The 72089-nt window shown below is 45.9% G+C and overlaps 1 protein-coding gene across 1 annotated transcript; it reads left to right on the plus strand.

Moving 5' to 3' along the window:
- The first annotated feature begins 9322 nt into the window (after nt 1-9322).
- Nucleotides 9323-44985, plus strand: LOC119966860. Its single transcript, XM_038798824.1, has 7 exons — nt 9323-9498; nt 11620-11812; nt 12812-12931; nt 16041-16097; nt 29588-29734; nt 43004-43129; nt 44553-44985. The coding sequence occupies exons 2-7, from the start codon at nt 11648-11650 to the stop codon at nt 44619-44621; spliced, it is 684 nt and encodes a 227-aa protein (XP_038654752.1). The 5' UTR covers nt 9323-9498; nt 11620-11647; the 3' UTR covers nt 44622-44985.
- The last annotated feature ends 27104 nt before the right edge of the window (nt 44986-72089 follow it).

Below are 72089 nucleotides of genomic sequence, written 5' to 3' on the forward strand. Positions count from 1 at the left end.
CGAGCTGTGGTCTATGAACCACAGTTTGACGTTGGTGTCCTTGTTGTCGAGGTGTTCGAGTGTTGATTACAGAGCCAGTGAGATAGCATCTGCTGTAGACTGGTTGTGGTGGTAGACAAACTACAGTGGATCGAGACCGTCTGGGAGGCTGGCAGTGATCCGTCTCATGAAGGGGCGCTCGAAGCATTTCATGATAACAGATGTTAGGGCCACCCGTCAGTAGTCGTTGAGACTGGCTACCTTGTCTTCTTGGGTACTGGTATTATGGTAGTCTTCTTGAAGGAGGTGCGGAGCTCAGAGCGGAGAAGTGAGGAGGTGAAGATATCTGTGAATACTCTCTCCAGCTGGTCTGCGCAGGCTATGAGTGCTCGCCCAAGGACTCCGTCGGGCCCATCGCTTTCCGTGGATTCACATTCAAGAAGGTAGCTCTTATGTCTGAGACTGTAATAGTGGGTATGGGTGCGTCCAGGGCTATTGGGGCAGCTGGCATTGATGCATTGGCTGACTGCTCAAAGCAGATGTAGAACTTGTTCAGAACATCGGGTAGGGATACTCCAGCCCCAGATATTCCGCCTGGCCTTGCTTTGTAGCCTGCGATATTCTGAAGGCTTTGCCATAGTCGCCATGGGTTAGTGTCGTTGGCTTGGGCCTCTAGTTTGACGGAATATTGGCTTTTTGCATCCCTGATAGATTTCCGTACGTCGTACCTGGATTTCTTATCACAGAATTTGCAGTGCAGAAGGAGGCCATTCTGCCCATCGAGACTGCACCGGTTCTTGGAAAGAGCACGCTACCCAAGGTCGACACCTCCACCCTATCCCCATAACCCATAATCCCACCCAACACAAGGGCAATTTTGGATACTAAGGACAATTTATCATGGCCAATCCACCTAAGCTGCACATATTTGGACTGTGGGAGGAAACCGGAGCACCCGGAGGAAACCCACACACACGTGGGGAGGATGTGCAGACTACGCACAGACAGTGACCCAAGCCGGGAATCGAACCTGGGACCCTGGCGCTGTGAAACAATTATGCTATCCACAATGCTACCATGCTGCCCTTATATAGGTCAGGGTCGTCAGACTTGGACGTCTTCGTCCGGAACTTCAGCAGTGAGTGAACCTTTTGGTTGAGCTAGCTTTTCCGATTGGGGAATGCCCGTATTGCCTTCTTTGGTGCACCATCCTCGACACACTTACTGATGAAGTCTGTAACGGTAGTTGCGTATTCGTCTAGGTTTGAATGTGGACCAGTCCACAGTCTCCAAGCAGTCGCGGAAGATGTCCTCAGACTCCTCGGACCAGTACTGCATGGTTTTCTTGACCAGCTCAGCACGCATGAGTTGTTGTTTGTATGCCGGAATTAGGAATACCGACTTGTGATCAGCTTTGCCAATGTGAGGTCGGAGAATGGAGCGGTAGACTCCTTTGATACTCGTGTAGCAGTGGTCTGGTGGAACAGGAGATATGTTGATGAAGTTTAGGTAGGGCCTTAGAACTTAGAACTTAGAACAGTACAGCACAGAACAGGCCCTTCAGCCCTCGATGTTGTGCCGAGCAATGATCACCCTACTCAAACCCACGTAACCCGTAACCCAACAATCCCCCCATTAACCTTACACTACGGGCAATTTAGCATGGCCAATCCACCTAACCCGCACATCTTTGGGCTGTGGGAGGAAACCGGAGCACCCGGAGGAAACCCACGCACACACGGGGAGGACGTGCAGACTCCACACAGACAGTGACCCAGCCGGGAATCGAACCTGGGACCCTGGAGCTGTGAAGCATTGATGCTAACCGCCTGCCTGAGGTTGGCCAGATTGAAGTCTCCAGCCACGATTGTCAGGGCTTCGGGGTGATTTGTTTCTTGGTTGTTGATGGTAGAATGTAGTTCCTCAAGTGCTTTCTTCACTTCCGTCTGGGGTGGGATGTGGACTGCTGTGATGAGTACAGAGGTGAATTCACGTGGGAGATCGAAGGGGCGACACTTCACGGTTAGGTATTCTAGGACTGGGAGCAAGGGCCAACTCGTGCCACCACATCCGAGCACCAGGACCTGTTGATCAGGAGGCAAACACCCCCACCTTTCGGATTGCCTGAGGCCTTCGTGCGATACATTCGGTGGATTAAAACACCTTCGGGTTGGAAGGAACAATCTGGTGTGGCTGGAGTGTGCAATGTCTCGGACAAGCCGAGCACAAAGCAGTTTCTCACTTCACTCTGGGAGGTGAGTCGAGCGTTCAGGTCGTCCAGCTTGTTGACAATCGCTTGGACGTTCGCCAGGAGTACATTGGGGAGAGGAGTCTTGAGGCCGAGAAATTTAAGTTTCAGCTTCAGGCCAACACGATTACCCTCCTTCCTGGTTCGACAGCTGCTCTCAGCTGGCAAGGCTAGCTTTGCGGAAGGTAGGTGATTGCGTTCGGAGGGTTCATGGATGCTGACGGTGTCAGGGAAACTGGAAGGTGTTGTGCGTCTGCCAGTCAGGTCGCGTGGGGAGGTGAGTTTGGGTACAGCATATGGTGGGGACGGGCGGTACCTGTCGCTCCAGGGTTTGCTCGGGCTTTCCCGATTCGCCTGCGAGGCCCTGCGCCCCCTCGTTCTAGTCAGGCTGAGGTTGGCCTTGGTGGGGTCTGGAAAGGACGCGTCTTTTACGTTTTATTCCTCCAGGTGCTTCAGTGTGATGGACAGGCTGAACACCGCGTGGTGGGTCAGGTCACGTGGTCGCAGTCTGCAGGGAGCGGTAACGTAGTCGGACTTCGGTGTGGGCCTAGTCAGGCCTACCCATGGGGAAGGATGTAGCAGGGCCAGGCAAGTTAAAGAGTTTCTGCTGGGGCCTTGGGTGTTCCCTGGGCTGGGGGGTGAGGGGAGCAGTCAGGGATCGGTCAACGGCCGTGGGGTTTGGTCTGTGGGCGGTCGCTGGGCGAGAGGACTCTGGTCCGGGGCCGGTCGCTGGGCGGGCGCTCGTTGCTCGGGGGTTGGGGGGGGTTCGGGTCCGGGGCCTGTCGCTGGGCGGACGCTCGCTGCTCAGCGGTACTCGTGTCCGGGACCGGTCGCTGGGCAGGCGGTCACTGCTCAAGGCGGCTCGGGTCTAGGAACGGTCGCTGGACGGGCGGTCGCTGCTTGGTGGTGATCCGGTCTGCGGGCGGTCGCTGGGTGGGCGGTTGCTGCTCGGGGGGGGGGGGGGAGGGGGGCGTGGGGTGGGGGGGGGGGGGGGCTGCAGTCTGCGGGCGGTCGCTGGGCGGCAGGGCGCCGGTCCGGGGTCGGTCGCTCTGCGGGCGGTCGCTGCTCGGTGCGGCTCAAGTCTGCGGTCTATCGCTGGGCGGGAGTGGCGGTCTGGCGGTGGCGGCTCGTTCCTTGGATATCCGGTCCTCGAGGTTCGTAGGATCCTCAGATGTGAAAGAATATATAGCAGAACATAGTTAGTAATTAAATAAGAATATAGTTTTTGTAGGTCAGAACGCTGATAGGAGACGAAAGAAAAGCGACAATGGCAGAGAGCTTGCAGACAGTCGCCATGCTCCGTCGCCATCTTCTGATCCGTCTTAAATATACAGGTGGACTGGGATAATCAGGTTGGTAGTGGACCTTAAGAAAATACAATTGTGGAATGTCTGAGATATGCTTTTTGGAGCAGCTTGTGACAGAGCCCACTAGGAAACAGGTAATTCAGGATTTGGTGAAGTGTAATGAGGCAGGCATTGATTAGGGAACTTTAGGTGAAGGGCATCTTGTGGAGCAGAGGCCGCAATAGGATAGAATCTGCCCTGCAATTTGAAAGGGCGAATCAGATGTAACGGTATTACAATTAAATAAGGGTAACTACAAAAGCATGAGCGGGGAGCGAGCTAGAGTTGGTAAGAAAATCAGCCTAGCATGGAAGACAGTGGACCAGCAATGGTATGAGTTACGGGGGGTTATTTGGGAGATACAACAGAAATTCATGCGAAGGTGAAGAAACATGCAAGAGGGATGACAAGGCATCCATAGCTGACAAGAGGAGTCAAGGTCAGCATAAAATCAAAAGGAAAATTACAGAAAGTGGCGAGCACTACTGGGAAGCCAGATGATTTGGAAGCCTTTAAAAGCGAGCAGAGGACAAAAAAAAATAATGTGGGGTGAGAAGATGGAATTTGAATGCAACATAGCTAGTAATATAAAATGAGATAGGAAGACTATTTTTCAATATACAAAAGGTAAGAGAGAGGCAAAACTAGACTTTGGAACACTGGAAAATGAGGTTAGAGAAGTAAAATACGAAACAAAGAAACGGCAGAGGAACTGAATAGTCACTTTTCATCAGACTTCACGGCGGAAGACACCAGTGGGATACCAGAGCTCCAGGAGAATCAGGGGTCACAGGTGAGTGTAGTGGCTATCGCTGAGGAGAAGGTTCAGGGAAACTGAAACTTTTGAAGATGGATAAATCAACTAGACCGGATGGAGTATACCACAGGGATCTAAAAGAGATAGCTCAGGAGGTTGTGGCGGCATTGGCGGTGATCGTTTATGAATATCTGGAGGCAAGTATGGTCCGAGAGGACTGAACATCGGTTAATGTAACACCGCTGTTCAGAATGGAGACAGGGAGAAGACGGAACATTATAGTCTGCTTAGCCTGACTTCAGACATTGGTAAGATTTTAGAGTCCATTATTAAAGATAAGATCGCTGCGTACTTGGAAGTGCATGATAAAATAGTACTGAGTCAGCACGGATTTGTCAAATGGAGGTCATTTCTGACAAATGTTAGAGTTCTTTGAGGAGGTAACAAGGAAGTTAGACAAAGGAGAATCGGTGGATGTGATTTATTTCGTTTTCCAGAAGGCCTTTTACAAGGTACCGCAGAGGAGACTGTTAAATAAGTTAACAGCCCGTGATGTTTAGGGTAAGATCCTGGCATGGCAAAAGATTAGCTGACTGGCAGAAGACAGAGAGTCTTTTTCAGAATGGCAGCCGGTGAATAGTGGTGTGCCTCAGGGATCTGTGCTGCTAACACAATTTTTCACAATATACATTAATGATCTGGGAGAAGGAACAGAAGGCACTTTTGCTACGTTTGCAGATGATACAAAATCAGTAGAAGGACAGGTAGTATTGAGGAAAAATGAGGCTGAAGATGGATTTGGACAGGTTTGAGAGTGGACAGTGTGAGAACGTATTTTTCATTTAATGGTCTAACTTATTTTTTAACACATTTTTCAGTTGTAGGCGCATAAAAATATTATCATTTCAGAATTGTAAAGAGTGTGGTGAGCAGCCGACTTGAACTGCTGCTGTCTCTGATGTTCGGTGCACCCAAAAGGCTCAAGAGGGACTTGACCCTCGCACTCTCAGACATCAAATTGCGCATTGCAGAGTCTGAGCCACCCGGGCTACTGCTCACGCAACATGCTGAATGATATCGCTGAACAGAAAAGCCAAACCTTCAAGTAATCAACTCGTTAGAAGTGTGCCGGTGGTCGGTACCATCAAGAGGAAAATCACCGGAAATATGTAGGGTTCAGTTAAATAGGTTAGAAAATGAATATAACTTCCTACCGCTGGAATTTGAATTAAAATAATCCTAATAGGATTTGTGGAAACATTATTACTGCGAGGCTTCGGTCTCAGTTTAAGGTTATGCGCCTCACAGCCACATCTCATCTCCTATGCGAGATTGAGTACTCTCATGTCATGCACTGTATCAAAATGTTCTACTATTTTTAAAAGATCTATATAACCAGATCTTTAAATTATTATCGGGCAAAGTAGTTCGATATGCAGAAATTCAAAAGGACGAAGCTTGGCAATGACTCGCAAATTCTGAAGGGACAAGCGGGAAGTTGCAACTGCTGGCATATCGGGATACTTAACATTGGAATCAAGCGAGAAGAGCATCATTGTGCCAGAATCCATTCATGCATTAACGAGTTAAGTTGCTGAAACCACTGGTTGTCGTTCAAGGTTTGTTGACAATGAGCCCAACCTGCTACGTAACACAACTCTGAAACATATAACTCCGTGCAGGAGTGCCAGCCCCCGGAGAAATAGACTCAGTCTTGAAAACGAAGATGAACGTTTAAATGCAAGAAGCTTGTGTGAGAACAGGAGAAAATGTTTTGGTCGCCAATGTAGTCACGAAATAATTGGGGAAACATGTGTTCGCAAAAAAATCTTACATCATTGTTAATCAATGTTTTTTCGGATAAATGTATTAGACTTCTTTTCCTGCTAACTGTACAAGACACTACCACGAGGCGCTGATGCCAATATCACAACTTTTCAATTTAACGCTAACGAGAGAACACTCAACCGAGTCAAAGGCCTGTTGTCTGCATATATTTACTATGGTAATGAAAGAGACCATACACACTGAAGCTTACCTGGCAAATCGAACCAACTGTAGCGTTTCTCTGCTGACAATTCACACTCACGGGAACAAATAACAGTGAATAAAGGCATCTAAACTAGAGAGAACGCAAGCGGAAACATTCTCGTAGCACTAGACTCCATCGGGCATCAACATGTGCAGCTGCAAAAACCACAGTCGTTATTCTGAATGAGCACAACCCGCAGCATAATTCAACGCTGGTCTATATAATTTTGTTCAGGCGTGCATGTCTGGAAGTCAAGTACTCGCTTTTTCGATCACCGCAGAAACCAAGATGAACAAAGACATGCATTGCCAGCATGTGAGAACAGGAAACAGAAAAGTATGAATATTCAGTCCGTCTCGCAGTCACGAAATTATGTGGGAACAATGTCCTCTTGAAACACTGCCACTCATTTGTAATCATTTTGTTTCCAAATAAACATATTCAGTTTTCAATGTTAACCGAACAGGAAACTAAAACGGCGTCACATTACGATACATTGTCACAGCACTGAACCATTGAACAAACGTGCAGGGAGTTCAAATCAGTCAGCAGTTGGAGTCCTGCTAACTTAAAATTTGTTAAGTCAAAGGCCATACACTCTGACAGTTTTGTAACTAAACAAAGCAAAACAAGAATTCTCTGCTGGTATTTTATGTGAAAGTGAGAAAATAATAGAAAGTAAACACATCTTGTTAAGAATGATTTTACGTCTTGTCAGTATCTAGGTGGACTATCCTTCCATCGATTGGTAGTTCGGCTGTCAGTAACCTTACCGCTACACCCCTGAATGTACTCATCCTTCAAAACATTTAATCTTGGATGTGCGAGGCCGAGGTGTGCATGTCGGTTGCTTGAACGGCAGCTTTCATTGAATATCACGCCCCCCCCCCCCCCAACTATCGCTTTCAACATCCCTATCCCAGAAGAAGTTCAGGGATCCTCCTTCCTCCCAGACCTCTGCAACAACTCCATTCTCTAACGTCTCCACATCCTCCCCGCGAACTCACTTCCCCTCCGAGCCCTCGAATCCCAAACATTACCTGTGCCTGGGCTTGAAAGTTATTGGTTCAGAGGAATGCATGCACTTCCAATGCTCTCCACTAAGGCTTCGAGCGCTTCAGGATCTAGAGAGCTGACCGATAATCAGATTGGGCGCCAGGGATAGCAGGGTGGCGCAGCGTGTTAGCCCTGCTGCCTCACGGCGCCCAGGTCTCAAGTTCGTTCCAGGCTCTGGATCATTGTTCATGTGGAGTTTGCACCTTCTCCCCGTGTTTGTGTGGGTTTCGCCCCAACAGCCCAAAGATGTGCCAGGTAGGTAGATTGAACATCCTAAATTGCCCATTAATTGGAAACAAATGAATTGGGTGCACTGAATTTATAAAAACGTTAGATTGGGCACTAGATGTGAGAGTAAATGGCGGAAGTCCCATTCCAGCCAAGTAACGCCCAAAGGAGCGTGAAATGACCGCAAGGAAGCGATTTTGCGTGTCGATGTATTTGAGGCTGGGATGGCGGGAAGAGACGTTCCGCCAATTTAATGATAAATTCCTGGACGTCGTGAGTTTCTGAAGCACAACTGACTTAATTTAAATATAGTACTTGAAAGCTCTATCCAAACACCTGGGGTAGTTTTTGCAATTGCTGGATTCAATTTTGGAGTACGTTTCACTGGAGTTTTCATCCATTAGATATAATGACAATATTGCAAAGTTTATCCCTCTAATCCAGTTTGGTCGAACGATTTCGGTCTTGAGGGCCCATTGCAGTGTGTTACTCAGGAGACCGACGTATTTATTTTTTTTGAAAGATAAGATTTGCCACAACTATGAACTGCATTTAGAAAAAAATGTTGGTGTATTAAAGGAAGAAATCATTGTTGTGCAAATGTACAGTAATGGCATTGTTAAGTTAAAAAGCGATAAATCATAGAAAATGACCACGGTGTGAGGGCGTTAGTGTATGTGAGTCGGTGAGAGTGGAGACGTGAGTGTGGATGAGTTGTTGTGAGGAGGTAAGAGTAAGTGGGAAGCCTGAGACTGGGAGTAAGGAAGACATGCATACCAGCCCCGCAAGATCATTTAGTGCCTCTCACTCGTGCCCACATAATCAGTTATTCTCTTACGCTCGAGCCCACGTACTCACTGCATCACTAATACTGCCTTCTATTCACAGCCACATTCAGTCACTCACCGCCACAGGCACGCACTCACTGCTCACTCACATATTCACTCATTCCACTCCCATACAAATCTTCCGCGTTTCTCCATCGCATTGCAATACAGACACTCGTCACTCAGAATCAGTCTCACACACACATTCACTCCCATGCACTCTTAAAGCGTCTTCTTGTCACCGACAGCCATTGAGCCCCACGCAAAAACAAAGCGACGCCTCCCAGCGGGCACATACACGTAGCAACATATTTGTATTGAAATTGCCATTGGCGAGACAATATCAAATGGACGATTTCGTATTGGTTGTAGCATGGCCCCATCCCTCAACCCATGAAAGCAGATCACGGGATTAAACTTTGACTTCGAAAAGAACGGAATAAGTGAACACGACCTATTCAGACTAAAATACGCGGTCCAATTATATCTTTGAGGTGTCATAGATTCCGGTAAAGTAACAATGAGCATTATATTTTAGAGGCTGTGTGTGGCTTTGTGTGGGAATAGAAAACACGTTGCATCCCATCAGTACCATCATTGACGTTTCAACCGCGATATTTGCCTACTTTTACTTCAAGTTGGAAAAAACTTGCATTTTATAAAACAATCCGGAAACGGGTTCACACCTCTTTTTTGCGTCAACTCGCACGAGCCACTTCAGATCGAAGCATGTCTCCTACGATAGTGTAAACCGTTAGTTATAGAGACACTTTGAAGAGCGGTCTACACTGTGCTATTTCTGCCAACATTCAATTTGCCGTGAGACTTTAATGTGCCAATATGCACAAAATAAACAGTAGTAAAACAATTCCTTGATCCCACGATATTCGTCTCTTGATCATGCTGAATAGGACCCCTAAATTCCAATCAATCATCTATTTCGCATCATCTGTGTGCCGCATCACAATAATTCTCCAAGGACATAAATAGAACGTTCAGTATCCACAAGTGATCGACGACCAAGGGTGAGCTATCCTGAAAAATTACATATTGTTTGTGTTTCTTTTAACATGGAGACATGCCATTGTTTGTGAAAAATGTAAGTACTTGAATTTACGAGCGATGTTGTCCAATGCCTGATATGGAATCTAATCTCCTGTTAGTTTTATTTGATTGAAGTCCATTAACGTACAGAAATTTGCGGCACAGCAGGGAACCAAACACAATTGGAAATCATCCGTTTGGTGTCGCCCAGATCAATAGATTTTAAATCGAGTTTACATTGATAAATGTTACACAATTTCCTTGAAAGTGTAAGTCTGAAGCTCTCAGTGAAGCCCATCCTGAGCTTTGATCCAAGGCTCACATTACATACTACAAGTGCGATCATCGGATAGATTTTGCCGACGTGCATACAGAAGTTCCGAATGTGCTGCTAAATTCAAAACCAGAAACAGACTGAATGCGCATTTGGGGGTTTAGACTGGATAACTCTTCTCAAAATGCTTCCATGTGTTGTTTTCTGATTTTTAAGTCAAAACACGACCAACAAGTGTTTCGGCCAACTCACATTTCTCGTGTCGAAACTTGCAAAATATTTCATTACTACATCGGATTACAGAATTATTGGGTGCATGTTTCCCATTCGATCATGGCTTGACCGCGTCGCTACCCCCTCCCTCTCCCGCTTTCACCCGCCCGCATCCCTACTTGCATTTGTATTGAATGGCTCGAAGTTCATTTCAAAGTACAGTTAACGATCAATCATATTGCTGTTTATCTGGAGTCACATGTGCAGCAGTTTACCTTCTGTCCAGGATATTTTTGAAGGGGATAGGATTTGACGACAATTGACAATGTTGTCGCTGTCATCATTGTACGCTCAGTCCCAGATTTCATTTAACTAATATCACATTTTACCCTCTGCTTTGTTGGTATTCGACCTCGGGTTCCTGGAGCAATGCGTTGACTCTCAGGAGAAGTTGGACAATAACGATACCATTACGCCGCCGCAGCTGAGTAAGAAGACATAAAATTTTGCAATTTGAAAATTGAAGATGTGCAGATCCTTGAAATATAACCTATGCAGGAGGTTTTAAGACGTTAACTCCATTTCTCACACCACATACGTTGTCAAATCTACTCCGTTTTTCCTGTTTCCTCGTGCTTTTATTTTGATCATCCACAGAATTTTGCTTTTGGATTAACTTGCATACATTGAATCATATGATTTAAAAAGGCCAGTTGTACGTTGATTAAGCCGTGATGTGGAGGTGCTGGCGATGAATTGGGGTGGGCACAGTAAGAAGTCTTGCAACACCAGGTTGCAGTGCAACAGGTTTGTTTGTAATCGCAAGCTTTCAGAGTTTAGCTCCTTCACCAGGTTATGAGTGAGTTACACTCCGAAAGCTCATGATTCCACATACAGCTGTTGGAATTTAACCTGGTGTTGTAAGCTTTCTTACTGTACAACTATTACATTAATCTTCTTGGCCGAACGAATAACCCAATTTCAAACATTTATAACTTTTACAGTGAACAAGGCTATTATAACCCCAGTCAGCGAGACGTAAATAAGTGGAATGATATGTATTCAGATCTGGTGAAAAGTTTTCGGATTTAGGAACACCAAGCAGTATTCTGTTTGTGAAATCTGGAGAACCCCTGGTTTTGGAAAACGCAACTACCAACGCGGGTGGGGGGGGGGGGGGGATAACCACACAGCAAAATTGCACAAACATCTGCAAACGGTTGGAAACCCAAATCAATTCCTCGACTAAATTTCAAGACGTGACATAGAACATAGAACATAGAACATAGAACAGTACAGCACAGAACCAATGGACCCATCAATGGTTTCACTTACTCCAGTCTTTAGATACGAAATATATTAAAATATTTGACCTGTGTGGTTGATAAAAGATAAATATTACTAAATTGTCCCAAAACAATTATGAACCACTAGCAAAAACATGTTTTAAGTTCAATAAAAAATTTTTGAATTTTCATCTTATTATTGTGTGAATAGTGGGTTATAGCCCACAAATTGCCGTTGTCAGCAGTAATATCGTAATGAATATTGTTCATTAATATCAAGCGACATGTTAAATTTTAAAGTGTTTTTCACTTCCTTCCCATTCACGAAGGTTTTGTTGTCCAGTGTGTATCTGGGAAATGGACACTTCATTCATCACTGAAGGAAGCGTTGTTACACCTCAAACTAACCCTGAATCTGGAACGAGCGAAATCATAGAGTTTTACGCAGGATGCGAGACTCACCCAGCAACAAAGAGAGTAACCACCACAGGATTTCAGCTGCGGAAAGAGAAAACACTGGGTGTAAGATTAAATCACTCCTTTTATTGCTTTAAACCTGATTATGGACCATATTTGGCAATTATACATTTTCAAGGCGCCGTGAATAAAATTGTTGCCAGAGGCTATGCGTAGGCAGATAATTAGTTCGGTGAACCGATTAATGCTGGTCGTCACTTGGTCGGAATCGGTGTGTTGATTTGGAAGGCAAATAAGCGAATGACAGAGACAGGCATGGTGGGAAATGTTTAATGTAGAAATTAAGAAGCATTGTTGGCAATTGTTCACATACAGACCAATTGGGCAGAATGTTGTATTACAGTATTATAGACGCTCTATAAGTCTTTGTAATGTAAATAGGATGTTTTGCAACTCTATGAAATGTAAATGTAAACATATTCAGGGAACTCGCATGCAAGATTTCACAATGAATTCTCAAGGGCAGCAAATATTCATGCGTGTTTATCAACTTGAATGTCAGCATCCGCATACGCACATCTATGTATGCAATTAATGTCTTTCCCTAGTTGACAGTTGTAATATGGTTGGGTCCACCATCTTGAACGGGGAATCCTGTGTTGAGCAGATACCAGCAAGCGGAACATAAGTACGGAGTTCTCATACTCTATTTCAGGATATATCTCCCAATCAGGTTTGTAAGTGAATTGGAGCGCATTTACTGTCATTGTGTTTCTGAATGATGAAGAACCGGATTGCGACGGCGGGTTGAGAGGGGTGGGGAGAGGGTGGTGGTGGTGGGGGGGTATTCACCAGAACTGTAAACGGATTTCCGCAGAATGTCCTCGAAATTATGCCCTTTGCAGCTACAGTGCTCCAATAGCTGAATCATTCGATGCAATGATGGTTCCAGCATGGTAATTTCAAACACTTTTTAAGCTATGTTTTTGGACTTTATTCAAGTCCTCGCGCACGTCTACACCAGCTATGACTCGCTCGCGCACTCAGAGATCACACTTCTGTGGTACATCGTGTTTGCACAATGCTATAATCCTTCTTTTTCAGGTGGCTCAGATTGTGTTGGGAATATGTTTTATAATCTGTTGGACACCATTAATTCTGATTCCGTGGAATTCTCAATCACTACATGGCGAATACAGAACACACTGGTGGATTGGACTTTCGGTGAGTTTCCAACAAAATTTCTCAGCATAGTATTCTTAAAGATGTTACGATCTTCTTGCAAAATAATGAAAAAGGATACCAAATGGAATAGATAAGTCAGGTTATTCCTCATTTTCCTTTTGCACGCAAGGCAATATTTTGCTCTGATCGACCTTATTTCATCGCAAAGCTGGGCAGTTATTATTTCCAATTAACAAGTTGGAAGTGTTCGTACGAATACCCGTCGGTGGAAATTTTACAAGTTGCTTGCCTGTTGCTGTTCTGCCATTCATTAGTTCCTGCGTCAATCGCGCGACTGCCGACTGGTGTTTCCTTATTTTCTTTATTTGCTCATGGGATGAGGGTGTCGCTGGCTGAATCTGCAATAATTACCTGTCCATGAGGGCATTTAAGTCAACCGTAATGCTGGAGTTATATGTATTGCAGACCAGACCAGGTAAAGACGACAGATTGTCATCTCTAAAGGATATTAGTGAACCAGATTTGTTTTTCACACCAATCTGCAATGTTTCAAGATTACCGTTGGACTTTTACTTCCAGATTTGTACTTGAGATTTCACCATCTGAGGACTCAGGATCCCTGGATTATTAGTACAGCCACAATACCATTACGCCACTGCCTCCCCAATATTGAGTAAAGCCTATTGCGAATCTCTAAGCTTTGGACCCGACAGAAGTGAAACCATCTTCCCGACGTCCGCTCCATTTAACATTTTCAAGTCTCACCAAGGGCACCCAATTAGCAATTAATAACGTTCTTGTAGGAAAAATGTATCGAGTCTGTTCCGATGATGTTGACAGTTATTTATTTATTAAGAAATTTGGAGTACCCAATTCAGTTTTTCCAATTAAGGGGCAATTTAGCGTGGCCAATCCACCCAGCCTGCACATCTTTGGGTTCCTGGGGCGAAACCCAGGCAAGCCTGGATCGAACTTGGGATATGGGCGCCGTGAGGCAACAGGGCTCACCCACTACGCCACCGTTCTGCTCTTATGCTGACAGTTATAAACATTTATGTTCTTGGGACACCCTGAGTCTTGTTTTTCACCTGACTTGGACCCTTGAATTTTGTTTTTTTTTTTTGCAATATCGCGAATGAAAACTGAATTGTATTCCAAACACGGATTCCCGAGTGTTCAAAAGTCTCTCCAATACTGGTAATTAAGAAATGAACCCGACAACCCTATTTATTTACCTTGCTGAACTATGTATCTGCGTATATCCCAATGAGTGTGTGGCACCATATACATCATAACAAGATGGACTTTGAATGGAGTATGTTACTCGCTCGCCCATTCAGCTAATTTATTTAAGATTTGTCGCATTTCGGCACAGCTTTCTCCAACACTAGCAAAATCAAAAAATTGAATTTCATCCTCAAATGTTGAAAGTTTTCTGCATACCGATACCAAACACCTTCTGTGAAAGTATGCCTAAATTCTGGCATAATGAATTCAGCATCGAGGACTAATTCTCGCTCTACATTCCAATTCTTTCGATAATGTCTGTCCAATTACATCAGGCCCACATTGATCTCGATGTATCAACGATTTGACATCACATGAACAGCAGCAATGTTCTTTTGCGATGTTCTAATTGAACGTACACACTATGCTGTCCCGCCTAACCCGCTGTTCAAAGAACAAAGAAAAATTACAGCACAGGAACAAGCCCTTCGGCCCTCCAAACCTGGCCGATCCAGATCCTCTATCTGAAAGTGTCGCCTATTTTCTAAGGATCTGTATCCCTCTGCTCCCTGCCCATTCATTGGGATATACGCAGATATCTGTCCAGATAAATCTTAAATGACGCTATCGTGCCCGCCTCTGCCACCACAGTCGGCAATACGTTCCAGGCACCCACCAACTCTCTGCATAAAGAACTTTCCAAGCATATCTCCCTTATACCTTTCCCCTCTCAACTTGAAATAGTGACCACAAGTAATTGAGTCCCCCATTCTTGGAAAAAGCTTCTTGTGTTCCACCCTGTCCATACCTCTAATGATTTTGTAGATCTCAATGAGGTCCCCCCTCAACCTCCGTCTTTCTAATGAAATTAATCTTATTCTACACAACCTCTATTGACAGATAGCGCCCTCCATACCAGGCATCATCCTGGTGAACCTCCTCTGCATCTTCTCCAAAGCATCCACATTCTTGTGGTAACGTGGCGACCAGAACTCTACGCAGTATTCCAAATGTAGCCGAAACAAAGTATTATACAACTGTAACATGACCTGCCAACTCTTGTACTCAATTCCCTTTCCGATGATGGAAAACATGCCGTATGCCTCCTTGACCACTCTATCGGCTGCGCAGCCACCTTCAGGGTACAATGGACCTGAACACCCAGATTACTCTGTACATCAGTTTTCCCCAGGGCTTCTTCATTTACCGCATAGTTTGCTCTTAATTGGTTCTTCCAAAATACATCACCTCGCATTTGCACGGTTTGAACTCCATCTGCCATTTCTCCGCCCAACTCTCCAATCTATCGATATTCTGTTGTATACTCTGACAGTCCCCTTCACTGTCTGCTACTCCACCAATCTTGGTGACATCTGCAAACTTCCTAATCAGACGACCTATACATGCCTCCAGATCATTTAAGTATATCACAAACAACAGTGGTACCTGCAAGGATCCCTGTGGAACACCACTGGTCACAGGTCTCCATTTTGAGAAACACCCTTCCAACACAACTCTCTGTCTCCTGTTGCCCAGCCGGTTCTTTATCCATACAGCGAGTAGATCCTGGACGCCATGAGACTTCACTTTCTCCATCAGCATACCACAGGGAACCTTATCAAATGCCTTACTGAAGTCACTTCCTCAAATAATTATATTAAGTTGGTACGACATGACCTTCCCTGCACAAACCCATGTTGCCTATCACTGATCAGCCCATGTTCATCCAAATGGATAACCTCTTAATTAACCTGATGCATTAAGTGAAAACCTAAACCCTTGGCACACGTTTGAAGGATACGACTAATCACCGCTCGTTAGCATTCATTTATAACGATAAATACTAGAATTTAATAGAATATGTATTATAATACACAAACTTCATAATGAGAAAATGAAATTCCGTTTTATGTATTTCCAGTTCATGCTTTGTGGGTACATTTGGCGTACTGTGGATAGAATGACATCGACACTCCGTGTAAGTATCTCCACATTTGTCTTCTATTTAAATGAAACTCTCAATAGCACAGAGCAGAACTTCTGGTTGAAACTTTGGTCGTTGAGTTGACCATGTGGTGATTCATTCAGTCGCCTTCTACTGACATGTTCAAGCTTAAGGCCATAAGACCATAAGACATAGGAGTGGAAGTAAGGCCATTCGGCCCATCGAGTCCACTCCGCCATTCAATCATGGCTGATGGGCATTTCAACTCCACCTACCAGCATTCTCCCCATAGCCCTTAATTCCTCGCGACATCAAGAATTTATCTATCTCTGCCTTGAAGCCATTTAGCGTCCCGGCCTCCACTGCACTCCGCGGCAATGAATTCCACAGGCCCACCACTCTCTGGCTGAAGAAATGTCTCCGCATTTCTGTTCTGAATTTACCCCCTCTAATTCTAAGGCTGTGCCCACGGGTCCTCGTCTCCTCGCCTAACGGAAACAGTTTCTTTGCATCCACCCTTTCTAAGCCATGTATTATCTTGTAAGTCTCTATTAGACCTCCCCTTAACATTCTAAACTCCAATGAATACAATCCCAAGATCCTCAGCCGTTCATCATATGTTAGATCCGCCATTCCAGGGATCATCCGTGTGAATCTCTGCTGGACACGCTCCAGTGCCAGTATGTCCTTCCTGAGATGTGGGGCCCAAAACTGGACACAGTACTCCAAATGGGGCCTAACCAGAGCCTGATAAAGTCTCAGTAGCACATCGCTGCTTTTATATTCCAACCCTCTTGAGATAAATGACAACATTGCATTCGCTTTCTTAATCACAGATTCAACCTGAATTCAAGCTTGTTCAATGATTTTTTTACATAAATATTTTTTTATTGAGTTTTCATGTTTTATATATGACCAGTTACAAATTGTAAAAGAGAAAAAAGAAAACACAAAAAATTAACATGTATATTTACAGGTAAGCATCTTTATAACAACAATTGTGGCTGCCCCCTTTAGCCGGCATACATATTTTACATTACCCAATATGGCCGAGGCACATGTTTATAGGCATTTATTTATCGTTTGGTTTTGTGCCTTAGCTTGCCATCAAACCCCCATAACGAACCCGTAACCCCCCCCCCCCCCGGCTACCTTCCCCCGATTCCCGTCCATTTTCCCCCGATTCTTGGCCACCCGGCTATTCTTCCTTTTGTACGTTGGCCACAAACAGGTCCCGGAACAGTTGCATGAATGGCTCTCACGATCTATGGAAGCCGTCGTCTGACCCTCGGATGGCGAATTTGATTTTCTCCATTTGGAGAGATTCCGAGAGGTCGGACAGTCAGTCTGCAGCTCTGGGCGGTGCTGCTGACCGCCAGCCAAACAGGATTCTACGGCGGGCGATCAGGGAGGCAAAGGCAAGGGCGTCCGCGCTCCTCCCCAGGAATAGATCTGCCTGGTCTGAAACCCCGAAGACCGCCACTATCGGGCATGGCTCCACCCTCACCCCCACCACTTTGGACATAGCCTCGAAGAAGACTGTCCAGTGATCCACAAGTCTGGGGCAAGACCAGAACATGTGGGCGTGGTTGGCCGGGCCTCTTTGGCACCGTTCACATCTGTCCTCCACCTCCGGGATGAACCTGCTCATACGGTTTCACGTTAAGTGGGCTCTATGTACCACTTTTAGTTGCATCAGGCTGAGCCTTGCGCACGTGGAGGTAGAGTTGACCCTATGCAGTGCTTCGCTCCAGAGTCCCCACCCTATCTCCATCCCCAGGTCGTCCTCCCATTTCCTTCTTGTTGCGTCCAGTACGGTGTCGTCCCTTTCTACCAGTCGGTCATACATGTTGCTACAGTTCCCTTTCTCTAGGGTACTTGCGTCCAGTAGGTCTTCCAGTAGTGAATGTCGTGGTGGTTGTTGGTACGCCCTTGTCTCCTTTCTTAGGAGGTTTTTGAGCTGCAGGTACCGTAGCTCGTTCCCCCCAACTAGCTGAAATTTCTCTGTCAGTTCGTCCAGTGTTGCGATCCTGTCGTCCGTGTATAGGTCCCTGACTGTCAGTGTCCCCCCGTCCTGCCTCCACCTTTTGAAGGTGGCGTCAGTCAGTGCTGGTGTGAACCTATGGTTGTTGCAGATGGGAGCCTTGTCCGACATTTTGGTCAGGACAAATTGCTGCCGCAGTTGGTTCCAGGATTGGAGGGTGGCTGTCACCACTGGGCTGCTGGAGTGTTTTTTGGGTGGGGATGGGAGTGCTGCCGTGGCGAGGGCCCGGAGGGATGCCCCCATGCAGGAGGCCTCCTCCGCACGCACCTACTCAGCTTCTGGCTCCTCGATCCATCCCCTTACTCGCTCGGCTGTTGCCGCCCAGTGGTAGAATTGTTGATTCGGGTGGGCTAGCCCCCCCCTGGATTTTGCTTTTTGTAGGACCTTCTTTGGGATCCTAGCATTTTTACCCCCCCCCCCCCATACGAACGCCAAGATAAGTTTGTCCAGCGCTTTGAAAAAGGCCTTGGGGATGTAGATCGGAGTGGATCTAAACAGGAAGAAGAACCTGGGCAGTACGTTCATTTTGATCATCTGGACTCTCCCAGCGAGGGAGAGCGGGAGTGTGTTCCATCTTTGCAGGTCCTTTTTAACTTCCTCCGTCAGGCTGGTGAGGTTCCATTTGTGGATCCCTTTCCAGTCATGGGCTATTTGGATCCCCAGGTAGCGGAATTTGTGTCGGGCTTGTTTGAACAGCAGCCCCTTTAGTGCTGCCCCCCCCCCCCCTTGCGGGTGTACTGGGAAGATCTCACTTTTGCTCATGTTGAGTTTGTAGCCCGAGAAGGCTCCAAACTCTTTCAGGAGCGCAATGATTCCCTCCATGCTGCTTTGTGGGTCCGAGATATAGAGGAGCAGATCGTCCGTATAGAGTGAGATTCTGTGCTCTCTACCTCCCCTTCGGATCCACCTCCAATTTTTTGCTGCCCTGAGCGCGATTGCTAGTGGTTCGATTTCTAGTGCGAACAGCAGCGGGGACAATGGGCATCCTTGTCTGGTGCCCCTGTGCAGCTGGAAGTATTGGGAGTTGGTATTGTTGGTCTGTACACTCGCCATGGGAGCATTGTATAGGAGCTTTACCCAAGCAGTGAACCCTGTTCCAAGCCCGAACCGCTCCAGTACCTCTATGAGGTATTTCCATTCGACTCTGTCGAAGGCCTTTTCTGCGTCCAGGGATGTGATCACCTCTTGTGTTCTCTCCCCGGAGGGGGTCATTATCAGGTTCAGCAGGCGCCTGATGTTTGCGGTAAGCTGTCTACCTTTGACGAAGCCCGTCTGGTCCTCTGTGACCACCTCAGGTACACAGTCTTCTAGCCTTTTGGCTCGGATTTTGGCCAGTATTTTGGCGTCTGCGTTCAGCAGAGATATGGGTCTGTATGACCCACATTCCATTGGGTCTTTGTCCTTCTTATGTATCAGCGAGATTGAGGCCTGTGCTAACGTGGCTGGCCGTGTGCCCCTTGCTAGGGAGACTGTGAACATCTCCCGCAGGTGCGGGGCCAGCGCTGTCGCAAATTTTTTGTAGAAATCCGCCGGGAATCCGTCTGGTCCCGGCGCCTTCCCCGCCTGCATGGAGCTAATGCTGTCCATGATCTCTCCCAGTGCTAGTGGTGCTTCCAGATCCCGCTTTCTGCCCTCTCCCACGACTGGTATGTCCAGTCCATCATGAAACCGGTTCATCCCAGCCTTCCCCGTTGGCAGATCTGAGGTGTACAGCTCTTGGTAGAAGGCCTTGAAGGTTTTGTTGCTCCTCTCTGGTTCCATTTCCAATGTGCCTCTGGTACCTCTGATTTGCGCAATTTCTCTGCTGGCTGCCTGCTTTCTCAGCTGGTGTGCCAACAGGCGGCGTGCTTTGTCTCCGTGTTCGTACAGGGCCCCGCGTGCCTGGCGGAGTTGGTGTACTGCTTTCCTGGTGGAGAGCAAGTCAAAGTTCCTTTGTAATTCTTTTCTCTCCGCCTGGAGCTCTACGGTCGGGGCCTCGGAGTATTTACGGTCTACCTCCAGTATGGACTCGACCAGCTTCTGCCTAGCCTCCCTTTCCTCCCTATCTCTTTGCGCTTTGAAGGCAATGAGTTCCACTCTTAGTACGGCCTTTAGCGCTTCCCAGAACGTGGAGGGTGAGACCTCCCCGTTCTGGTTGTTCTCCGTGTACTCCGCTACGGCCCACGCTATCCTTTCGCTGAAGGCCTTGTCAACTAGTAAGGCACCGTCCAACCTCCATGTGGGGCGCTGGGCCCTTCCCGTCTCCAGCCGCACGTCCATGTAGTGTGGGGCGTGATCAGATATCACAATTGCGGAGTATTCCACCTTATCTCTCCCTGGAAGCACCGTTTTCCCCACCACAAAGAAGTCAATTCTGGTGTACACGTTGTGTACTGGGGAGCAGACGGAGAATTCTTTCTCCCCCGAGTGGGCGAATCTTCAGGGGTCCACTGCTCCCATCTGCTCAATATAGTGACTGAGTTCCCTGGCCATGCTTGAGGTTTTCCCCGTTTTAGGGTTTGATCTGTCCGTCTTTGGATCCTGTACACAGTTGAAGTCCCCCCCCCCCCCATGATTAGTTGGTGCGTCGCTATGTCCGGGATTTCTGCCATGGTCTTTTGGATGAAGCTCGTGTCGTTACAGTTGGGCACGTACACGTTGACTAGAACTACCGGCGCCCCATCCAGGGCCCCGCTGACCATGACCTACCGCCCCCCTGGGTCTGTAACCGTCTTTGTCGCCCTAAACCTTATCCTCTTGCCGATCAGGATCGCCACCCCCCTGGTCCTTGTCATATAACAGGAATGGTAGGTTTGTCCCACCCAGCCCTTTCTTACCCGCAGTTGGTCCTGCTCCCTCAGGTGCGTCTCTTGGAGGAAGACTATGTCGGCCCTCATGTTTCTGAGGTGGGTGAGGACTCTAGATCTCTTCACTGGGCCGTTAAGTCCCCTTACGTTCCCGGTGATTATCCTGGTGGGGGGCTTCTGCCCCCTCGCTCCTGTGGGATTAACCATATTTGTCCGGTGGACGCGCCCCTGCCCTTTGGGGTTTCCCTTTGTTAGGGGGCCGTCCAGGATGGCCACTATCACTGCTCTCCCCATGCGGTCGGGTCTCTGCGCTCCGGGGTTTCCCCTTGTCCAGGGGGCAGCCGCCATGGCCGTCCACTGTGTGTCCGCCACGCAGGTAGTCCCCTGCACTCCAGGGGCCCCCTTCGCCCACAGACCGTACTGGGTGGGTGCTTGCAGCGGTTCCCTGTTTCGAGCCCTTGGTTGTGGCACTTTGTGGCCCTGTTCCTTTTCTGGCCTCTTTTGTCCCTTTATCCCTGCATTCCCCCCCCCCCCATGTCTCTCGCACCCTGAGTGACACCCCCCACCCCCCGCTCTCTCCCTTTTCCTCCCTGCCCTGTATACCTATCCTTTGCCTCTCTATCACCTATTCCTGTCCCCGTTTGCTCTCCCGACTTGATGGGTGACCCCCCCCTCCCCTGCCTGGCGCCTTCCCTCCTGTTGGGGGTGCGCCACGGCCCTGCTTTGTTGCGTGCCCCCGTCGCTAGCTTTCCTGCTAGTACAGTGGCTCCCCTCTCGGAGGTTGCTGTCCCGCTTCTCCTCTGCCTGGCCTCTACAGTTTTCTGCCCGCTCCTCCTCCACCTTACCCTGCGCCCCTCTCGCCTGCTCTCCCTTCTCCAATAATCCCGTTCCCTCGTGCTGGGGCCTGGCCTCCCACCTGGAGCGGTCCCTAGGGCAGTGGGTTGTTTTTTGTTCTGGGTGTTCCTGCCGGGGCGAGGGGGCTGGCTTTGCCTCGCCCCTCCCCACCCCCGTTGGCGTGTCGTTTCTTCTTGCCATGGGCCCCTCGTCCCTACCCCCCCTGGCGTTTTTCCAGCCCGTGCTCCTCGACGAACCTATCCGCCTCAGCAGGGGCTGTAAAGAAATATTCCTTGTTTTGGTATGTGACCCAGAGTTTTGCTGGGTACAGCATACCAAAACGCACTTTGCTCTTGTAGAGAGCTGCTTTCGCTCTGTTGAACTCAGCCCGTCTCTTAGTTTTGTCCGCTCCAAGATCCTCGTAGACTCGGATGGCGTGCCCTCCCCATTTGCAGGATCTATTTTCCTTGGCCCAGTGCAGGATTGTCTCCCTATCCCGGTACCGGTGCAGTTTGGCAATGACTGCTCTCGGTTGTTCCCCTGCCTTGGGCTTCGGGCGCAGCGCCCGATGAGCTCTGTCCATTTCTGGTGGGGTGGGGAAAGTCTCCCTCCCCACTAAGGTGCCCAGCATCGCAGCCACGTATGCTGTGGGGTTTCTGCCTTCGATCCCCTCTGGCAGGCCCACTATCCTAACATTTTGCCTTCTCGAGCTGTTTTCCTGGTCGTCTACCCTGCCCTTCAGGCTCCCCTGTGTTGCACCCAGTCTCGCCACTTCCCTCTCCAGGGCCGTGACCCGATCGCTCATGTCGGTTGCTGCTTTCTCCAGCTCTTTAATGGTTGCCTCATGGGCTTCCAGTTTCTCCCCTTGGGCATCCACTTTCTCCTCCAATCTGGTCAGAGCCTGCTGCACCCCTGACATGGCCCTGGCCACTGCTGCTTGTATTGCGGCCTCTGCGTCTGCTTTCAACTCTGCCTTGATTGCCTGCAGCTGCTCCCTCACCACCTCGGCAAAGGCTGCCTTCCAATTCACGCCCCCCTCTAACCCCAGGGGAGAGGGTACCTGTCTATCCAGTGCTTTTTGATGTGACGATACATCCGTCCCGCCGCTTCGTGTGCTGACTCGTTCGCCTGAGCTGGCTTGCCCTTTGTCCCGTCTGCTTCTGTTGCCCACTTTCCCTTGGCTCCCTTCTGGCATTTTTTTCTCCCCTTCCCTTTCATCTTTTCTTCTCCCCTTGTTTCCACCCCCCCTTTTCCGCACCCTATTTTTATTTTATTTATTATTATTATTATTTATTTATTTATTTTATTTATTTTTGTTTTATTATTTCCCCCTCCCCTCTCCTCCCTTCTTTCCTTTACCCCTTTATTTTATTTATTTCTTATTTATTTTCTCTCCGCCTCCCCGCTTTTATGCAACTGCTCTCAGATGGACTTACTTTTGCTGGGAGCGAGTGTAAAAAGAGAGAAAATAGTATATATACCCCTCCCTCTCTCTTTAACAGTTTTCTTTTGGTTTTTTTTTAAATAAATAAAAGTCCTTTTTTGTTTTCTCTCCCCCTTCCTCTCTCCTCACTCACCCAGGAGAGAGAGAGAGAGAGGCTTTTGCCCAGTCCCTTTGTTCTTGCCACGTGGTGGTCGCTGCCCTTTGGGGTGGGGGTTGGGCCGGTCCCCGCTGCCGCACTTCGCACCCCGCGTCCTCCTGGTCACTGCCGCCGGCTGGGCCCCTCTTCGGTCCCTGGCGCACCGCTCCTGGCCTGCGTTTGGGAGGGGGGGGGGGGGAATTGGACCTGTCGCTACCGCACCGATCCTGCCGCCGCCCAGCCCCTCTGCTTCCGCCGCTGCCGCCAAGCCCCTCTGTCGCCGCCGCCGCTGCCGCCAAGCCCCTCTGTCGCCGCCGCCGCTGCCGCCAAGCCCCTTTGTCACCGCCGCTGCCGCCGCCGAGGATCCTCCGCCGACAGGCCTGCGGGGGAGGGGGGGGGGGTCCCTTCCCTGTTCTCTGCCGCTTGCGGGAGCCCCTCTCCCTGCGACCGCTCCGCTCGCCGACCGGAAGTGAAGTCCCAAGCTTGTTCAATGATAAACTTTATGATTGTTTAAGAGTGATTGGACGTAAGCAGCTTCCAGATTTCTATCCCTTGGTTTACTAATTCCACGAACTACAGCTGAAGGGGGAATCCGGAGGGTTTGATAAAAGGATGAGGCGGGGTGGGGAGTGAAGCAGTTATTCGCTGCTATACTCATCCTTGTTGACTTTTCAATAGTATGGAAGGTAGCGGAAGGGGATTGCAGCTAGTTGTACGTTTCTTGTTTAAGCTATTCCTGTCGATTTTGACTCGGAAGCAGGGGGCAGCAACGTGACGCAGTGGTTAGCACAGCTGCCTAATGGCGCCGAGGTCAAGGGATCGACCTGGGCTCTAGAACATTGTCCATGTGGAGTTTGTACGTTATCACCGATTTCACGTGTGTTTCGCCGCCACAAACCCAATGATGTGCAGGGTAGATGACGTGACCAAGCTAAACTGCTCCTTAATTGCAAAAAAGGAATAGGGTACTCTAAATTTGTTTTTAAAATGGTTCAAAATTAGATAAACTCCGTCAAATAGTTTCAACGAATTGTTTAGATCACATTTGAAGCAATATTTTCTTTAGTTATATACCTATGATAAATGTGTTATGGAGGCATTGCAGACAATAATAATTAATTCACAAGTATAAAGGTACACTGGAATGTTCATTGTAATCAACAAATATCCAGCAGGATACAATACTTTTCTCTGGAGCAAACAGAGCTTAGAGTTTACTTTGTACAGGTTTTCAACATAATATTAGAGTACACGGATGTACATTGACTCCCCAAAGCCTGTCAACTATCTACAGGGAAAGTCGGGAGTGTAATAGAATGCTGTCCGCTTGCCTGGATGAGTGCAGCTCCAGCAACGCGCAGGAAGCTCGACACCATTCAGGACAAAGCAGCTTGATTGATTGATGCTCCTTTCACAAATCTTCAAACCCTCAACTTCTGCAGAAAAGTGGCAGCCTTGTGTACCATGTAGGCGTTTCATTGCAGTAACGCAAAACAATTTCCTTAGACAGCACATTCCAATCTCATGATAACTACGATCTAGAAGATAAAGCGCAGCAGATACCTGGAAACCCCACCACCTGGAGGTTCCCTTCCAAGTCACTCACCTCACTGACTTTGTAATATATGGGTGTTCCTTCGCTGTTGGTGGGCCAAAATCCTGGAACTCACTCCCAAACAGCACAGTGGATGTACCTACATCTGCAGGACTGCAGCGGTTCAAGAAGGCAAATCAATACCACCTTCTGAAGGGAAGTTAGGGATGGGCAATGAATGCTAGCCGAACCAGCGACGACCGCATCCCAGAAATGAATCAAAGAAAAATGGAAAACGTGTCCATTTCACGCAGCGGAGCCTGAATTTTACGTTACCATAGCGACCAGACCATGAGTCGCTGAGTCCAGGTTATTGGGCGAGGGACATGTTTATATCGCACATTGCTGGTGTGGGGACATTTGACAAACAAGTGCACAATTTGAACACAATGGACGCAGACATTTAACGTGCTGATGCGTTTCCTTCAAAACACCTTGTCTCGCCGATAATTCGCTGTAACTGGAAAGTACTGAGTGAGAAAACTACTTCCGTTCTTTCTTCCAGGGGCGTGAGGGGAGGGCGGGGTGGGGGGGGGGGAGTGGGGATGGTGGGGGAGCACCCCCGACTGAAAGAGCTAAATTGCTAATTAGCTAGCTAACTGAGTCTGCAGCATAACTCCGGTTAATTTTACGATCAGTCAGTGTTCTTTCGTGTAGCTAAGGCAAGGGAGTGCAGCTATGGAATTGAGTCCGTAGGATTTCGGTTATTGTTAGAGCTCGGGGAGAGAGGAAAGGAGGTATTCCATTATTTTTGTTTTTTCAATGCTTTCCCGTGTGGCAAATTTATTTCACTCGACAAATTAACTACTTGTATGGTGAATTACCAGTGAGTCTGTTCCAGTCCTGAGTTCACTATTGGACACGAATTGGTGACAACCTTATTCCTGCACGCACAATTATATAACATGTTATTTATTTTCGTGTTTATGTGACTAATTGCCAACATGGCATGTCACGTGCTATGGCGTGCGGTGATGCAGGGCAACACATCTCATTGCTGCGATTGTTCAGAATCATTGACCTGGAGGCTTATCTGCGGACATTGCGACACATCAGAAAGTAAAAATGTACATTAGTGCACTTGACGAGGAGGCAGTCAAGCCGCTCATGATAGGGACTTCTGAGTTGGCCAGTGGTGAGGTTTTAGGGCGTGTGATTGCATGTGACGCAGATAAAGACTACCGGAGGCTAGAGGTAGAATAGCCTCATAATTGGCAATTGTGCACTGAACAGGATGATCTCACGGTGAGATCGCACGGGTTGGGGTTAGAGTGCTAGATTGAATTGAGGATTTTTTGACTGAGAAAGCAGCGGGTCAGCAATAATGTGTCCTTTTCTGGCACGCGATCTGTAACTACTTGGGTGCTGCAGTGGTTAGTCGTCTGACCGCAACTGTTCACAATTTATATACATGATCTACAATCAGGGATAGCCTGTAACGCAGCAACATTTGCGGGTGATACTAAAATAAATGGGAAAGCATGTCGAGGAAATAAATAATTTTCAGATGGATATAGATAGGCTAGGAGATTGGGCCAGCATTTGCCAAATGAAGTTTAATGTAGTTTAGTATGATGATATCTATTATCCGGAAAATTGAAAGGCAAATTATTACCTAAATGGAAAGCAGGTTCATGATGCGTCTGGACAGAGAGATCTGGGTGTTTTTGTTCATCTATAACAGAAAGTCAGTATGGCGGTATAGCATATAATTCAAAAAGGTAAATGGGATGTTACCGTTTGTTGCACAATATTTGAGTATAAAGGTGCAGATGTGCTGCAATTGTATAAGGTGTTGAGACCCCAACTAGAGAATTGTGTATTGTGTACTGTTTTGGTCTTCACATTTGAGGAAAAATGTGGTTACAGTGGATGCAGTTCAGAGGAGGTTCAAGATATTGAGTCTGGGATGAAACCGTTGGCAGATGAGGAGAGATTTTACAGTTTGGACTTCTACACGCTGGAGTTCAGAAGGAGAGAGGGGCTCTTATTGACGTACATAGAATACTAAATTGGATTGTGATGGTTAACGTAGACAAAATGCACCCCTTCCCCGCCCCCACCCATTGTGCGGCAGTCTAGAACTAGAGGTCACAGATATATTTTAAGAGGCTGTAGATTTAGAGCTGAGATGAGGAGGAACTACTTCTCGCAGTGTGGTAACATTGTGGAACTCGCTGCTCCTTAGTATGGTAGAATCTGAGTCATTAAATTGTTTCAAGCAGATAGATATATTTCTGAAAGCAATGTGTCAAAGGGATGTGGGAAACAGGTGAGAGTTGGATTTGAAGTCTTAAATAGACCTACCATGATGTGATTTTAATGTTGGAGTAGGCTTGAAGGGCTGAATTACCTACTTCTGCTCCAAATTTCCATGTTCCTATGTTCTGTAAGATTGTTTGGATGGCAGAGGGGCTACAGTTTGGATGAGCAAACTTATCATGGAGCCCTGTCACATGAGGACATTCAAATGGATTAGGCTAGGAAAAGAATGTTTGGCAAACACATTAGTCATATTTGGGCACAGTGTAGTGACGGAGATTGAGATTGTTTGTTGCAGAAATGTCTCAGTGAAAACTACGGTGTGGCCAGCATTTGGTAAAGCTTCCGGATGTCTGCCACAGGACTGCAGAGAAGCATGCCGTGGAATTGCTAGGATCAGCTGTCGTGGTCCATTTTGGCATCCAACGGCCGTTCATCAGGAGATGGGCACTGAATTTTAAAAAGAGCATAACCTCAGAACAAATAATATTTGGCTTGTTACCTGAGCCATCTGATGATTAACCGAGTAAATTAATTTAAGATGTGAACACGTGACTCAAAGGCTGCTGTGAGATAACTTGGCTCTCGAACATGAGGCTCTTACCTCGGCCTCGAAAAAGCGGGGCATTGCCATTGGGAGCATTCTACGCATGATCTCTACGTGGTAAAGTGTTCTGAATAGCTGCATAACTGGAGAAGGAGAGTAGTTTCTAAAATAAACCGTATGCACAAGGGTCTAAATTATGTGTGTGTTTGTGTGTGTGTGTGGTGGGGGAGGATATGGTAAATTAAACAATATACGAGGTTAGAAACAACAGAAAAATCTTCATCTGGAAATTGGAAACAATACTTGACAGGCAGTGACAAGAAGCATATGGAGAATAAATCTAAGACAAAATAAGCAGAAACGTTTGGCGATTAGAAAAATAGTGAAATGGCCAAACTAAAGTGTCTGTCTCGGAATGCACATGGCATTCTTCACAGACAAAATGGACTGAGAGGGCTTGTTTTAATCACCAATTTTGATCTGATCACGATTGTATGGACATGGCTACAGTATGAAATGAACTTGGAACTAAATATTAAAGGATTCTTGACCTTTTGGGAGAACAGGGAATTGGAAAGTGTTTCACAGTTGCTCCATTATTTTATGTGCAGACCAACAGAGTTGGGCTATCGAAATTCAGGCAGGCAGGATGCAGATACGCTGCTGAGAGAGATGAACAATGAGAAAATACTCACTTGTTGAAATGATGTACAGTCCCACGATGAGTGGTATCGAAGAATAAATACATTGAACTTTGTAAATATGTATGCCATCATCACGGGATCTAAATTTACCTCGAACATTTGAAAATCATACGCACAGAGGTAGCCTCCATGAGGTGCGCTGGAAATGTGTGTTGGTTAGGTTCTGAGAAAAATATGACACGAAGACACTCACATCAACAGATGGATGGTCCATGCCGCTTTCCTCACAAGGCCTGCAGGACATTAGATGTCAGTGTGCAGTCGAGTGGTTTGGTCAAGATGGCATTAAAATTGTAAAATTGTAATGAAGAATTCTGGTCTGGAGCTCGTTGTCCTCCTCGCCAAGCTGTTCAGAAACAACTACTGTATTAGCATCTACCCAGCAATGTTTAAATCCGCCCAGGTATGTCCTGTTCAGAAAATACATGACAAAGGCAATACAAATGCAATATAGCTAATTACCGCTCCATTTTCCTACTCTCCATCATCGGCGAAATCATGGACGTGATCATCAACAGTGCTATCAACAGGCCGTTGTTCAACAATATGCTTCTCACTGAAATTGTGTTGCGGTTCTGCTGGTATCACCCGCCTCCTGACATTCTTATAGCCCTGGTTGAAACATGGACTAGGGTGTTGAATTTCAGAGACGTGGTGTCGTGACTGCTCTTGTCCCAAGACCACTTTGGGCTGAGTAATGAATCGAGGATTACAATACGAACTGGAATCAATGACAACCAACGTGAAACACTCCGCTGGTTGGTCATTATACCCTCTAGTCCACGAATATTCCTTCGGTGAAAAGGATCGAACATTTCACGCCAGGTAACAGACTTCGACATCAAGTAAGATTTTGGTTAAAAAAACGCTTTGAATTTCCTGCAAGGCTTTGAAGCCTTATCTAAAGCATTGGGCTAAGAAATTTGATGGACATAATTCTCACCACTATGGCCAATCATTGTTATGCTAACCAGAAAACCTGTCGTGCTTGATTAAATATAAATATCTTCCTTTAAATTTCCGTCAATTCTGTTTTGGCTGAAATGCCAAACTCGTTGAACTGATCGAATGAGAGTTTCGAATGTGATTGGTTTGCAAATAAAAAATGCTGTCAGAATTGTACAATTTCACCAGAAACAGATTTCACAATAAACCTCTGCTATTATTCCTAGTTCGCGGCTTTCCTGATAATGAATGTGATCACTGCCTGCGTTGCTATCTTGAATACTGCCCAGCTTTCCATCCAGTTGCAGATTTGGACAAGCAACATTTCTTGCCATTCCGGAAGTCACTGCAATTCATCGTCGATTACTTTGGCTGTAAGTACTGAACTGATTTCGTAATTCATGACTATCATTCGAAAAACAACAAATACATGACCTACTTACCATACACAGAGGGAAGTGGAGGTTCAAAGGCTGCACGGTAGCGCAATGGGTAGCGCTGTTGCTTCACAGTTCCAGTGACCAGGTTCCATTCCTGGCTTGGGTCACTGGCCTTGTGGAGTCTGCACGTTCTCCCCGTGTCTGCGTGGGTTTGGTCCGGGTGCTCCCGTTCCATCCTTCAAGTCCCAAAAGACGTTCTGTTAGGTAATTTAGACATTTTGAATTCTCCCTCTGTGTACCCGAACAGGCGACGGAATTTCGTGGCTATGGGCTTTTCACAGTACCTTCATTACAGTGTTAATGTAAGCCTACTTGTGACAATAAAGGTTTCAGCAGGCTGATGTCGGGATTGGTAAGGTAGTCCTATGACGATGGGTTAATTCGACTAGTCCTGTATTCGAAAAAGATTATAACGGTTAGATCGGTGGATTAGAAATTAGCAAACGTGACGCCACTGTTTAAAAAAGGAGGTAGGCAGAAAGCAGGAAATTATAGGCCAGTGTGCTTAACTTCGGTAGTAGGGAAGATGCTGGAATCTATCATCAAGGAAGAAATTGCGAGGCATCTGGATAGAAATTGTCCCATTGGGCAGACGCAGCATGGGTTCATAAAGGGCAGGTCATGCCTAACTAATTTAGTGGAATTTTTTGAGGACATTGCCAGTGCAGTAGATAACGGGGAGCCGATGGATGTGGTATATCTGAATTTCCAGAAAGCCTTTGACAATGTGCCACACAAAAGGTTGCTGCATAAGATAAAGATGCATGGCATTAAGGGTAAGGTAGTAGCATGGATAGAGGATTGGTTAATTAATAGAAAACAAAGAGTTGGGATAAATGGGTGTTTCTCTGGTTGGCAATCAGTAGCTAGTGGTGTCCCTCAGGGATCCGTGTTGGGCCCACGATTGTTCACAATTTACATAGATGATTTGGAGTTGGGGACCAAGGGCAATGTGTCCAAGTTTGCAGATGACACTAAGATGAGTGGTAAAGCGAAAAGTGCAGAGGATACTGGAAGTCTGCAGAGGGATTTGGATAGGTTAAGTGAATGGGCTAGGGTCTGGCAGATGGAATACAATGTTGACAAATGTGAGGTTATCCATTTTGGTAGGAATAACAGCAAACGGGATTATTATTTAAACGATAAAATATTAAAACATGCCGCTGTTCAGAGAGACTTGGGTGTGCTAGTGCATGAGTCACAGGAGGTTGGTTTACAAGTGCAACAGGTGATTAAGAAGGCAAATGGAATTTTGTCCTTCATTGCTAGAGGGCTGGAGTTTAAGACTAGGGAGGTTATGTTGAAATTGTATAAGGTGTTAGTGTGGCCACACCTGGAGTATTGTGTTCAGTTTTGGTCTCCTTACTTGAGAAAGGACGTACTGGCGCTGGAGGGTGTGCAGAGGAGATTCACTAGGTTAATCCCAGAGCTGAAGGGGTTGGATTATATGGAGAATTTGAGTAGACTGGGGCTGTACTCGTTGGAATTTAGAAGGATGAGGGGGGATCTTATAGAAACATTTAAAATTATGAAGGGAATAGATAGGATAGATGCGGTCAGGTTGTTTCCACTGGCGGGTGACAGCAGAACTAGGGGACATAGCCTCAAAATAAGGGGAAGTAGATTTAGGACTGAGTTTAGGAGGAACTTCTTCACCCAAAGGGTTGTGAATCTATGGAATTCCTTGCCCAGTGAAGCAGTTGAGGCTCCTTCATTACATGTTTTTAAGGTAAAGTTAGATAGTTTTTTGAAGAATAAAGGGATTAAGGGTTATGGTGTTCGGGCCGGGAAGTGGAGCTGAGTCCACGAAAGATCAGCCATGATCTAATTGAATGGCGGAGCAGGCCCGAGGGGCCAGATGGCCCACTCCTGCTCTTAGTTCTTATGATGTGTGTTTGAAACGTGTGCAATTCGGATGACTCTACATATTGCATTGCAGGGAGGATAGTTTACTTGTTGGGACATTTAGAACAAATGAACACAGTCACAAGATATGGGGTAGGTTATTGAAGACCGAGTTTAGACAAATCACTGAATGCGAGTGCACATATGGAGTTGGCCACCACCAAATTATGTGGAGGCAATGTCATAAATCGATTCAAAAAATAAACGGATTTTTAAGTTGTATTTTATGGAATAAGGGCGTATGGGAAGAAAGCGGGACTTTGAGATCAAGGATCAGCCATGACCATATTTAATGCCGGCTCAGGCTCGAAGGTACAATAGGGGAACTCCTGCTGCTATTTCCTATCGTCCAATCTCATTTATTTGACGCACTTTACAGTACCTTTGGCCCAACAGGTATATGTGACGTTGCTTGCTATTTTGACTCAGCATATTTATCCCAGGTTCCAATATCCATCTTGGGCCTTCTGCCGTGCTTCTGTTAACCCCAACGCAAACTGGAGAACCAACAATTCATCTGCCGAAGTTCATTGAGTTCATCAGCTTCGTACTGTGAATTTCCCAGCAGTAACATTTTCCACTCTTCTAGATTTGCAACTATTAAACTCTTACGTCCATACTGGCACCATTAGCAACCCCATGGTCTAAAGTCCATGAAACCTTTGGCAATCTTTCGTTCGCTACGAACTATCTTCAGTTGATGTCCTGGAGCACAGGGGAATAGCCCATGTTGTTGCTTTGTTTAAGAAAGGGAGCAAGGATAATCCAGGAATCTACAGGCCGGTGAGCCTTTCGTCAGTGGTAGGAAAATTACAGGAGAGAATTCTTCGAGACGGGATCTACTCCCATTTGGAAGCAAAGGGGCGTATTAGCGAGGGGCAGCACGGTTTTGTGAACGGGAGGTCGTGTCTCACTAACTTGATAGAGTTTTTCAAAGCGGTCACAAAGATATTTGATGCAGGTAGGGCAGTGTATGTTGTCAATATGAACTTCAGTAATGCCTTTGACAAGGTCCCTCATGGCAGATTGGTACAAAAGGTTAAGTCACACGGCATCATTGGTGAGATGGCAAGATGCATAAAGAACTGGCAAGGCCATAGAAGGCAGAGAGTAGCAATGGAAGGGTGCTTTTGTTACTTGAGGTCTGTGACTAGTGGTGTTCCACAGGGATCAGTGCTGGGACGTTTGCTGTTCGTAGCATGTGTATTTGAGGAAAATGTAACTGGTCTGATTAGTAAGTTTGCAGATGACACAAGGTTTGTGGAATTGCGCATAGCGATGAGGACTTTCAGAGGATACAGCAGGATTGAGATCGTTTGGAGCCTTGGGCGGAGAGATGACCGATGGAGTTTAGACCGGAATAATGTGAGGTAATGCACTTTGGAAGGTCTACTGCAGGTAGGGAATATACAATTAATGGTAGAACCCTCAAGAGTATTGGCAGTCAGAGAGATCTAGGTGTACAGGTCCACAGGTCACTGAAAGGGGCAACACATGTGGAGATGGTAGTCAAGAAGTCATACTGCATGCTTGCCTTCATTGGCCGGGGCATTGAGAATAAGAATTGGCAAGCTGCATGTTGCAGCTGTATAGAATCTTAGTTAGGACACACTTGGAGTATAGTATTCAATTCTGGTCGCAACACTACCAGGAGGATGTGGAGGCTTTAGAGAGGGTGCAGGAGAGATATACCAGGATGTTGCCTGGTATGGAGGGCATTAGCTATGAGGAGCAGTTGAATAAACTCGGTTTGTTCTCACCGGAACGACGGAGGTTGAGGGGCGGAATGATAGAGTTCGACAAATTTATGAGGAGCATAGACAGAGAGGATAGTCAGAGGCTTTTCCCCACAGTAGTGAGGCAAATTACGAGAGGGAATATGTTTAAGGTGCGATGTGTAAGGTTTAGAGGAGATGTACGAGGCAAATTCTTTACGCAGAGGGTAGTGGGTGCTTTTAACTAGCTGCTGGAGAAGGTGCTGGAAGCAGGGACGATAGTGACATTTAAGGAGCATCTTGACAAATACATGGATAGGACAGGAATAGAGGGATACGGACCAAGGAAGTGTAGAAGATTTTAGTTTAGACGGGCAGCATGATCGGCACAGGCTTGGAGGGCCGAAGGGCCTGTTTCTGTGCTGTGCTATTCTTATTCTTTGTTCTTTATCACTGACTTTTTTTTCTGCCCCATCACCACTCCAAATATATAATCCATTGCATTTATATCCCTCTTCTGTTCTCCAGAAGTATCATATTAAGTCTAAACATTCACAGTGCTTCATTCTCCACAGATGCTGCCAATAATGCCGAGCTTATACAACATTCTCTGCTCTTATAAATGTGTTTCAGCATCCAATATTTTGCGTTTATTATGTACATGTGATAGTTAATTTCCACACAAGTCTCTGTACTACTTAGTTCAACGAACATTTTCAACATCTTTTCTCCCTCATGCCGTTATTGCAGTTCCACTTACCGACGTCCAAACTATTCTCCACCACCTCAACGCAGAACAACAACTTGCATGTTATATAAGTCACAAAATTAACGATCAGTTGTAAGGATTGCATTATTTCTGATTAAATCATGATTCGGAATCCTTCACCGTCCAGAAATATATCCCGGGCCCATTTCCCACATTATATAAAAAAGGCTCTATTGTTTCAGATACCAGTCTTCTTTAATCTCGAAAGACATACCAGAGTCTGAGTAGTCTTTCACATTTAACGTAAACATTCTGTTCAATTAAGAAAAAACATCTTTCTTAAAATGTGGCAAATGTAACGTAGATTTATTGGGAAATTGTGAAAAGGAATTACATTAGATAAATAAGTGAGAGAAAAATAAAGTTTGTAGCGAAAAGAAAAGGGTTCTTGCTTCTCATAGCATTGATATTTCTGAACTGTACGCCAATTATACGGTGCATTTTCGCTATGAGGAGATGTGGGATGAGCTCGGAGTGTTTTCACTGGACCGAAGGAATTTGAGGGACGACCTAATAGAATGTTTTCCCCAGGGTGCACGTCAATTACTAGGTGACTTAGTGTGGAGATGCCAGCGTTGGACTGGGCTGAGCACAGTAAGAAGTCTTACAACACCAGGTTACAGTCCAACAGGTTTGTTTCAAACACTAGCTTTCGGAGCACTGCTCCTTCCTCAGGAGCTCTTCATTCCTCAGGACCTCTTCATTCACCTGAGGAAGGAGCAGTGCTCCGAAAGCTAGTGTTTGAAACAAACCTGTTGGACTTTAACCTGGAGTTGTAAGACTTCCCACTAAGTGACATAAGAACATAAGAACATAAGAACTAGGAGCAGGAGAAGGCAATCTGGCCCCTCGAGCCTGCTCCGCCATTCAATTAGATCATGGCTGATCTTTTGTGGTCTCAGCTCCACTTTCCGGCCCGAACACCATAACCCTTAATCCCTTTATTCTTCAAAAAACTATCTATCTTTACCTTAAAAACATGTAATGAAGGAGCCTCAACTGCTTCACTGGGCAAGGAATTCCATAGATTCACAACCCTTTGGGTGAAGAAGCTCCTCTTAAACTCAGTCCTAAATCTACTTCCCCTTATTTTGAGGCTATGTCCCCTAGTTCTGCTGTCACCCGCCAGTGGAAACAACCTGCCCGCATCTATCCCATCTATTCCCTTCATAATTTTAAATGTTTCTATAAGAACATAAGAACATAAGAACTAGGAGCAGGAGTAGGCCATCTGGCCCCTCGAGCCTGCTCCGCCATTCAATTAGATCATGGCTGATCTTTTGTGGACTCAGCTCCACTTTCCGGCCAGAACACCATAACCCTTAATCCCTTTATTCTTCAAAAAACTATCTATCTTTACCTTAAAAACATGTAATGAAGGAGCCTCAACTGCTTCACTGGGCAAGGAATTCCATAGATTCACAACCCTTTGGGTGAAGAAGTTCCTCCTAAACTCAGTTCTAAATCTACTTCCCCTTATTTTGAGGCTATGCCCCCTAGTTCTGCTGTCACCCGCCAGTGGAAACAACCTGCCCGCATCTATCCTATCTATTCCCTTCATAATTTATAATGTTTCTATATGATCCCCCCTCATCCTTCTAAATTCCAACGAGTACAGTCCCAGTCTACTGAACCTCTCCTCATAATCCAACCCCTCCAGCTCTGGGATTAACCTAGTGAATCTCCTCTGCACAACCTCTAGTGCCAGTACGTCCTTTCTCAAGTAAGGAGACCAAAACTGAACACAATACTCCAGGTGTGGCCGCACGAACACCTTATACAATTGCAACATAACCTCCCTAGTCTTAAACTCCATCCCTCTAGCAATGAAGGACAACATTCCATTTGCCTTCTTAATCACCTGTTGCACTTGTAAACCAACCTTCTGTGACTCATGCACTAGCACACCCAAGTCTCTCTGAACAGCGGCATGCTTTAATATTTTATCGTTTAAATAATAATCCCGTTTGCTGTTATTCCTACCAAAATGGATAACCTCACATTTGTCAACATTGTATTCCTTCTGCCAGACCCGAGCCCATTCACTTAACCTATCCAAATCCCTCTGCAGACTTCCAGTATCCTCTGCACTTTTCGCTTTACCACTCATCTTAGTGTCATCTGCAAACTTGGACACATTGCCCTTGGTCCCCAACTCCAAATCATCAATGTAAATTGTGAACAATTGTGGGCCCAACACGGATCCCTGAGGGACACCACTAGCTACTGATTGCCAACCAGAGAAACACCCATTTATCCCAACTCTTTGCTTTCTATTAATTAACCAATCCTCTATCCATGCTACTACTTTACCCTTAATGCCATGCATCTTTATCTTATGCAGCAACCTTTTGTGTGGCACCTTGTCAAAGGCTTTATGGAAATCCAGATATACCACATCCATCGGCTCCCCGTTATCTACTGCACTGGTAATGTCCTCAAAAAATTCCACTAAATTAGTTAGGCATGACCTGCCTTGAACGAACCCATGCTGCTTCTGCCCAATGGGACAATTTCTATCCAGATGCCTCGCAATTTCTTCCTTGATGATAGATTCCAGCATCGTCCCTATTACCGAAGTTAAACTCACTGGCCTATAATTTCCTGCTTTCTGCCTACCTCCTTTTTTAAACAGTGGCGTCACGTTTGCTAATTTCCAATCCACCGTGACCACCCCAGAGTCTAGTGAATTTCGGTAAATTATCACTAGTGCATCTGCAATTTCCCTAGCCATCTCTTTTAGCACTCTGGGATGCAGTCTATCAGGGCCAGGAGACTTGTCTAACTTTAGCCCCATTAGCTTGCCCATCACTCCCTCCTTAGTGATAACAATCCTCTCAAGGTCCTCACCTGTCATAGCCTCATTTCTATCAGTCGCTGGCATGTTATTTGTGTCTTCCACTGTGAAGACCGACCCAAAAAACCTGTTCAGTTCCTCAGCCATTTCCTCATTTCCCATTATTAAAACTCCCTTCTCATCCTCTAAAGGACCAATATTTACCTTAGCCACTCTTTTTTGTCTTATATATTTGTAAAAACTTTTACTGTCTGTTTTTATATTCTGAGCAAGTTTACTCTCATACTCTATCTTACTCTTCTTTATAGCTTTTTTAGTAGCTTTCTGTTGCCCCCTAAAGATTTCCCAGTCCTCTAATCTCCCAGCACTCTTTGCCACTTTATATGCTTTTTCCTTCAATTTGATACTCTCCCTTATTTCCTTAGATATCCACGGTCGATTTTCCCTCTTTCTTCCGTCCTTCCTTTTTGTTGGTATAAACCTTTGCTGAGCACTGTGAAAAATCGCTTGGAAAGTTTTCCACTGTTCCTCAACTGTTCCACCATAAGGTCTTAGCTCCCAGTCTACCTTAGCTAGTTCTTCTCTCATCCCCTTGTAATCTCCTTTGTTTAAACACAAAACACTAGTATTTGATTTTACTTTCTCACCCTCCATCTGTATTTTAAATTCCACCATATTGTGATCGCTCCTTCCAAGAGGATCCCTAACTATGAGATCATGAATCAATCCTGTCTCATTACACAGGACAAGATCTAGGACCGCTTGTTCCCTCGTAGGTTCCATTACATAGTTCTAGGAAACTATCGCGGATACATTCTATAAACTCCTCCTCACGGTTGCCTTGACCGACCTGGTTAAACCAATCGACATGTAGATTAAAATCCCCCATGATAACTGCTGTACCATTTCTACATGCATCAGTTATTTCTTTGCTAATTGCCTGCCCCACCATATCGTTACTATTTGGTGGCCGATAGACTACTCCTATCAGTGACTTTTTCGCCTTACTATTCCTGATTTCCACCCAAATGGATTCAACCTTATCCTCCATAGCACCGATGTCATCCCTGACTATTGCCCGGATGTCATCCTTAAATAACAGAGCAACACCACCTCCCTTACCATCCACTCTGTCCTTCCGAATAGTTTGATACCCTCGGATATTTAACTCCCAGTCGTGACCATCCTTTAACCATGTTTCAGTAATGGCCACTAAATCATAGTCATTTACGATGATTTGTGCCACCACCTCATTTACTTTATTCCGAATACTACGAACATTCAGGTAAAGTACACTTATGTTGGTTTTTTTACCTCTGTTTTGAATCTTAACATCTCCAGTTTTATTCCTTTTGTTATTACTGGGCCTATTCACTGTGCTCCCCTCAGTCACTGTACCTTGTACTGTCGCCCTTATGGATTTCTGACTATGTCTTCTCTGCCTTGCACTTTTCCCCTTACTTCCTTTTGTTTCTGTCCCTGTTTTACTACCTTCCAACTTCCACTCATCCTTCTAAATTCCCTCATCCTTCTAAATTCCAACGAGTACAGTCCCAGTCTACTCAACCTCTCCTCATAATCCAATCCCTTCAGCTCTGGGATTAACCTAGTGAATCTCCTCTGCACACCCTCCAGCGCCAGTACGTCCTTTCTCAAGTAAGGAGACCAAAACTGAACACAATACTCCAGGTGTGGCCGCACTAACACCTTATACAATTGCAACATAACCTCCCTAGTCTTAAACTCCATCCCTCTAGCAATGAAGGACAAAATTCCATTTGCCTTCTTAATTACCTGTTGCACTTGTAAACCAACCTTCTGTGACTCATGCACTAGCACACCCAAGTCTCTCTGAACAGCGGCATGCTTTAATATTTTATTGATTAAATAATAATCCCGTTTGCGGTTATTCCTACCAAAATGGATAACCTCACATTTGTCAACATTGTATTCCATCTGCCAGACCCGAGCCCATTCACTTAACCTATCCAAATCCCTCTGCAGACTTCCAGTATCCTCTGCACTTTTCGCTTTACCACTCATCTTAGTGTCATCTGCAAACTTGGACACATTGCCCTTGGTCCCCAACTCCAAATCATCTATGTAAATTGTGAACAATTGTGGGCCCAACACGGATCCCTGAGGGACACCACTAGCTACTGATTGCCAACCAGAGAAACACCCATTTATCCCAACTCTTTGCTATCTATTAATTAACCAATCCTCTATCCATGCTACTACTTTACCCTTAATGCCATGCATCTTTACCTTATGCAACAACCTTTTGTGTGGCACCTTGTCAAAGGCTTTCTGGAAATCCAGATATACCACATCCATCGGCTCCCCGTTATCTACTGCACTGGTAATGCCCTCAAAAAATTCCACTAAATTAGTTAGGCATGACATGCCTTTTACGAACCCATGCTGCGTCTGCCCAATGGGACAAATTCTATCCAGATGCCTCGCTATTTCTTCCTTGATGATAGATTCCAGCATCTTCCCTATTACCGAAGTTAAGCTCACTGGCCTATAATTTCCTGCTTTCTGCCTACCTCCTTTTTTAAACAGTGGCGTCACGTTTGCTAATTTCCAATCCACCGGGACCACCCCAGAGTCTAGTGAATTTCGGTAAATTATCACTAGTGCATCTGCAATTTTCCTAGCCATCTCTTTTAGCACTCTGGGATGCATTGCATCAGGGCCAGGAGACTTGTCTACCTTTAGCCCCATTAGCTTGCCCATCACTCCCTCCTTAGTGATAACAATCCTCCCAAGGTCCTCACCTGTCATAGCCTCATTTCTATCAGTCGCTGGCATGTTATTTGTGTCTTCCACTGTGAAGACCGACCCAAAAAACCTGTTCAGTTCCTCAGCAATTTCCTAATTTCCCATTATTAAAACTCCCTTCTCATCCTCTAAAGGACCAATATTTACCTTAGCCACTCTTTTTTGTCTTATATATTTGTAAAAACGTTTACTGTCTGTTTGTATATTCTGAGCAAGTTTACTCTCATACTCTATCTTACTCTTCTTTATAGCTTTTTTAGTAGCTTTCTGTTGCCCCCTAAAGATTTCCCAGTCCTCTAATCTCCCAGCAATCTTTGCCACTTTATATGCTTTTTCCTTCAATTTGATACTCTCCCTTATTTCCTTAGATAGCCACAGTCGATTATCCCTCTTTCTTCCGTCCTTCCTTTTTGTTGGTATAAACCTTTGCTGAGCACTGTGAAAAATCGCTTGGAAGGTTCTCCACTGTTCCTCAACTGTTCTACCATAAAGTTTTAGCTCCCAGTCTACCTTAGCTAGTTCTTCTCTCATCCCCTTGTAATCTCCTTTGTTTAAACACAAAACACTATTATTTGATTTTACTTTCTCACCCACCATCTGTATTTTAAATTCCACCATATTGTGATCGCTCCTTCCGAGAGGATCCCTAACTATGAGATCATGAATCAATCCTGTCTCATTACACAGGACAAGATCTAGGACCGCTTGTTCCCTCGTAGGTTCCATTACATACTGTTCTAGGAAACTATCACGGATACATTCTATAAACTCCTCCTCACGGTTGCCTTGAGCGACCTCGTTAAACCAATCGACATGTAGATTAAAATCCCCCATGATAACTGCTGTACCATTTCTACATGCATCAGTTATTTCTTTGTTTATTGCCTGCCCCACCATATCGTTACTATTTGGTGGCCGATAGACTACTCCTATCAGTGACTTTTTCGCCTTACTATTCCTGATTTCCACCCAAATGGATTCAACCTTATCCTCCATAGCACCGATGTCATCCCTTACTATTGCCCGGATGTCATCCTTAAATAACAGAGCAACACCACCTCCCTTACCATCCACTCTGTCCTTCCGAATAGTTTGATACCCTCGGATATTTAACTCCCAGTCGTGACCATCCTTTAACCATGTTTCAGTAATGGCCACTAAATCATAGTCATTCACGATGATTTGTGCCACCAACTCATTTACTTTATTCCGAATACTACGAGCATTCAGGTAAAGTACACTTATGTTGGGTTTTTTTTACCTCTGTTTTGAATCTTAACATCTCCAGTTTTATTCCTTTTGTTATTACTGGGCCTATTCACTGTGCTCCCCTCAGTCACTGTACCTTGTACTGTCGCCCTTATGGATTTCTGACTATGTCTTCTCTGCCTTGCACTTTTCCCCTTACTTCCTTTTGTTTGTGTCCCTGTTTTACTACCTTCCAACTTCCTGCATTGGTTCCCATCCCCCTGCCACATTAGTTTAAACCCTCCCCAACAGCTCTAGAAAACACCCCCCCTAGGACATCGGTTCCAGTCCTGCCCATGTGCAGACCGTCCGGTTTGTACTGGTCCCACCTCCCCCAGAACCGGTCCCAATGCCCCAGGAATTTGAATCCCTCCCTCTTGCACCATCTCTCGAGCCACGCATTCATCCGATCTATCCTGATAATCCTACTCTGACTAGCTCGTGGCACTGGTAGCAATCCTGAGATTACTACCTTTGAGGTCCTACTTTTTAGTTTAACTCCTAACTCCCTGAATTCCGCTTGTAGGACCTCATCCCGTTTTTTTACCTATATCGTTGGTGCCTATGTGCACCACGACAGCTGGCTGTTCACCCCCCCCCCCCCAAGAATGTCCTGCAGCCGCTCCGAGACATCCTTGACCCTTGCACCAGGGAGGCAACATACCATCCTGGAGTCTCGATTGCGTCCACAGAACCGCCTGTCTATTCCCCTTACGATCGAGTCCCCTATCACTATAGCCCTGCCATTTTTCTTCCTGCCCTGCTGTGCAGCAGAGCCAGCCACGGTGCTATGAACCTGGCTGCTGCTGCCTTCCCCTGGTGAGCCATCTCCCTCAACAGTATCCAAAGCGGTATATCTGTTTTGCAGGGAGATGACCGCAGGGGACACCTGCACTGCCTTCCTACTCTTGCTCTTTCTTTTGATCACTCATTTTCTATCTCCCTCAGTAACCTTCACCTGCGGTGTGACCAACTCGCTAAAAGTGCTATCCATGACCTCCTCAGCATCGCGGATGCTCCAAAGTGAGTCCATCCGCAGCTCCAGACATAGGTTAAAGGTGCCAGGGGCAAAGTTTAGAGGAGATGTGAGAAGATTTTTTTTATTTTACACAGAGCGTGGCGAGTGCTTGCAGCTCGCTACGGGGAGTTGGTGGACGGAGGCATGATAGTGGCATTCAAGAGACACCTTGACCAATAAATAATTAGAATGGGACTAGAGCATTAATCATAAGACTGACAGACTATTTTGTCACAAGTAGGCTTACATTTTACACTGCAATGAAGTTATTGTGAAAAGCCCCTAGTCGCCACAATCCCCCGCCTTTTCGGGTACACAGAGGGAGAATTCAGAATATCCAATTCACCTGACAGCACATCTTTCGGAACTTCTGGGAGGTAACCGATGCAGCCGGAGGAAACCCACACAGGCACAGGGAAAACGTGCAAACTCCACACAAACAGTGACCCAAGCCAGGAAGCGAAACTAGGACCCTGGAGCTGTGAAGCAACAGTGATATCCACTATGCTACCGTGCTGCCTCCGGACGCCGGATGTTCAAAAGGCTTTAATTAAATTTAGAGAAATTTTCAGAGAAACATCGTAATCGGCACAGGCTTGGGGGAGGGGTCGGTGGGGGCAAAGGGCCTGTTCCTGAGCTGCACTGCTGTTTGTTCTTTGCCCGATTCCTTCATAATTCCCTTGGTGTCTGTGGAATACAGTATACTAAAATAGTTTTTTCTCACGTTACTGACGTTGTTTTCCATTTAATTGCTGAAAGTTTCAATTATGGGCTTTCAATGCGTCTTACACTCTATTGACAATTTCACCCAATTGCCCTGCACTCGTTTAAAATATAGCGTTTCTCAATCGCTTTCAGATTACCCTCCAACTGTGTTCTTTCTAGGCACAGGCATATTGCCATTGAGGCATTTATATTTGTTCGTAATCTACTTATTATGTTCCTTCCTACCACTGAATGACAGAGATACCGTTTAGGCCTCGTACTCGTTTTGTTCCTCGTGGCGCTTTTGGAACTCGGGATATCAATTTATGTTACCATTTTTGGATTGACCACGTTATGGGACTATTCCAAAATGCAAACAAATAAGGTTAGTACTTGAAAAGCACCATTTTCCGTTGTCATGTATGGTAATTCAGTTAGAATGGTAGCACATATTGGGCAATATCGAGTTGCCCACCGGTTCGATGGAGCCTCTGACAAGTCTTTTGTCTGAAGTCGACCAGACACCCTAAAGATTGGAGGGTCGATCCAATCATGCCTTCTTTGCCAGCGGAATTTGCCTATTGACAACAAATAGCTGGTCAGAAATGGCATTATTCATAATTTTTTATCTTTACGTACCGTCCCAAATTATTATTATGGAATACAATGCGGATGATTCTATTCCGAGAATCATTACAATTGAAAGGGTATCGCGATTACAGATATCAGATTGAACAAAAAAATGGCCATTCCAGATTAATGAATAATAATGCGCGTGAAGTTATTCTTCTACTGACCTCCAAAGTCTATTCATTAGAAGTGGACCTCATTCGATGCACCATAATTTGGTGCGCAAACATATAATCTGAGTGGCTTGCTAGGCCTCTTGATAGGGTATTTAAAACCAACTACATTTCTTGAATCAGTCACAATGAGACAGAACAGATAGCGGCAGAAGATTTCTTAACCCAAATAACGTTTGTGAGACAGACACATGGTGTATGTGAAGAGACAATCGATAATGGTTTCAATGCCATCATTAGTTTCTAATTCCAGGTTTGTGTAGCGTTCAAATTTCATCATCTGCAGTGATGAGATTTGAAACCGGGTCTCCAGAACATTAACTGGTTCGCTGGAATACTAGCCCAGTTAAATTCCTCTGTGTCATCCCCTCTCAATCTACGCGAATAATCTCACGCCTTCTTGTTATTCCTTCACCTTTTTCTGAAACATTTATTTTCCTTATAATACTATTTGTTAAGTGTACATTTATGGCCTTATAGGCATTCCAACAGAAACTGGAGATACAGTGCGAAATAATGACCGTCAGTTGACCGTCAATTTTTGCAATAACGTTTTTTTTAATGCCCACTTAGCTAATAGTTGAGAGGTACATATATTACAGCAGAAACTGGGATTAACATTCCAACTGTCCCTTGAAATAGTGCCAGAATGCTTAATGTCGAACTGAGAAAAGCAAAGCGGTCTTGGTGTGACATCTTGTCACGAGCATTCAAGCGGTTTCTCACCAGGGATACGATCTGAGAAGTTGCTGCTGAAGTTTATGGGGTGAGGGTAGATGGCCACTGCTTAATGTACTCTAGACTCAGATATCTTGGACCAGTAGAACTATTCGAACAATTTATCAATTATCATTCATACCCGGAACTATTTCAAAACATCATAAACATGCGCTGAGAGTAGAAGGCAGATCATCTTTTATGTTACGTTGTATCTTTGCATGCTTATTTATTCGTTGTTAATACACAGCCATCGTAACATTATTGTTTGTTTTACTTACTTGTCAGATTGCAAGGAAGTCTACAGGTAATGAAGAATGCCAGTCGCATACAGATGCATCAAGAGCCGATTCATAACAATCTGATGCCGCCAAAAACATTCTGGACTGGATTTCCATCGAAAATTGATAAATGCAACAGGCAGGCAAATTGATGCTGCGACATCCAAAGCAAGTTTAATAACGCCGTTGCATTATTCTAAACAAATAATACATGTGGAGGGGAGTTACCTGTAAGACGTAATAAGGAACTGATGGAAAAGGAACAGGACAATTAATTAAATTTAACATATGAGCAAGCAGTCAAAGACGTTCCGAACATTAAAGTTTCAGCTGTGATGAATACTTCCTTCAGAAAATGTTTTTGTCAGATTATATCCAATGTATCCTATACTATTTATATAGCTTTGCTTCAAAAAAAGTGAACATGTACTCCTCTTGATCTGAAATCAAATTAAAACTAGTACTTTAAACTGTAACTTAAAATATTTTCTAATTTGGTCCCGTCTCTCTATCAGCCAATCAGTCCGCAGTCTGCTGTGACATCACTTTTCCGTAATTTCTTTCAAATTCTGAAGCAAACAAAGTGTCTCTCACCTGGCTCCGCTCTGCTCCGCAAGGTCATTGAAGGCACTGAGCCTCGCTGTGCAATTATCTTCTCACCCAGAAGAGGTGTTTCTCGCAGTTCCAGATTCTCTGTGATCCCCTTTTTACACAGTCTGGCCTACATTTGACTCGAGACCAACACAGCTGCAGTTGAACCTTAACTGCCGAGTAAACCAATCAGTTTAAGGATTATTAGGGACGGGTAGTAAATGCTGGGACAGCCAGCGGTACCTACGTCCAAAGAACAAATAATCATTTTTAGAACACACCACCAGCCACCATCTGCCATCCTGAAAATGTCCCTTTTTTGCCCACTCTCTGCCTTCTATAAGATAGCGTGGTAGGACAGTTGTTAGCACAGTTGCGTCACAGCTCTAGGGTCCCAAATTCGGTTCCCATCTAGGGACACTGCCAGTGCGGAATCTGAACCTTCTCCCGTAGATCTGTGTGGGTTTCCTCCGGTTTCTGGTTTCCTTCCACAGTCCAACGATGTGCTCGTTAGGTGGATCGGCTGTACTAAATTGCCCTTAGTGTCCAAAAAAGTTTAGGTGCGGTTACGGAGATAAGGTGGAGGTGTGAGGGTCGGTGCAGACTCGATGTACCGAATATCCTCCTACAGCGCTGTAAATTCTTTGATTCTATGATTCAACTAATCCTCGATCCATACCAGTACCTTCCCCCTAACATAATGGGCCCTTATCTTATTTAGAAGTCCCCTTTTTTGGCACCTTGCCGGAGCTGTCTGGAAATCCAAATAGATCATGTTCACTGCTCTTTCATTGCCTCATTACGTTGTTACCTCCTCAATGAATTCAAAGATATTTGTCAGACATGACCTGTCCTTGACGAATTCGTGCTGACTCAGACCTCTTTTAACATGAACTTCTAAATACTCCGCAATCGCTTCCTTATTATTCGACTCTAAAATCTTACCGACACCCAAAATAAGGCTAACCAGCCGATAATTTCTTGTCTTCTGCTTCCCTCTCCTTTTTAAGCAGTGGTGTTATATTTGCCTATTTCCAATTCTCTGGAACACTCCATGATCCAGTGATTCTTGAAATATCACCAAACCATCCATAATCTCCTCAGCTATTTCCATCAGAACTCTGTGGGTGTTGTCCGTCTTGTGCTGGTGATTTATCGACCTTCATACCTTTTAGTTTCCCCTGCATCGGCCCGATTGAGAATGTGAATTCACTCAACCTTGCCTGCTGACGCTCCTGGAATTGTATGTCACTAGTATCTTCCACTGTGAAGACTGATGCAAAGTACCTATCCAGTTCCTTTGCCATAGCTTTGTCTCCCAATCATATTTCTCCAGCTTCATTTTCCAATGGTTCGATGCCCATTATTACCTCTCAGGTACCTTTTAGATATCGAAAAACCGTTGCAAACTTATTTTATATTATTTTGTGCGGCACGTTGGTACAATGAATTGTGTTGTAGCCTCACAGCTCTAGGACCCGGATTTAATTGAGGCCTTCAGTGACTGTACAGAGTTTTCACTTTCTCCCCGTTTCTGCGTGGGTTTCCTCAAGGGTGCTCCAGTTGCTTCGCCCAGTACCAAGATGTGCAGTTTAGGTGAATTGGCCGTACTATATTCTCGTTACTCCCAAAAATATTAGGTAGGGCTACTGGTTTATGGAGCAGCATGGGCGTAAGTACCGTGTTCTTTCCAGGGGCAAGTGCAAACTCGGTGAGCCGAGCTTCTGGACTGTAGGTACTGTCTGACACTATGATACTACATCAACTAGCAACCACTCATATTTGATGTTCTTCTCCCTTGTTGATTTTTTAGTTATTGTCTGCTTGATTTTAAATGCTTCCCAATCCACTCACTTTCCACTAACCCTTGAATGCGTTTTCCGTTGCTGTTATTCTGTCCTTAAATTCCTTTGTCAGACATGGTTGTCTTATTCTCACCTTAGCATGTTTAATCACCCTTGGGTTGACTTTATGTTTGCCTCCCGAATAATCCCCCACAACGCCTGTCATTGCTGTTCAATTGTTTTCCCTGCTGAGCCCTCCTTCCGATCAATGATTTGCATGAGCATTTCGGAGGCATGGTTGTTACGCTTGCAGATGACACTAATATTATGGCTTAGTGGACAGTAAGGAAAGTTATCTAGAATTCCACAGGATCTTGATAAAGCGGGCCACTGGGCAGATAAACGGCAGATGGAATTTAATTTTGCTAAATGTGAGGTAATGCATTTTGGTAGATCTGCACTCTCACCTTCTCCTTAAACTTTGTTCTTTAGGTTTTCATACAACTGAACTGCACCTCCCCCCGCACCCCCCCCCCATGCCCCCACGCCATATACTGTATATCACTATCTACAGCTTTAATCATAGAATCATATCATAGAATTTACAGTGCAGAAGGTGGCCATTCGGCCCATCGAGTCTGCACCGGCTCTTGGAAAGAGCACCCTGCCCTAGGTCGACACCTCCACCCTATCGCCATAACCCAGTAACTCCACCCAACAGTAAGGGCAATTTTGGACACTAAGGGCAATTTATTATGGCCAACCCACCTAACCTGCACATCTTTGGACTGTGGGAGGAAACCGGAGCACTCGGAGCACAAGGACTCTTGACTCAGGTGAAGACTGTTTCATCGGAACAGCTCCCTCCTTCCCCAGTAAGAGTTCAAATCCATTTCTTTCACACCAACCTGTGAGCCACATATTCACCTATTTTAACTTCCTGATCCTTTGCCAATTAGTTCATGGCGCAGGAAATAATCCAGAGATTCAGATCGTTTTGGTTCTGCCTTTTAATTTAGCCCCTAGCTGTTCATATTCCTTCAGCAGCACATATATTCGTCTTGTCCCTTTATAGTTGGTGCCAAGGTGGACTATGGAAACTGGATCTTTACCCTCCCACTCCAAGTACCCCTTAAGCCCAGCTGAGATATCCCAAATAAACGCAAATTACTGCGGATGCTGGAATCTAAAACGAAAGAGAAAATGCTGGAATATCTCAGCAGGTCTGGCAGCATCTGTAGGGAGAGAGACGAACTAACGTTTCGACTCCAATAACTCTTTCTCTAAGCCCCTTTATCCCAAATGAGATAGCCCAAACCTGTAACTAGGCAGGCACCGTGACCTTCGGGATTTTAAATCTTGTTCGCAAATAACAATATCTATTCCCTGAAATATACTATACCCAATTACAACTGTATTTATTTTCTCCCCCCTCTACTTGAATGGCTCACGGTACCATGGTCGTGTGCTTAGTTTGCTCATCGTCCCTGTAGTTCCCGTTCCTGTCCACAAAGGGAGTAAGAATCTCGAACCTGCTGGACAAGGTCAAATGTTAAGTCTCCACCAATCCTACCTCCTTGATTCCCAGACTTGTCTCCCTCGCAGCCACACCATCCTGTCCCTGGCCACTAGCCGAATTCAAATTAATTCAGCGGTGACAGCTTCCGAAAACACAGTGTGTCGGTGCCTCTCCCCCTCGCTGATGTGGAACACTGTCCGAATCTCAGAATTCAGCCCATCAACTCTGAGGCAGAGATCCTCAAGTGATGAACACTTACTGCAGATGTGGTCATGGGAACAACAATGGGGTGGATGATCTCCGGCATCATGCAGGAACAACACAATACCTGGTCGCCCATCCTTATTTTTTTTTTTAGTTAATTTTTATTTCATTTCCAGCTAAATTTAGTCGTTCTCATCTGTAACATATTTGTTTTACCTATCATCTAAAAGCTAGTTATACTACGTAATGCAAAATTGCAGTTATTTTCCAACCAATTCATTTACCCTTTTCCGATGAAGTTACCCCGGATTGCTTTTTCCAACCTCTCCCGCTGTTTCGAGGGTCTATCTCAGCTTACACACTTTTGCAAACTCTGTTCTGACTCTCAGCTCTTACTTCTTTTTAAAATCTCTGCTCTCTCAGTTTTAAAATCACGCTCTTTTAAAATATCTGCTCCAAGTCTCAGATCCAGCTCTTCTTAAATTTCTGCGCTGATACTCAGCTCTCACTCCATTTAGTACTCCCTCTGACTCACAACCGTGGCTCGATTGGAATCTCCGCTCTGACTCACAGCTCAGGATCGTTTCAAATCAAAACAAGCTCTCGCTTGCTTTAAACCTCCTCTTTGCTTCTCTGCTGATCCTTTTAAAATTACGCTCCGAATCTCAGCACCCGCTCTTTTTTAATCTGCGCATTGCCTCTCAGCTCCAGCTGTTTTTAAATCTCCGCTCTGACGTCAGCTCCCGCTAGTTTTAAATCTCGGCTCCATCTCTTCGCTCCCGCTCTTTTGAAAATTCCGCTATGACTCCAAGCTCCAGTTATTTCTAAAAGTCCACTTTGACTCGCTGAACCCGGTCTGTTTTCAATCTCCGCTCCCACTCTCAGATCCCACTCTTCATAAATCTCCTCAAACTCGCAGCTTCTGCTTTTAAATCTCCAAACAAATTGTGTTAAAACAAATTATCTGCATTGATTTGCGTCCGCCTTGTGTGCCCCATTCCACCAGCATGTCTCTTTTGTCTTGAAGCTTTTTTTTAGTATCATCCAATTAGTTACTTCCCGTTCAAGAACATGAATGAAAATATTTGCTTATGTCTACCTGACTACATTTTGGAATTATCATTTTACTTTCTAAATGGAGAAACGCTGTCACCTGATAATACTGATTAGCCATGCATCATATTGGAGGCATATATAACCTTTAGAAACCAGTGGGATCCTCGTTCGCTTTAAAGAGGCGCTAATAACCCATGTGACTGCGGAATATGAAAGACGAAAGAAATACACCAACAGCATTTGCATTTCTAAGACTGAAGTTTGACCACTGAAACGGTACCTCTGCAAGGTCAACATAACTCTAAATCTTCAACAACAAATCTCAAGATTACACACCAGGAAAAAATTATCCTTTGTTCACAACCAGGAGAAGAATTTGGAGGTATGTCACATGTCTTCCCCAAGTTGTTAGAGCCTGTAATGTTGTCCTGTGGAACTGAAATCAAACAGTCTAACATTTTATGACGCAACCGCTAGTAGCAGAAAACAATGCTCTCGAAGCAAATTATCTGCTCCTCATCTACACTTGTCAGTCTGAAATATTTGAAAATGCTGAATCAACAGCTATAAGGCGACGTCGTGTCTGCATGTCTTATTCCATCTTGGAAGTCGTCCCTTTCAAAAAGATGGATCATCCTGCAACAATTTATGCGCGGGACCTCTGAAAGAATACGTCATTTCACTTTTGATTGTGAACTCTGGTCACACATGAAGCCATAAATATTCTTGTTTTTGTCATGCTAATGTCCTCGATGCCTTTTTAAAATATATTTTTATTTTAATTCTGAGTGCAAAGGGACAGACGTTACAAAATCCCGTTCTCGAGTTTGACGTTTGTGTAAAATAAATCCGGCTGCATATTTTATGTCGAGTACTTTTGTTGGATTACAAATACAGGTTCGGAAGACTGTGAGCAGAAGGGTTCGGCAAAATATGCCATTTCTTATAAAGGGGAAAATCATAAATCAAAATGCATTTCTCCAGACGAGTTTTGAGTGGGGAACTCAGCGATGTCTTAATTAATATCCCTACTGCCCCTAGCATTACATTTCTAAGAATTTTGTCACCGGCGATTTGCAGCATTCTTCAATTTGCAGCTTAGTCGAAACACTAAAACGTCTCGAAAACTATCCTATCCTGGAACCTGTTTGAAGAAGTTTGTACATTTTCGTCCAAACAAGGATGCCGAAATTCACGACAACTCGTCCCTTTTCATCTTCTTGCTTGTCTCCTTCATCTTGCCAATCTTTTTTCTGTGAAATCTATCTTCACTACCATGTCGAAGAAATAATATTTTTTTAATGTCGAACTCCATTTGAAAGCCCTGACAATAAACATGATTTGAATTGGTCTCTATTGCCCTCCCTGTTGAATTATCAAATAATTAATGTCAGTTAGTCAATCCTTATTTCATTTTCATTTCCCTCCACTGTCACATTTGTGAGAAACATTGTTGAGACCAGTTGTAGTGTGCCCGTAGGTCTCCATATATGACAATAAATGTAATTCAATTGAAGACGATGCAGCAAAGATTCGCTTTATTTGTTCCTTGAATGACGAAAATAGTTTTATGGCGTTGGGATATCTTTGAACATCTTTTGAGGCTGGATGGATATGTCGCTGATGTCTCGGTTAGTCAATGGACCAGGGAGCATGCGGAAAAAGTGAATGGAGACAGCTAAACCAAAGTCTTAATGGCAACTAACCCTGTGGGTCAGCCCCAGCCTCTGTGTCGTGTAATATCGTGTAATTGTTCTTATTTGTCTGTTTATGGTCTGAACAGTTCAACAAAATATTTTTGATTATCTTTTTCTCTTAGGAAATCGTACGAACCTGATATTCGGTTCGTACGATTTCCTAAGAGAAAAAGATAATCAAAAATATTTTTTTGAACTGTTCAGATCAGAAACAGACAAATAAGAACAATTTTCAAACTATACTCACTCATGACGCTGGTCCAGAAAATCTCAATTAATTGGTTTTAAAGGAGGGTGCTGTCCATTGAAATACAGATCGGGTTGAACTGTGGCTTGAATCATTTCATTGACTCTGCGTGCACCATATTAAAAGGCAGCCTGTTACAGTGCGACTTTTTCCTAGGGAAGACCGGCTCCTGCCAACTGTGCTAGTTATGTCCAAATCTATAGCATTGCAATTGTTCATTAAAATATTGGGGAAATTTAAAGACAAATAACGCCATACAATTACAGATAATATTTGTATTGACTAATTGTTTGTTAGTGGAGCGTGGTGAAGACGTCAACTCAAGAGCATAATGTAATTCCTGTCACGACAGCTTCATTCCTGTGCGCATTAAACTAAGCACATATGCAGTCATAGAGTCTTCTTTAGGGATCATTCTGTTCAGATTGGATTGCAAATAATGCATACCACAGGTGATGTTCATGATGCCCAATACGTGTTTCATTATCAATTAAGACACGTGTTTTCAAAAGAGCTACGGTGTCACAGTCCTTAGCATTCTTTGTCTCACAGGACCAGGGACCCGGGTACGTTTCTGATCTTCAGTGAGTGTCTGGGTGGAATTTGCATACCCTGCCCTTTTTTGCTTGGGTTTCCTCCTGGTGATCCAGTTTCCTCCCATTGTCAAAAGATGTGCAGGTTATGGAGATCGGCCATGCCAAATTTCACCCAAATGAGTCTAGGTTAGGAGGGTTTACGAGTTATTAGGGTTACAGCGGATGATAGGGTCTGGTGCTCTTTCGGAGGGTCGGTGCAAAGGGACGAATGGTCTCCTTGTGCACTGTACAGATTCTGTGAATTCACAATGTGCTCAAAATAGAGCCAGTGTCTCAATTTTCAAATGCATGCCCAGTTTGTTCCACTCATCAATGGAGAATCAAGCTCAAGTCCCAATTGTAAGCCAAATTTTCAATTCATTTTTAACTTCTAATCGCCCATTTATTTCCCACCTATTACGTGTATAGCGCCTATTATACTGCCAATACACGCTTGAAAATTCTAGCTGATAAGTTTTAATTTTAAACTTATGTTAGCTAGTCCGCAATATATACTCAATCTGCTCAATTACCATTGTTTTGACACCGCTCATAAACCTCATTAAATAATCTTTTAAATCGATAATGCACAATTTTTCATGATCGGTAAATTTGGTCAGTTTTAGTACTATTTTCTCACGCAGTCTTGATCCCATTGCACTTTCTCTCTGCGCAGTGCAATTGCACCTTTAACAGCCAAAGCTGACATTGCCACAACATCCTCCCCACTCCACATTCCAACTTCAGCCTGCTCTCCACACATCATAGATGAACATTTCTTAGTCTATCTTATACATTCAACATTTTTATTTTGCTACCATCTATTCTTGTTCATATCTCTGGCCACAATGGTAGTCCACGTTTCCCATTTAAATATTTCGACGTTCAATTTAAATATGTTCCCGATTTCTGGCTGACCATCGATCTTCCTATTCATTTTCTTGACGTGGTTTTGTTGCAAAAATTAAGAATATATATTCTACGAGCAGAAAATGTCGTCGTGCAGAGGTTGCAATGATTTCAATATGATCTTTGCTGATCTTCAACTGGAGTTCCACTTTACTGCCTGCTCTCCATGTACAACAGTTCCTGAAAGATCGAAATCTGTATGTGACAGTTTAACTGGACTGAATGATGGCACAGTCATAACCCTCTGAGTTGGTGTTTGCGAAGATAAACACTGCTTTATCTGAAAAAGTCAAATCACGTTCATTGATGAACACCAATCTTTAATTCCTATTCAACAACCTGTGAAATAACAATCTTGTGAAGTATTTCCTATAATTCTCTTTCTCTCTCTCCGTTGCAGTCGATCTTGTTGCAATAATCATCCTTGCCCGGTGGACGGTATGGTTTCTCCTAATGTGTAACTCGCTACCTGGTGGCCATGGCAACAGTGGATCTGTTGGTTGTTATCACCGATGTGATATTAAGATGCCTGGTTGATATTTATTTCCCTATTTCATTCTTGACCATCACCGCAATATGTCGTCTCAATGAAGTCATGCTATTTGCTGCCAAAAAAGCTTCAGTTTGGTTCACAGTTGTTTTCACTGTCGACTGATTTGTCGCAATTTGCTCCGACAAGTTAAAACACAATTTCCGTGCTGAGAAAACATCAGCAGCTGTTATAGAACCTGGGACCTCAGCGCCGGGAGGCAACAGTGCTTCTCACAGCGCCACCGTGCTGCCCATGGTTCAGATCTTGACCAACTGTACTAATGCGTGTGTTAGACACGTCTAAAACCAAAGAATGCAGATTTTGCATTGTGTAAAGCAGAATGAACGATAGTGGATAAAGGAACTAAAATAATAGGTACAGATCATAAAGCTCTCAGAAGGATCTCCACCTCTATCTTTGTTGACATATTCAAGGTGGCGGCTAGGTGTGTGGATGAGGAAAGTGCAGTAGATGTACTCGACAAGAACTTCATTAAGGCCTTTGACAGAAACCAGCATGGGAGATGTATTAAGAAAGTAAGAGCACGTGGGAGCCTGGACAATTTTATAAATTTGATCCAAAATTGACGAAGTGGGAAGATGATGGTCGAAGTTTATTTTGTGACTGGAAGCTTGTGTCCAGTAGTGTATAGCAGTATTTGCTGTTGGATTTCTTGCTATTTTTCGTGTACACTTTTGCTGTTGGCGTGACTGAGGTGGGGAGGGGAGTTATAATGTGTAAATTGACGGATGTCACAAAACTGGTACTGTTAAATGGCAATGAGGGAAGGTTACAGGGTGATATAAATGGAGTGGTCCGGTCAGCAGAATAATGGAAACTGGAACTGAACGCAGAAAAATGTGAAGTGATGTAGTTTGGGAGCATAACAAGGAAGTCGAACACACATCGAAAAGTAGAACATGAGGAAGTACGAGGACCAGAGAGACTTTGGGGTGCATGTCCAAATATCCCTAAACGCAGCCGGGCAGGTGGTAAAGTGGTTAAGACGGCATATGAGAAATATTGGTTCATGAGCTGAGGGGTATAATACGTGCAGGGAGGATATGATAGAGCTGCATACATCGTTCATGAGGCCACAGACAGTATACTGTTTGCGTTCCTGGTCGCTACACTGTATAAATCATTTGATTGCACAAGAAAATGTACATAATAGATTCACTGGGTTACAGACTGCGCTGCAGCTCTTCAGCAATGAACAAAGGTTGGTTAGGCTGTCATAGTTTTCCTTAGAGCAGAGCAGTCTGGGGGTATTCTCACCGAGGTGCACAATGATACGATTAGAATTGAAAGGCTAGACAGGAATAGAAGCTTCTCCACTTGGTAGGCAGGTCAATAATCAGGGGGCATAGATTTACTGTAATGAGCTGGAGATTAAGAGAAGATTTGAGGAACACATTTTTCGCCCAGAGTTGTGAGAATCTGGAATTCACTGGATGAAATGGTGGTAGAGTCAGGAAGTCTCACAGCATTTAAAAATGAACATTCAGATGAGTGCTTTATACCGCATTGGATTCAAGATACGAACACAGTGCAAGAAAATGGATTTAGAAAAACTAGATGCTTGTAGGCCAGCACAGGCACTTTATAAGGAAGGTCCTCTGTAAAACTTTCCAAAATCCACCATTTTTCCCATTCCAACTCTGTTCTACTAAACACACAGTAATCTGAAGCAGTTATTTATTGATCACGGTGACATAGATAGAACAGTACAGCACAGGACAGGCCCTTCGGCCCTCGATGTTGTGCCGAGCAATGATCACCCTACTTAAACCCACGTATCCACCCTATGCCCGTAACCCAACAACCCCCCCCCCCCTTAACCTTACTTTTTAGGACACTACGGGCAATTTAGCATGACCAATCCACCGAACTAGCACATCTTTGGACTGTGGGAGGAAAGCGGAGCACCCTGAGGAAACCCACGCCCACAAGGGGAGGACGTGCAGACTCCGCACAGAGAGTGACCCAGCCGGGAATCGAGCCTGGGACCCTGGAGCTGTGAAGCATTTATGCTAACCACCATGCTACCATGCTGTTCTATCGTGCTAAATTGCCAAAGACAATTCTTTTACATGTCCAGATTGGGCGGGTTCTCCGTCTGCTGAACGAAAATCAGGAAAGGTACTTGGGCGGAGAACCAAATTGGAGGCCAAATGCGTGCCCGGCGCTGGATTCACGAAAATCGTGATTCTCTGGTACTTCAATAGATTCCACAGTGCATGTGCAGTATCATAAGTGAGTTTGAACTTGGGCGGGATTCTCCAATAATGTGGCTGTGTTCCAAACCAAGATTCAAAACGCGGGCCTTTCACTCTGCACTTTCCAGAGTCCAGAGTGATTCTCCAATTTGCAGGTGGCTAGCAAAGCCCCAGAGTGCTTCTCGCAGCTCTAGTTGCGGATACACGACCCAAAACTTCCGGTCCGGAATCCACGCATGCGCACGCCCGTGAAACATGGTGGACCCAGCTCGTGGAGCGGCACCAGGGATGTAGGTTATCCCGAGTTCGCGCACACGCGTGGATCGGTGCCGCTCGATCGCTTGCCTGGCATCAGTGAGCCAACCTTCTCCCATGAAGTAGACCCCCCCCCCCACCCCAACGGAGAGGTCGTGGTCTGAGTCCACAGCCGGCGCCGACCGTTCCCGCGAGGCAAAGCGTTTCAGAACAACGCCGTCGGGACCTCAGCCAGTTGTCCTCGCAGACCTCGCCGCAGGACCTCATCAATGGCCCCCTACACGTGCTGCGAAACGCGATAGCGGAGTCTTAACTGATTTCACCATCAGAGGACCATACACCGCCCCCGCGCCGATCGTAATTACGGTCGGACAGCATCGGAGAATCCCACGCCGTGTATTGCCTGGGGCATCTGCGAATCACTGCTAGCACTGAATTTGACTTGTGGTTTGAAAAATTGGGAAACAGGTGCGCGGATGAGGCAGAGAGAGGAGGTAGGACATGTAGAGGTGCGATTGTGGGATACTGACCGGGCTCGCTTAGGAGGGTGCGCTGCCAGTGCCGAGGGCAGGGATAGCGGAGGTATAGGCCTTCAGGCTGTGAGGCTTCCAGCCTCTTCCGCTCTTTCATCCAATGAGTTACACCCAAGGGACTCGGCACCCAACTGACAGACCATCATGACTCGTGATCCTGCAGAGTGCCACCAGCCATATGCTGCCCACCTCCGCACCCCTACTATTCTGCAACCCACCCAGTCCCCACATCAGCAGCCAACCCTCTGCCATATCACCCCCACAACATGCAGTCGCCAGCCAGCGCGCATTACGCTGTCCGCCCAATGGTAATGTCCACAGTAGCGCCTACAGAGGGGCTACGGACGAGTGCCACAGACCATACCGCTGGCAAGGTCCACAATAGCCGACAATATCATTGGCAGCAAGGATGGACGCTGGGTGGGTCACCTACGCCATGTTCATCAGCTCAGTCCTCCAGAGCATCGCGCAGCAGAGGATCGATGTGCGAGAAGAGGCAAAATGAATGACAGGCCTTGTCCAATGAGGAATTATGCAGGGGTACGCAAGGCAGGGCAGGGCATGTCCTTTGACTGGAACGGGATGTGTGCACCTGGGTAACGTGCACGGGTCGCCCTGATAGCCTCGACGTTCACTAACCACTGGAGGGACTCGACAGAGCATGGTAAATGAACCCCACGCCCAAGCACCAACACTTTACCTTCAGCAACGTCCGTGATTATATAAATGCTGCACGAATGGCTGAGTGCCCTGAGTTGTAGAAGTGGATATGGTTCGTGGGATGAAGATTGATAGCAATCCGCCCTTTTGAAGACCTCTGCATCGTTTGACAACATCTGCCTCCTGCCACAGTAGCCATGATCTGCTTGAACTCCGTCACGCTCCAGTGCACCGCTAAAATGTCCAAGTGGTCCTGGCACATGACTTCCTGTGATATGGCAGCCCAGTTCCGGGCCTCGGTCAATGCCTGCATGGAGTGCCCCAGTCCTTGCACACGTTGTTACATAGATTAAATCTACGCTTCCAATGCTTCTACCTTGCCCAGCACCTGTGTGGATGACACGCACCAACTCCGAATCCTGCAGGCTCCTCTACTCCACCAACTGCATCTATAGTGCTGGATGTTCGCCAACCTGTCGTGCAGTCCCTTGCTCTGAGGCCTCTTCTCCACAGTCGATATGGTGTGCCATATAGCGTTCCAGGAGCTTCTTCAGTAAGGTGCCCCACCAAGGTGAGTACCGCTCAGATGGTTTCCTGTGTTGGAGACAGCTGTGGCGGGAAATGAGTTTCAGCACAGGTGTTGAGCTCCGGGATGTCCTGAAATTGTGGTCGAGACCTCCCACCTTGTCAGTCCCGTCTTTGCCATTGGTCGACACCTGGGTCCAGATTGTGGTTGAGGTCAGGGATAGGACACCAGAAGGGCCCACACTTTCACTTCTGCAAGACAAAAGACAACATGCATGACAGTATCGCTGTCTGGCTGAATTGGAGTTGATTGATTGTGTTGGAGAGGGGGTTTAGGGATGGTGGTAGTGGAGCGGCGTTGTGTGGGTGGTATGGTATGGGGTGGTGTTAGGACTGCATGAGGGTGATGTGAGGGTTAAGGTGGTGTGCGTTTACTGTTCTGGGTGACACACTGGCCGTGGGGAAATGGAAAACCCGACCATAAGATTGTGCGCATTATCCCAGCATACAAGTAGAAATACAAGCGGGAGAAAAGGGTGAAGAAAGTCGTGCAGTGCTGGTCCGCATAAAAAGAAGAGATCCTGCGTAACTGCATGGAAATATTTGATGGTCCAGACTGAAGAACTTTTCTACGAACCTAAAGGACATGCCACCACTGTCACAGACTTCATCAGCACATGTATGGACGGCTCTGTGCTAAAGAAATCAGCACGTTACGTTCCCCAACCGGAAACCATGGCTTGATCGGGAGATTGCCTCCCTACTGAAGGCCAGGTCTGAGAAAATCAAGCCAGGCGACCCTGACCTACACAAGAATTCCGGGTGACTCATATAATTTACAGTGCAGAAGGCCATTCGCCTCATCGAGTCTGCACCATCCCTTGGAATGAGCCCCCACTGAAGCCCACTCTTCGGGAAACAAAGTACTGTAATTACCCCTGTCTGCATGAACGGACCCGAGGTGGAGATGGTGGACAGCTTCAAATTCCTAGATGTGCACATCACCAAATATCTGTACTGCTCCACCCACTTCGACGCTACGACCAGAAAGCACAACAGCGCCTTTGCTTCCTCAGAAAACTAAGGAAATTCCGCAACCCACACTGACTCTTAACTACTTATACGGATAAACCATAGAAAGCATCCTTTCTGGCTGCATCACATCCTGGTATGACAACTGCTCGGTCCCGTAAGAAACTTACTGGAGTTGTGAACTTAGCCCAGTCCATTACGCAAACTTGCTTCCCGTCCATTGACTCTATTTACTTCTCCCGGCGCCTTGGGAAAGGGGGCAGCATAGTTAAAGACCCCTCCCACCAGGCATACACACTCTTCCAACTTCTTCCATCACGCAGGAGATACAAAAGTCTGGGAACACTCACGAAGAAATTCAAAACAGCTTTTTCTCCGCTGTGATCAGATTCATAAATGACTGTCTGATTGACTGATCTGATTAATACTACACTTCTGTATGTTTCGACGATGCCGGCCTCTATTTTTTACATTGTATACCTCATGTTGCCCTATTATAAATTTTCTGTTCATTTCGTGCACTAAATGATCTGTTTGAGCTGCTCGCAGAAAAATACCTTTCACCTACCGTGGTACAAGCGGGAATGAACAAATCCAATCCAAGCAAACCCAACGATGTTCCTGCGGTGCTTGGTGGTGGACTGAGAAACATATTTGAAACGATTTAAGAAGTGGGCAAGAATGCGTGATGTTGGAAGCAGAAACTACACAATTCCCGTTACAGAGATATGCCGGAGCATTTCGAAATGCTGTTTGAGATAAGATTGGAAATACCAATTGCGAATTAAAAAAGATGGCGGCTAATGACTGAGAAGAATAAAACGGGGTTATTCCAGCAGTCTGGGATGATGCTGGAAGATTTGGAAGCATTTCTCAAGAGGCACCGTACCCAGAACAAACTTACGTAGTCCCACACGATCTGCTGATAATGGCCAAATACCTGCCACGAATTCTCCGCCACGCATCCAGTGGGCTTACCAGAGCAGTGGCATGCCATTTTAGAATACAACAATACAGTAGGGATGTTACTGTAGTCATGGGCATCAAAGGTGGAGGTGAGAATGCAATTCAACAGAAAATAGGCGTACAGGGACCGAGTCCCGGAATCTTGATTCTCATTTGGTATCAGGTCAATGAATCAGGCCAGCAAGATAATTAGCTGCTCATTCAGATTATGCCTGATCAGATTTTAATTTAAATACAATTATCCCCTTGTCCCATCCAGCTAACAAGGGAGTGAGGAGAACGCACCATGCTTCATTGACGCCAAGCTGGAGACGCTCCTGTATGACGTGGAGGAGAGGCGCGCCACCCCATATATGATCCTGAGAGGAAGACTACCAGTCGCCATTCGCTATCCACCGGCACAAGCAGCAGATCCGTTCAGGCCCAGCAGTAACACCATTCGGACTGGCCTGTACTTCAGAAAAACATGTCATGGCCTCCTCCTGGCGGCCAGGGTCAGTGGGCAACACTGGGCCCTTGGCAAAAGCACAACCCACACACTCATGGATGACCCACAACCTGACCATGTTGGCATTAGCCCGACCCTGCACCATATGCCAGCACCCATCCCGGCTTAAACCTCCAAGTGCCCTGTAAAATGGCGCCTCCACATGTCCACTGCTGCACTTGTCGGACTGTCAACACTGTCTTTTACTCCTCCCCCCCCCCCCGGCCAGGTGAAGGCAACCCATAACTACAGGGAGCGAGAGAAAACTAGAGCGGGACAGCCGGGGTTGTTACTCCTCACAATGGCAGATTTTGACGCCAACGAGGATACTTCCGGACATCACAGATGGTAATTTCGGCGTTGGAGACCGGAGAATTCTGCCCCAGTGTTCAGGAGAGGAGAATCCTGCCGACTAGTTCTCAAAACGTACAATTCTGTTTCCTCAGCAGAAACTCAACTGTACAACTTTCAATTTATCTAACTAATGCATGAATGTTTTCCCATTAGCAGAAAGGAAACGTCAACTTGATCATAACGATTCCTGTACTGCACTGAATTATAATGTGTTTTCCATTTCACCCGGAAGCCGACTCGTGTTATCATCACCAGTGAATTATTGCAGACAACGTGATGAAACAGGAATGTAACAACTCTCAAATGACTTTGTTAAAATTTCTTCATAAACCCAAGTATTAAAATTGTTTATGTAGCATTTTCGCTGTTCTGTAATTTTGCAATGATCGCACCTCATTGCCAAGTTCCATTATGTAATGTTTGCCATTTATTTCTATTTTCCTTTTGAATTTAGTGTACACTACGTTTTTTTCCTGCCATCATGTGTGGCACCTTGCTGTTCATTGTCATATATTATCGCGGAGTTTAGGAAAACGAGTAAATAATTCCGAAATTATAACCTGCTCCACTATTAAGTAAAGTCGTGGTGGGTTTTTTTCTCAATTCAGTTTGCTGGGTAGGTCATGCCTCACAATCCTTACGAACAGGTAGACGATGGTAGAGCAGTTGATGTGGTGTATATGGATTTCAGTAAAGCGTTTGATAAGGTTCCCCGCGGTCAGCTATTGCAGAAAATACGGAGGCTGGGGATTGAGGGTGATTAAGAGATGTGGATCAGAAATTGGCTAGTTGAAAGAAGACAGAGGGTGGAGGTTGATGGCAAATGCTCAGAATGGAGTTCAGTTACGAGTGGCGTACCACAAGGATCTGTTCTGGGGCCGTTGCTGTTTGTCATTTTTATAAATGACCTAGAGGAGGGCACAAAAGGTTGGGTGAGTAAATTTGCAGACGACACTAAAGTCGGTGGAGTTGTAGACAGTGCGAAAGGATGTTGCAGGTTACAGAGGGACATAGGTAAGCTGCAGAGCTGGGCTGAGAGGTGGCAAATGGAGTTTAATGTAGAGAAGTGTGAGGTGATTCACTTTGGAAAGAATAACAGCAATGCGGAATATTTGGCTAATGGTAAAATTCTTGGTAGTGTGGATGAGCAGAGAGATCTCGGTGTCAATGTACATAGATCCCTGAAAGTTGCCACCCAGGTTGATAGGGTTGTGAAGAAGGCCTATGGTGTGTTGGCCTTTATTGGTAGAGGGATTGTTCCGGAGCCATGAGGTCATGTTGCAGCTGTACGAAACTCTGGTACGGCCGCATTTGGAGTATTGTGTACAGTTCTGGTCGCCTCATTATAGGAAGGATGTGGAAGCTTTGGAACGGGTGCAGAGGAGATTTACCAGGATGTTGCCTGGTATGGAGGGAAAATCTGATGAGGAAAGGCTGATGGACTTGAGTTTGTTTTCGTTAGAGAGTAGAAGGTTAAGAGATGACTTAGTAGAGGCATACAAAATGATCAGAGGGTTAGATAGGGTGGACAGTGAGAGCATTCTCCCGCGGATGGAGGTGGCTAGCATGAGGGGACATCGCCTTAAATTGAGGGGTAATAGATATAGGACAGAGGTCAGAGGTAGGTTTTTTACGCAAAGAGTGTTGAGGCCGTGGAATGCCCTACCTGCAACAGTAGTGCACCCGCCAACATTGAGGGCATTTAACATTTTATTGGATAAGCATATGGATGATAATGGGATAGTGTAGTTTAGATGTAGTTTAGTTCCCGTACCAGCCTCCCCGGTTAGGCGCCGGAATGTGGCGACTAGGGGCTTTTCACAGTAACTTCATTGAAGCCTACTCGTGACAATAAGCGATTTTCATTTTCGTTTCAGATGGCCTTTAGTTTTTGACTTCCCATGTCGGTGCAACATCGTGGGCCGAAGGGCCTGTACTGCGCTGTATTGTTCTATGTACACAAAACCCTTGATGCCCTACCAATGAAAATGAAAATTACCAATCTCAGTCTTGAAATTGTAATGCTCGCTACTCGCATGGGTCTTATGAGGAGATAAATCGAGATTGAAGGTACATTATGTGTAAAATAGGATAGTTACAGCTGTATTTCCTATTTATAGTAAATGACTGTGGATGCTGATATTCAAACCATTGTGGTCGAAAGAATATGCAATGTGATCAGACCGTTGACACGCACATTTCCTCACATCTCTACCACTCCCTCAGGAAATCACAATGGGTTGCCCGTTGTCCTTAATTTTCACTCCACCAACCTTTACATTCATAGTATCGTCCTCCGTCAGCTTTGCCAATTCCAGAGTGATGCTACCAGTAAACCGTTCAAACTCCTCCCCTCCTCTTCGCACAGCCCCCCCCCCCCACCCACCCAACCTCCGTCAACATTTTCAGCGATCAGTCCCGCTGGGGTACATTGATCCACTCCTCCAGTACCCTTAAAGCCTCACCATCTTCCCACGGCACCTTTCCATGCAAACGGTGTATCATCTGTTACTTTATCTGCACCCTGATTCCCATCCTCGGGTGAAATATTCTTTTCAGGTGAGGCAGTACTTCTTCTGCACCTCCTTCAGTCTGGTCTATTCCATTCGCAATATAGTCTCCTCAACATTAGAGAGACTAAACGCAATCTATATGTTTTCTTTTCCGCACCAATTCAGTCCATGCGAAAGCAGAACCCAGACTTTCCTTTTGATTGTCATTTCGACCCTCCGTCCAGCCCTCATGCCTCATGTCCGTATTTGGCCTGCTGCAATTTTCCAATAAATTCCAGCGCAAACTGGAATAACTGCACCTCATCTTCCGACTTCAATTGATATTGATGCCCCTACCCTAAGTATATTCTGTTCCTTTGCCACCACGAGTGCATCTGCCAAGTATCTCTGTCTAACTTCCTCCTGCTCATTGTGTTGCCGTCTCTGGTCCATCTTTACTGACGGTAACCCAGGTATTTATTAAACCCGTGCTGGTAAGTGCAACGAGCGCACAAGCACAATATATTCAAATGTTTATCTTCATAGCATAGACAGTTACGTGTTAAATCAAGAATATCTTGAGATTTTGATCGTTAATTTCCTTCCATATTGAAAACAACCGATGATGACAATTGTGCAAGTTCGGGAAAGTAGAACATTTTCGTTATTATAGAAGCCTGAACTTAGATTCCATAAGATTTACTCTGAAGCCTATGAAGGCGCATGGCATCAAGGAAATATGGGCATCAAAATTTCCCACTGGTTATTATATCCTGTTATCCGCTCTTCTACATGCGCAACCCAACCCCTCCGCTACAGTGCCCCTTTAGCTATAGATTGAGTAGTCTTCCATTCTAAACAATACTTGGAAGCTGCACTCAGGGTGACAATGGCACAGAATGTACTCTGGATGTGGGGCATCAATCTCCATTGAAGTCCCAGAGTGGTTCGGTCACACAACACAGACACTGCTTGCTGAGTTATAAAACAAACATAGCTGCTTGCATGGACCCGCGGCAGGTGGTGAGTGGACGATTGGGAGGCAAAACCAGACTTGGCCTCGTCGTTCTGAATCTATATGTCACAGACGCCATGAGTTGAGTTGTGCACATGACTTCAACAGGTGCATGCTCCCTGCTCTGTGGTGACCCATGTACTTTTTAAAGGCATTTCCTTGGACCTTGACTTTGTAAGAGACCGGCCGCATACTCTCTAATATTATTCCAGGGACACAAATGGAGCGATCTCTGCCGGTTGGCACATGTTTGGCATTCCCAGTCTTAAGCCCTTTCTCGGCCCTCATGGTATTCCATCTTTGTGAATCCCATCTTAATGTGGGATGTAGCACGATAATTAAATCGGAGTCTTTACAATCTTATGTCCATGGATCTGGTCGAGTGTTTTCTTTATCCAGTTTTATAAACTCTGTTCTTCTCCTCTGCCAGAAAACTGGATTTCTGCATTGCGTCCTTCTGAACCACAGGCATTCAATGGATTCGGCGAATAATTTGCCGAGATCCTTTCGAATGCGCATTTTTCTGTTAATAATGGAACGGGTATCACACGTATTTTCCGCTGCATCGGGTATGCAGACAATATTGTCAGAGACCCCTTGAACCCAGGTTTTTACCCCTTTCAGCCCCTTCCACCAGGCAGAAGATACAGAAGTCTGAAGAACCGTACATCCGGACTGAGGAACAGTTTCTTCCCCAAAGATATCAGACTCCTCCACAACTCTCCATCAGACTGTTCTGTTCCCAATAAAACACTATTCACGACGTTCTATGATACCCCTGAAAATATAAATAATGGAATGGGTATCACATGCATTTTCTTTTATATTGTGACAATGTGTCCGACCCCGGAATCATTGGGAGCATCGGCCTGGGTCTGCGTGACAGGATTTACGAACTTACTAATGAGCCTCTACTTGATCAGTATTTGAGCTTAAATTCCACGAACGCCATGGAATGATCAGTCGACGATCCTTCGTCATCATCGTGGGGATCTTAACAGGAATTATGGTGAGTCGTTCAAGAACATGGCATCCGATTTAAAAAAGAGTACTTTGTTGAATTCTGGATACAATGCGAAATACCAAGGGTTCAAATTTTCAGTGAGGTTTAGGAAAACAGTCAGGAGAATGGACGGGGACAGCACGCTATAGAACTTAGAGTTCATGTAACAAGGGAATAACGGTGATCATGGGTGATTTTAATCTTCAAATATATTGGGTGAATCAAATTAGTCACAATGCCGTCGATAAGGAATTTCTGGAGTTCTTTGGGATGGTTTTCTTGACCAATATGTGGAGGATCCAAAATGAGAGTAGGCCACCTGACACTGGGTACCGAGTCATGAGAAGGGAGTCATTGCCGATCTGGCTGTACGAGAACCTTTGGGCATGAGCGAGTATAGCATTTTTTTATCATGATGGAAAGTGAAGTAGTTGATTTGGAGGCTAGGGTATTGAATCTTAATAAAGTGAACCATGTAGATATGATTTGTGAATTGGGCTTCGTAGATTGTGGAGAGTGACTTAAAGGGAGGACAGTGGGGGGCAGCACGGTGGCACAGTTGTTAGCATTGCTGCCTATGGCGCTGAGGACCCGGGTTCGAATCTCGGCTCTGGGTCACTGTCCGTGAGGAGTTTGCACATTATCCCCGTGTCTGCGTGGGTTTCACCCCACAACCCAAAATATGTGCAGTATTGGTGGATTGGCCGTGCTAAATTGACCCTTAATTGGAAAAAAATAATTGGGTACTCTAATTTTTTTTTAAAGGGAGGATAGTGGATAGACAATGGCAAACATTCAAGGAACGCATGGGGGAACTACAGAAACCGCTCTATCTGGCCCTAAAGCAAAGAGAGTAACATGGCGAATCCATGGCTAACATAGGAAATTCGAAATAGTATCGGTTACATGAAACAAGCATACAGATTAGCCAAGAAAAATTGTAGGTCTGAGGAGTGGAGCAGTATAGAATTCAGCAAAGAAGGACTAAGTGATTGATTAAGAAGGGGAAAGTACAGTGAGAAAGGAAGCTAAGCTTGCAGGGAACATGAAGACTGACACTAAGAGTTTCTATAGATATGTGAAGAGAATGGGTTTGTTCAGGAGAAATGTAGGCCACCAACAGACAGAAGCAGGGGAATGCATAAAAAGAGACAAAGAAATGGCTGAGCAATTGAATGCATACTTTGGTTCTGTCTTCACAAATGAGGACAAACATCAGATACCAGAAATGTAGGAGAAAGAATGGTTTAGTGAGAGGGAAGAACTGAGGAAGATCGACATTAGTAGATAAATGGTGCTGGGAAGATTGATGGGCTTGATGGCGGTTCAATCCCCTGGGCCTGAGAATCTGCGTCCCCGAGTGATTCAGGAGGTGGAAATTGTGGATGCATTGGTCGTCATCTTCTCGGTTTGAACGGACTCTGGTACTGTCCCTGCAGACTGGAGGGTAGCTAATGTCACTCCAACATTCAAAAAGTGAGGTCGAGGGAAAAGAGCGGATTATAGACCAGTAAGCCGAACATCGGCGGTGGGCAAAATGCTTGTATCCATTCTCAAGGAATTTATCGCGGAACATTTAGAAAGCAGTGGCAGGACAAGTCAGAGTCAGCAATGGATTTTTAAAGGGACAATTATGCTTGACAAATCTGTTGGAATTCTTTGAAGATGTAACGAGTAAAGTTCACAAGGAGGAACCAGTCGATGTGGTATTTTGGACTTTCGGAAGGCGTATAACAGAGCCCCACATGAGAGATTATAGTGCAAATTTAAAGCGCATGGGATTGGGGGAATGTATTGAGGTAGATAGAAAACTGGTTGGCAGAGAGAAAACAAAGAGTAGGGACTAATGGATCCTTTTCAAACTGGCAGATAGTAACTAATGGTGTACCACAGGCATCGGTGCTGGGACCCCAGCTATTTACAATATATATTAATCATTTGGATGAGAAAACCAAATGTAGCGTCTCAATGATTGCAGATGATATCAAGTCAGGTGGGAGGCTAAATTGTGACGAGGATGCAAGGATCCCACAGCCTGATCGGGACAGTTTGGGCGATGTGCAAATCAATGATAGATGCAGTATGATTTGGATGTGTGAGATTATTCACTTTGGAAGCAAAAACGTGAAGGCAGGTTACTACCTGAACGGTTATCAATTGAGAGAGGTGAGTGTACAGCGGGACCTGGGTGCCATTGTGCACCATTCGCTGGTTAGTCATGCAGGTACAGCAGGCGTTAAGGAACACGAATGGTACAGTGGCCTTCATTGCGGGACGTTTCGAGTACAGACACAGGGATGTGTTGCTGCAATTGTGCGGGGCCTTGGTAATGCCACACCTGGAGTATTGTGTGCAGTTTTGGTCTCACTTCTCTGAGGAAGGATGTTTTTGCACTCGAGTGAGTGCAGGGTAAATTTGCCAGACTGATTGCAGGGATAGCGGGACTGTCATATGAGGAGTGATTGACTAGGTTGGGATTGTTCTCGTTGGAGTTCAGAAGAATGGGGGGAGGAGGGGAGAGAGGGGGGGGGGGGGGGCTCTCATAGAGACATATAAACCTAACGGGACGAGACAGGGTAAGTTAGAGAAAAAGTTCCCAATGATGGGTGTGTTCAGAACCGGTGGTCACAGTCTGAGAATTCAGGGTAAACCATTTCGGACAGAGAACAGGAGACATTTCCCCACATAGAGCGTGGTGAGCCTGTGGAATTCATTGCCACAGGAAGTTGTTGATGCTAAAACTTCGAATTTAATCAAGAGGCGGCTGGGTATAGTGCATTGGCAGAATGCGATCAAAGGTGATGGGGAGGAAGCAGAATTAGACTATTGAGTTGGATGATCAGCCATGATCGTGATGAATGGCGGATCAGGATCGAACGACCAAGAGGCCTCCTCCTGCCCCTATCTTCGATATATCTTGTTAGTTTTGTATGTGACCATCTCCTGAGTCCTTTGAACTACGCCACACAAAGTTACAATGGCACATTTGTTTTATTTTACTGCACCATAATAGGGCTGGATTAGAAATGCATAATCTCATTTAGATTGAATTATTCTGATAAAGCGTTAATTATTACAGTATTTTTTGTGTATGTAGCCACCGTGACGACATATGGCCTGTGCTTTCATGTGACGTTCAGAAAACTTCATTAAGAAATCAGGTGCTGCGGTTAGACGTGATTCTGTGTTGAAAATGTGTTGCCCCAGTATACCATGCTTGTGGGCGTACAGTGAAAAATATCACAGTGAGCAAAATGCAAAAAAAACATTGTTCGTTTATTATGTTCAGACAATTGCAGGCATGGCACGTTGAGCTGCCTGCATTGAAATGTCTGCGTTCAATCACGAGGTGTTTGTTTTTTGTCCCGAATCCAATACTCTCAATGTTATATGTTTGTGTGTTACCTCTACTAATCTCTCTACCTCGGCTTCCATATTAGTAATCGAATTGGATTAACGCAATCACAGACAAGAGCAGCGGGAATCTCCGTTTCTGAGAGTAAGTGATAGCCCGGCGTGGAAACAGCAAAAACGGTGCAACAGCTGCACCTATTTAGCAAATCTAAATTGTCTGGCACCATCACCACATGAAATACTACTGGTTCCATGCGGAACGGCGCCGGATTTTCTGGGTTTGTGATTGACGTACATAAGGCTCCACGCCGCAGACGCACTTCAACGATCCATCCGCCACACACACTATCCCAGTAAACAAGATGGATGCAACAGCAGCAGTGCCAATGTTCAGAAACACTGATTTGGACACCCTCCTGGAAGTCGTGGAGGAGAGAAGTATGACCGGTCTGGGAGGGAAGTCATCAGGCATCGCCGTTCGCCGTCCCTGTGCGCAGGTGGCAGACACAGTCAACTCCATGAGCAAGGTCGCCTGGACAGGCATCCAGTCCAAGCGGAAACTGCACAAACTTCTCAGGATGGCCAGTGTGTGTAGGCAGCCCAGCGGACCTGGCAGCAATTCCCCTTCTACCCACACACGTGTCACCCAGGCCCGCCTCCCCTCAGACGAACCTCAACCCATACACTATGCCAATACCAATGTCAGCCGCAATGGCCAGATGACCTGGCCACTGATGCCATCATCCACCCAATCCCTGGGCTGCCTGTGTGGGAACATTTAATCAAGTTTCGTAGTTTGTATTTGCACCATCCCCCACCCCCTGGAGAAGGCCGCACAAAACCACCAGGAGCGGGAGATGACTGGAGGACAACCAGACCTCTAGACCCTAACCATGCCCAAGCTGAGGTCACTTGACGTGGTCGGCACCTCAGAGGAAAGGGATGTCGCAGACGCAGAGGTCGGTGGCGAGCGAACAAGTGAGACCCTTCTCAGTTGTCGACCCCCGTGAAACGAGTGTGGACATCACTCCCCCCTCCCCCTCACACCTCATGCCCCACATCCCCTTAGACCCCTCACCCCAACCACCTAAGTTATCTACCCCTCAAACCTCACTCTTCACCCCCAAACCGCCACCCACGCTCCGCCATCCCGCTGTCGAACCATAAATGACTTTTTATGCCTTACAGAACCTGGCGTAATGGGGCCAGTCCATCCGAAGCCCCATTGCCCCCAGCCAGTGCCAGAGTCGGTGCCCCCGGGCGGTCGAGTACTGACGGTTAGAGCAGTCTGAACAGCCCCCTGCCCGAGTCTCAACAGACGCCGGAGCTCGAATCAGAGGAGTCAATCAGAGCTTTCTCCAACACCCTCCATCAACTCAGAGACTACCACCTCCGTTGGGCACTTTGGTGAAAAGGCTCCTGGGACACTATCTGGCACACACTGCGCATCGCACCGGTACAGCAGGTGGAGGTAGGAACAGTCGAGTTCCTGAATGGTGGGAGGACAGGCCAACCCCAGGTACTAGTTGCGTTCGCGGACTCTTGGAACATCCAGTCCCACCCACAATGGAGGTGCAGTCAGAGACCCACGGACTACAGGAGGGAATAGAACATAGAATATAGAACAGTACAGCACAAAACAGGCCCTTCGGCCCTCGATATTGTGCCGAGCCATGATCACCCTACTCAAACCCACGTAACCACCCTATACCCGTAACCCAACAACCCCCCCCCCCCCCTTAACCTTACATTTTTTAGGACACTACGGGCAATTTAGCATGGCCAATCCACCTAACCCGCACATCTTTGGACTGTGGGAGGAAACCGGAGCACCCGGAGGAAACCCACGCACACACGGGGAGGACGTGCAGACTCCACACAGGCAGTGACCCAGCCGGGAATCGAACCTGGGACCCTGGAGCTGTGAAGCATTTATGCTAACCACCATGCTACCGTGCTACCGTCTGGATTCCAGCACCTGAAGACGCGGGTCTTCATCCATGTGCAGGAGCAGGAGGTAGTGGCGGTCATGCATGCCACCAAGGCTGTCACCACTCGTGTGGCATCCGCAGTACAGGCGATGGGAGCGACGGTGTCGCATATAGGTCAGCGTGTGCAAGGCCTGGGGCATTCTGTGCACGGGGTCCGAGGCCCAGGACAGGGCTGCCATCTCACAGGCAGCCGTGTGCCAGAGCCACCTGGGCATCAGAGCGGCACTTCTCAGCATGGCCCAGCAACAACAGGCCGTTCCTGAGAACGTTAGCAGAATTACCCAGGCGTTGGCCAACGTGGCGCAGACAGATGGAGTGGTCCAGTCTCAGAGGTAGATGACGCAGACCCAGAGGAAGGTGTCAAATTCCAAAAGTAAGGTGGCCCGCACCCTGATTGACGTGGCCTGTACACTGGCTGGTGTGGCCCGGACCCTCACGACTGTAGTTGCTGACGGAAACGGTCCACACCCTGTGCTTTATGGCCGTGAACATGCCGACTATCGCTACACTAAAAAGGGCCTCTAGGATTGGGAGAGCCAGAATGCAGGGGCTCAGGAGATGGTCACGCTCGCTCTCCAGCACCATGGAGTTGTCTGGGGACTATGGGGAACCCTGTGAGAGGAGGAGATGTTGGGAGCCGACAGGTGACCGCTGCAGTGGAGTTGCTCGAACAGCGCAGCATCTTAGACTTCACTCTCCTGTCCCTGATGCATCTGGTGGGTAGCGGGCAGAACAGGGCGGCACCAAAGCACCCGCGAATCCCGAGAAGCAGCCACCTATGTGTTGGAGCCACCTGGACATAGTGGCGGCGGTCCTAAGTGTAACTCAGTGACAGCAACTCATTTCTGAGAACGTTGGCGGAATTTCCTAGGCACTGGTCAACGTGGTTGTGTCCCAGGTGGAGATGGCACAGTTATGGCTGATGTCGCATTAACCCAAAACATGGAGGCAAAGTGGGTGATGTGATGTAGTGCCAGATAGAGATGGTCCACTCCATGCCGAAGAACGTGCAGACCCTAGCTGAGACAAGAGAAGGGCCCCGGAACTGGCAGCACGAGGTGGCCGGCAAGCTTTAGGGTATGGCTCCAATCGCAATCCTGCCCGTGGATTAGACCAGCGAACTAAACATGTCAGCATGACGGGCTGCCCTCCTTCTTTTCCTGGCACATCAGGTGGGCAGCAGTCAGAGCGGGGTGGCACCACAGTACCTGGGACACCAGAGCAGTAGCCGGGCCAATCCAGGCCCCGTATCATTAGGAGACGCATGCCATTGTGGACTGATGTTGCAGTCACAGACAGCCGCCTCCACTCCTGCTGTTCCGTCAGTGGAATCAACTAGGCTTAGCTTTCTGGTCCATAAGACCAGGAACATGGACACCAGTTAAGTTGGCACGGTTGCAAAGCACATTTTAATTTAGGGTGTCGGACACAAATCGGTCAATATATGATCACATAAAACACCTAGCACTGTTACCAGCTATCGTGGTACTCTCAGTGGGTCTGCAGAAATGTAGCCGTGGTAATGCTTTAATTATCTGTATGTC

This window comes from Scyliorhinus canicula, chromosome 6, assembly GCF_902713615.1.
Source record: "Scyliorhinus canicula chromosome 6, sScyCan1.1, whole genome shotgun sequence".
NCBI lineage: Eukaryota > Metazoa > Chordata > Chondrichthyes > Carcharhiniformes > Scyliorhinidae > Scyliorhinus > Scyliorhinus canicula.

Excerpts from the sequence above, each read along its gene's own strand:
- LOC119966860 (XM_038798824.1), top strand. The coding sequence starts at position 11,648 with ATGGACACTTCATTCATCACTGAAGGAAGCGTTGTTACACCTCAAACT. Across the intron at positions 16,098-29,587 it reads GAATGACATCGACACTCCGT|TTCGCGGCTTTCCTGATAAT; the intron begins GTAAGTATCTCC and ends TATTATTCCTAG. Across the intron at positions 43,130-44,552 it reads CCAAAATGCAAACAAATAAG|ATTGCAAGGAAGTCTACAGG; the intron begins GTTAGTACTTGA and ends CTTACTTGTCAG.